General features: G+C 43.4%; 2 protein-coding genes and 1 long non-coding RNA gene across 9 annotated transcripts; 2 read left to right on the top strand and 1 right to left on the bottom strand.

Moving 5' to 3' along the window:
• The first annotated feature begins 22,231 nt into the window (after positions 1-22,231).
• Positions 22,232-32,619, top strand: HNRNPU (heterogeneous nuclear ribonucleoprotein U). Of its 4 annotated transcripts, none has more exons than XM_021689885.1 (14): positions 22,232-23,091; positions 24,017-24,128; positions 24,213-24,286; positions 26,329-26,468; positions 27,033-27,132; positions 27,546-27,658; positions 28,184-28,447; positions 28,746-28,865; positions 29,278-29,406; positions 29,495-29,663; positions 29,932-30,186; positions 30,493-30,677; positions 31,012-31,083; positions 31,503-32,619. In XM_021689885.1, exons 1-14 carry the CDS (start codon positions 22,458-22,460, stop codon positions 31,554-31,556), a joined length of 2,421 nt encoding a protein of 806 aa, XP_021545560.1. In that variant the 5' UTR covers positions 22,232-22,457; the 3' UTR covers positions 31,557-32,619. The 4 variants fall into 4 exon arrangements, with proteins under 4 accessions (XP_021545560.1, XP_021545559.1, XP_044771899.1 ...); XM_021689884.1 differs by having other exon boundaries at positions 22,232-23,148; XM_044915964.1 differs by lacking the exon at positions 31,503-32,619 and having other exon boundaries at positions 30,493-31,025.
• A 4,318-nt stretch (positions 32,620-36,937) lies between these two features.
• LOC123325089 lies at positions 36,938-42,005 on the top strand. The gene is made up of 3 exons (XR_006540224.1): positions 36,938-36,970; positions 39,004-39,108; positions 39,773-42,005. It is a non-coding gene; the product is annotated as an uncharacterized LOC123325089 (long non-coding RNA).
• Positions 41,216-50,129, bottom strand: LOC110580219 (cytochrome c oxidase assembly protein COX20, mitochondrial). 4 transcript variants are annotated; one of them, XM_044915960.1, is made up of 4 exons: positions 49,915-50,129; positions 42,269-42,383; positions 42,115-42,178; positions 41,216-41,472 (listed from the first exon to the last, which is right to left on the bottom strand). In XM_044915960.1, the coding sequence occupies exons 1-4, from the start codon at positions 49,954-49,956 to the stop codon at positions 41,334-41,336; spliced, it is 360 nt and encodes a 119-aa protein (XP_044771895.1). In that variant the 5' UTR covers positions 49,957-50,129; the 3' UTR covers positions 41,216-41,333. The 4 variants fall into 4 exon arrangements, with proteins under 4 accessions (XP_044771895.1, XP_044771894.1, XP_044771896.1 ...); XM_044915962.1 differs by having other exon boundaries at positions 41,386-41,472; positions 42,115-42,174; positions 49,915-50,011; XM_044915959.1 differs by having other exon boundaries at positions 42,115-42,383.
• Between the last annotated feature and the right edge of the window lie 20,523 nt (positions 50,130-70,652).

Here is a 70,652-nt window from a genome sequence, read left to right as displayed (position 1 = left end):
CAACTTCAGGAGAGGGAGAAGGTGCCGAGAGGGGTCTGTGCCTCCCACCTGGCAGCCTTGGGTGGGCCCCCAGCAGCAGAGGCCCTGAGCGGAGTCTACAGGACTTTGGCCAGAGCTCCCAGCGGGATGCATTTCCTTCAGGTTACTAATTACTATTGCTACTTGCAACTTGTTTTGAATAGCACTTGCAGTTGGCAGCCTTTTCTTTATTTTCATGGTAAGACCTTAAACAATTAATTTACAAAGATCACTTCAGATACTGAAAGTTGTTCTTTTTTAAACTTTTAAATGGGCATTGTTTTAAGATTTTATGTATTCATTTGAGAGCTGCTGCAGGGTCCGTTCCCAGGAGCCGGGGATCATGACCCGAACCCAAGGCAGACCCTTAACTGACTGAGCCCCCCAGGAGCCCCTTAAATTGGCGGTTGTCGGTTATTTGATTACACTCCAAGTTCATGCACTTAAACTTTGTTTAAGAATTTCATTTTTGTGACTTTATAGCTATTGATAGTTTAATTGCTCTGAATTCTTAACTATTTTAAAATTATATTTTGGGTTATATGACCTGAAAACAATATACCAATAAAGGTAGCAAATCTTCTTAACAAAAACAAACAAACAAACAAAAAAAAACGAACAAAGATTTTTAAGGACTACGGCTGGATGGATGGCTGCCGTTGCCAAAATGTTCATTTTGGCAAAAGCTGTGAGAGGGAGAACTCTATCAAGGTGTCTTAGGAACCACATGATAATAAATCCCATTTGTTTGACATCTGAGAGTTTGTTTGCAAGGCACTTTGGCACATATTGCTCTGTTTGGTACCGACAACGATCTTACAAAGTGTTGGGGAGATTGCTGTCCGAACGTGGTGCAGACAACAGCTCGGCTGCCTCTGAAGCTCTACTAAATGACGGAGAAATAAAGCCATAGGCTCAGAGAGAGCAGAAGAGAACGTAACAGTGGATGGGAGGTAATAATGCATTTTGTGAATAGGGAAATCAGATGAGGCATGGTGGCTCACGTGAAAAGGGAGAAGCAACAGAAAACCCAGAAATAAACCCACAATTATATGGTCAATTAATCTTCGACAAAGGAGGATGAATATACAATGGGAAAAAGACAGTCTCTTCAACAAATGGTGTTGGGAAAACTGGACAGCCACATGCAAAAGAATAAAACTGGACCACTCTCCTCCACCATACACAAAAATAAACTCAAAATGGATTAAAGACCTAAAGACCAGAAACCATAAAAATCCTCGAAGAGAGCACAGTCAGTAATGTCTCTGACATGGGCTGTAGCAACATTTTTCTAGATATGTCTCCTGAGGCAAGGGAAATAAAAGCAAAAATAAACTATTCGGACTACCTCAAAATAAAAAATTTCTGCACAGTGAAAGAAATAATCAACAAAAATAAAAGGCAATCTATTGAATGGGAGAAGATATTTGCAAATGACATATCTGATAAAGGGTTAGTATCCAAAATATATAAAGAACTGATACAGGGGTGCCTGGGTGGTTCAGTTGGTTAAGCGTCTGACTTAGCTCAGGTCATGATCTTAGGGATCATGAGATCGAGCCCTGTGTTGGGCACTGCGCTGAGTGTGGAGCCTGCTTAAGATTCTCTGTCTCCCTCTGCCCCTCCCCCACAACGCTCACTTTCTCTCTATAAAAAAAAAAAAAGAAAGAACTGATACAATTGAATAACCAAAAAACAATTCAGTTAAAAAATGGACATCAGATGGGGCACCTGGCTGACTCAGTTGGTAGACTGTTTGACTCTTGATCTCGGGGTTATGAGTTCGAGTCCCATGTTGGGTCTAGAGATTGCTTAAAAATAAAATCTTTATTTTTCCAAAGAAGACATCCAGATGGCCAACAGACACATGAAAAGATGTTCAACATCACTAGCATCAGGGAAATACAAATCACAACCACAATGAAATACCACCTCACAGCGGTCAGAATGGCTAAAATCAACAACACAAGAAACAAGTGTCAGTGAAGATGTGGAGAAAAAGGAACCCTCATGCACTGTTGGTGGGAATGCAAACTGGCGCAGCCACTGTGGAAAACAGTATGGATGTTCCGCAAAAATTAAAAATAGAGCTACCCTATGACCCAGCAGTTGCACTACTGGGTATTTACCCCCAAAATACAAAAACACTAATTCAAAGGGATACATGCATCCTGTGTTTACAGCAGCATCATCGACAATAGCCAAGCTATGGAAACAGCCCAAGTGTCCATTGGCAGATGAATGGATAAAAAAAATGTGGAAAAAAAAGGAAAAAGAAAATGTGGTATATATACATGGTGGAATATTACTCAGCCATAAAAAAGAATGAAATCTTGTCATTTGCAATGATATGGATAGAGCTAGAGAGTACTATGCTAAGTGAAATAAAGTCAGTCAGAGAAAGACAAATACCATACGTTCTCACTCATATGTGAAATTTAAGAAACAAAACAAACAAGCAAAGGAAAAAAAAGAGACAAACCAAAACCAGACTCTTAACTATAGAGAACACACTGCTGGTTACGGGGGTGGGGTGGGGGCAGATGGGGAAATAAGGGAATAAGAGATGGGGATTAAAGAATACATTTACATGATGAAAATTTACAATGAATAAATAGAACGATTTTTTTAAAGATTTTATTTATTTATTTATTTGAGAGAGAAAGAGAGCACGGGCAGGGGAGGGGGAGGGCAGAAGGAGAGGGAGAAGCAGACTCCCCACTGAGTAGGCAACCCTGTCACCCAGGTGTACAGCCCATCATAGGGCAGAGGAATGGCTCTCCTTGGAGAAACTGTTCAGCCAGAACACTGAATTGCCAGCCAAGAGAGGTGGCCTGGTTGCCCTGCCATGAAACAGCATTACCAAGTGTCAGCCATGTTTCCTTTCAGCTTCTTAGCACATCACTGTGTAGTTTGACTGCTGGATGTTGGAGTGAAGACTCTGCTATGAAAGGCAGCACCTAAAATAAACAAGTATGAAAACAAATTGGAGAAAGCAAAGGCAATGCCAGAAATGGGGCCAAAAACACTTTCAGAAATTAATTGGAATTCTCAGAGAGAAAAGACAAAATGAGAGCAAATTTTTAAGAATGAGGAAATTTCCCGTAATGTAGAAAGATGGGCAATAAGGAAGAAAAATTTTATTTTATTTTTACTTTCATTTTTTGGAAGAAGAGATTTTAAAACTGAAAGGATTAATTCAGGTAACCCAATAGCCAACTAATAGGGATTTAAGAAATAAAACAGAGAAAGGAGAAAAGAAGTCATAGATTTCTCAGAATAGGAGAGCAGGCCTCTAGATTCAAAGGGCCCATCCAGAAAAATGAAGGAGAACAAAATCTACATTCAGCCCTATCTTCATACTGTTTCAAAACACCAGAGATCAAGAGAAAATGCCAAACGTGTCCCTAGAATAACAACAAAATTAAGTCTCAAAAAGAATGGCAGGGAAATTCTCAAGAACAGCATTGCATACTGGAAAGACCAGAGAGCAATACCTTCAAACTTTTGAGGAGAAAAGATTTTCAACCCAGAATCCTCTACCTCACCCACGTATTAATCATGTGACAGAAGAGAATGAAGACATTTTTAGCCATACAAGCTCTCAGCACTTCCCCTTCCTGCGCCTCCTCCCCAGGAAGCCTCTAGAGGTTGCGTTCCACCAAAATGAGGCAGTAACCCAAGAAGGAGTCAGGAAGAAAGGGGGCCTGCCACAGGGGAGAGGCAACAGGAAGCCTCTGGACAGAAGCGGCACTTAGAGAGCGCACCAGTCCACCAAGACACAGGGGACCAGAGGCTCCTAGACGATGGTGGCCAGGGGCATTGGAAACGGATGGGTAGACTGCGTGATGGATTTAACCACGTAGACGATCTCTCTGAGGGCTTTGCAACCTAGCTGAGAAGTGTGGCAGGAAGGAGTGGTAATGATAGGAGAAGCCAACCAAGTGAGCAAGTGAGAAATAAGAAAGGGAATGTAGTGGTCAAGAGTCAGTTGGCTCAACAGTGAACAGTACTTACACGATAGTAATGATAAGGCAAAAAATAAATACTGGCTTAACCAAGATTTTGATATAATTATGTTTAGGTGATTGAAGAAGTAGAAATGGGAAGGAGGGATAATAGAAGATGGAAGAGAAAGTCAAATTGTAGTATGTCTGAGATGGATACCCATATAAGCATATTAATTCTTCTGGAGTTATGAATAGTGAGAAGAAACTGTAGAAGAAAGGAAAGAGAGAGGTGCCTGGGTGGCTCAGTTGGTTAAGCATCCGACTCTTGATTTCGGCTCAGGTCATGATCTCAGGGTGGTGGGATCGAACCCTGAGTCAGGCTCCATGCTGGGTCTGGAGCCTGCTTGAGGATTTCTCTCCCTCTCCCTCTGTTCTTCCTCCCCTCCCCCTCTCTTTCTCAAAAAAAGAAAAGAAAAGAAAAGGAAAGAGGCTGCTCTCGGCAGAATGACACTGAACCATGAGCTGGGTTGGGAAGCGTTATGGTTACTACCAGCAGGTAACAAATTGGCCAGAACTTGGTGGCTTTAAACAGTAACAACCACAGTATGCATTGGCTCTCAACGACTCTGGGGCTCAGGATTTCAGGAAGGGCTCTGCTGGGTTGTTTTGAATGCAGGAAATGGAGTGGGGCCGGAGCAGCTGGGGCCTAGCCATGCCTGAGAGATGCCCTTGCTCAGGGCTTCTCTATGGGATCTCTCCAGGGAGGCTAATTTGAGCTTTTTCTCATATGGCTGCTCAAGGTCCCAGAGGTGAGTATCCCAAGAGAACAGGATATCCCATATCATCTATGATAGTTAATTTTCTGTGTCAATTTGACTAGATCTTGGAATGTTCAGCTATCTGGTTAAACAGTATTTGTACCCGTGTCCATTAGGGGTTTTCTGGAAGAGATTAGCATTGGAGACAGTAGACTGAGTAAAGAGGATTGCCCTTCCCCATGTGGGTGGGCATCATCTAATTCTTTGAGGGCCCGAGTAAGACAAGAAGACTGAGGAAGGATGGACTCACTCTCTGACTGACCGCTTGAGCTGAAACATCTCTCTTCTGCCCTCGGAGCTCCTGGCTCTCGGGTCTTTGGACTACAACTACACTGCACAGGCCTTCTCCAGTTTGCAGAGGACAGATGTGGGGCTGCTCGGCCTCCATAATTGCAGGAGCCAATACCTGATCATAAATCAATGTCTCTGTCTGTCTGTCTGTCTGTCTGTCTCTCTCTATATCCTCCTGATCTGTTTCTCTGGAGAACCCTGACCAATACATACTACTCTGTCAGTCAAAGCAGTTACGAAGGTCTCCCTGGTTGGGGGGGGCGGAAACACAGACCCCTCCATTTCCAGGGAGGGGTGTCAAGTCTCGGAAGAAGAGCATCGTGGAATGGGAGATATCAGTGTGGCCATCTTCGCAAGAATCGGTGTTTTTTATGATAAGCCTGGTAGTATTATTTGACCATTTAACAATGTGTGTGTTATCTTTATAAAAATGCAAATTAAGTGTTAAGGATATTCCTCTCATTTTTTAGCAAGTGAGGGAAACGTCTCAGAGAGGTGAGAATAATGCTCGAGAGGGGGCTGGGATTTGAAACAGATCTTTCGCTCTCAGTTCGATGCTTTTTCCTGCTGACCAGATGACCAAGGAGAGTCACTGTCATTTATATTAATAACCACAACCCTACCTCAATTATAGTAGTTAACAAGTGGGCTGGCCAGCCAACCTCAGCATTTTCAGCCTTGCTGGTTCGTTAGCCTGAATATTAATGCAAACTCTGAATGCAAATAATCAGATCTCAGCTAAGCAAGATCAAAGTGAAGACACAGATGCTAACATGATGCTTCAGGCACCTGAGAATCAAATTTGGTTTTTCAGATAGTAGACCCTGGGACCGGAGTTTCTCTTAGTGTCCCTCAGGGTGACACTGCCTTAGGTTGGGACTCTTTATTTTTTTTTTTTAAGATTTTATTTATTTATTTGACAGAGAGAGAGAGAGCACAAGCAGGGGGAGTGGCAGGCAGAGGCAGAGGGAGAAGCAGGCTCCCCGCAAAGCAGAGGGAGCCCGATGTGGGACTCGATCCCAGGACCCTGGGATCATGACCTGAGCCGAAGGCAGTCACTTAACCAACTGAGTCACCCAGGTGCCCAGGCTGGGACTCTTTAATACCCACTTAACACACACACACAATTGCCTGACTAAAACACAAAACAGAACAGAAGCCTTTTAAATAAGTCTCCACGTAGATGAATAATGCTACCCTTGTCCATTTTCTAAATACCTACCTGCACAAACCACTAGATTTCCCAGGAGAGGACACTGACCTTGGACCTGTGATTGCTCAAGGCGTGAGCTATCAGTCCCCAAATCCACCGCGATTGCTGGCATGTTGCATCACTCGGCTCCTGACTCATTCCCGAGGAGCTACCCCACTGCTCCCAGACCACAGCCAAGAACCAGGGCATCACTCCTGCGTGGCTAAGCATGTGGTCAGGTTTGAACCTGGTCTATGAAGCAACAATGTCACATTAAAAAAAAAGAGAGAGAGAGCTGTAATCTGAAGCAGGAAGAAGAGGAAGAGCCCCCAAATTATACAGTTGAAATGTTTAAAGGAAGTCGGTGCTGCTTGTCTCATTGAAAATGATCTTTATGACTTTTTAAAGATTTATTTATTTATTTATTTGAGAGAGAGAGGGAATGGGGGGAGGGGCAGAGGGAGAAGGAGAATCCTAAGAATCCATGCTCAGCACAGAACCCGACCAGGGGCTTGACCTCATGGTGAGATCATGACCTGAGCTAAAATCAAGAGTTGGATGCTTAGCTGACTGAGCCATCCAGGTGCCCTGAACTTTATGAATTTCCTATTGGAAAAACAGTGTATCTGAAAATCTGGATTCAAGCTCTGTCGGGGGTGAGTGGGACTTAAGCGACTGCATACAGCAAAGAATAGAGTAATACCAAAAGCTGCTTTTAAAGAAAACAGGGCATAGAGGCGGTGGTGGGGGGGAAGCAAGCAGGAGTGGAACATTATAGCTCAGCAACTCCATTGCAAATATAAGGCTTAGGATAGTCTTCAAAAGAGTTCCAGCTAAAAGCATCAGAAAGAAGGGAAACAGAACAGGGTTCTTATGGCGTGGCTGGGCGAGCTGAGTTGCTGATGAGGCAGCTGTGACATGTGAAAATTACAACCAAAGAACATGGGGCAGGTGTATGAGGCCCTCCACCCCCCGGCATAAAGACATGAGTCTTCTAGAGACCCAATTAGGGCTATAGGAAAATGCTGGGGAATGGAACTATAGCACCCAAACAGAAGGACCCTAACAGGGGCTTTGAGCAGCACCAAAGAGGAATCTGTTAGAAGTCGGGGCGTGCACAAAGTTGAGTGTCAAGAGGTAATGTCCTTACTCTTTGTTACAGGCTGAACTGTGTCCCAGCCCACTTCCGAAATACATGTTGAAATCCAAACCCCCGAAGGGCGCCTAGATGGCTCAGTCGGTTGGGCATCTGCCTTCGGATCAAGTCATGATCTTGGGGTCCTGGCATCAAGCCCAGCGTCAGGCTCCCTGCTCAGCGGGAAGTGTGCTTCTCCCTCTCCCCCGCCTCCCTGCTTATGCGTGCTTCTCTCTCTCTCTAATAAATAAATAAATCTTTAAAAAAAAAGAAATCCAAACCCGCAGTAACTCAGAATATGACTGTATTTGGATATAGGGACTTTAAAGAGGTGATTAAGTTAAAATAATTCCATTAGTGTGGGCCCCATTCAATCTGACTGGTGTCCTCATAAGAAGAGAAAGTTTGCACACACAGACAGCCCCCAGGAAGATGTGTGGGCAGAGAAAGACCACGTGAGGACATAGCAAGAAGGTGGCCGTCTGCACGCCGAGGAGAGAGGCCTCAGAAGAAACCAATCCTCAGGCACCTTGATTTGGGACTTTTAGCCTCCAGAACTGTGAGAAAATAAATTCCTTTGTTTAGGTCACTCAGTCTGTGCTATTTTGCCACGGCAGCTCGAGCCAAGTAATACAAGATGCAAATGAAGAATATACCGCCTGGCAAATTTGTTTACTTTTCCCAAGCATGAAAAGAGAATTCTCTATGCCACCAATGCCCTAATTAAAAAATAAAACATAGGGGCGCCTGGGTGGCTCAGTTGGTTGAGCGACTGCCTTCGGCTCAGGTCATGATCCTGGAGTCCCTGGATCGAGTCCCGCATCGGGCTCCCTGCTCAGCGGGGGGTCTGCTTCTCCCTCTGACCCTCCTCCCTCTCACGCTCTCTGTCTCTTATTCTCTCTCTCGCAAATAAATAAATAAAATCTTTAAAAAAATAAAAAAATAAAACATGTTGTGATTGGAGGGCCATAACATAAATGAGACACTCAGAGGTCTTGGTTGGGATACAAAAGTTGTGGGCAGATCGGCAGGCAGGGATTCTTCTTTGTGCCTTCTTTGGTTCCCAAGAAGCAATTTTTTAAGACCAAAAACAACAAAGAAAATTAAACCACTAAGTATAATAAAGTGAGATGGTAAAATGCCTTTATAAATATGATATTCTGAGGAGCCAGAATAGGGAAAATTGCAGTAGGGAAACATCCTCAGGGATTTGAAGCCAGGTCATCTGAAGCACTTTAAATATCTTCCAAAGACCTCAGATTTTATCCTGCAGGCATGACGAGGCATCAAAAGTGCCGAAAGGTAATCACATTGGTTGTTGAAAAAGTTGCCTCTGAAAGCCAGAAGGAGGGGGTGTGGGGCAGGTGGGGACGCAGAAGTAGAGAAAGCAGCTAGGAGGTTTCATCATCCCAAAGAGAGATCGAGGGGCCCAGAATGAGGGCAATGGCCATGAAAATTGCGCCAGCATATGGATTGTTCCAGAGACACTCAAAGGTGAAGCAGAAGGCATCGGTGGTTCATTGCAATGTGTGGGGCTAGGAAGAAGGAGTCATCAAAGGTGAAGTCAAGTTTTCCAACTTAGGTAGTGTGTTAGTTTCTTATTGCTGCTATAACAGATTATCACACACCTGGTGTCTTAAGCAGCACAAATTTATTACAGTTCTGGAGGTCAGAAGCCTGACATGGGTCTCATGGGAGACTGCATTCCTTTCTGGAAGCTCTAAGGAAGAATCTGTTTCTTTGCCTTTTCCAGCTTCTGGAGGAAGCCAGCAGCCCTTTGCTTGGCTCATGGCCACCATGGCCACCACCAGCAATGGCAGACGAGTCTTTCTTGCTTTGCATCTCTGACCCTTCATTCTCACATCTCTCTCTGACCGAAGCCAGGAAAGGTTCTCTGCTTTTTAAGATCTCACATGAGGGGTATCTGGGTGGCTCAGTCGGTTAAGCATCTGACTTTGGCTCAGGTCATGATCCCAGGGTCCTGGGATCGAGCCTTGAGTTGGGCTCCCTGCTCAGCCCCTCCCCCTACTCTCTCTCTGTCTCTTAAATAAAAAAATTAAAATATTTTTAAAAATCTCATGTGATTAGACTGAGCCCACCTGGACAATCAAGTTGAATACTCTCAAAGTCTGTAACAATCACATCTGCAAAGCTCCTTTTGCCGCCTAAGGTAACAATACACAGGGTCTAGGAATCAGACATGAACATGTTAGAGAGACATTATTCTGCCTATCACAGGTATCAAAGAGAAGACTTTTTCAAACTGACCCATTAGTGGATTATGACATCTACTTAATAGGGAACTACCAGTATTTTTCTTTAAAGGGGAACAGAAATTAATGGAGTGCAATGCAGGTACTAAGAGTATTAATGTTTTGCAAAATTTCCATTTCGTTTTTTATGTGTGAATGTACTGGATTGTAATATAAAATGTATTTCTTATTAAAGGTCATGGGCAAAAGTGTTTGAAAGCCATTGACTTAGACAAGAGGCCTGTGAAAGTGTTGAGCAAAGCAGGGCATAAAGCTAACAGCTAACATTTACCGAGTGTTTGCCATGAGCCGTGCCTGTTCTAAATGCTCAACATTCATTAACTTATGTAATGTTTCCACTCCCCAGGACGTACGGCAGATACTGCCGTTATCTCTATATTGTGAATGAGAAAATGGACAGAGACGGAGTGTCTTGCCTAAAGTCACACAGGTAGAAAATGGTAGAGCTGGGATTTAATGCCAGACATACTAATATAGTGTGTATTATATGTAGTATATATGGTGTCATTGATACCAGCCCCCAGCTTCGAAGACTATACTTAACACCTCTCTGCAGGGCCTGGGGAGGAAGGCAGTCTTGCTTCTCTGGTTCATCCTGCTACCCTGAGAACCTTTGCCCATGCATACCATCCTATTTAAAATAGAAAAGGCCAATGACTGTAGAGCAGAGAACAAATTTCTCATGTGACTCTGGGTATGGGTGTGTATTGGGAGAAGGAAGTCCACAGTGAGCTACCCTCTACAGGCTGAACTCTATAGCCTGAACTTCAACCTAGGTGTTGGAGCGTAAGTGTAACATACACCATTAAGACTAATATGTATGAAATGAATATTAATATTGGCCCCCAAGCAATAAGGATAAATAGACCAATAGTAATAATAAAGATCAATAGGTAAATATTCTTAGAATAGACACATGCAATATGCCACACATCATATATACACAGAAACAAACTATATTTTATTTCAATGATAACTATTCTACTTACTATCATAGTAATCAAATAAAAATTAAGTGATTAACCACCATTCTCTTTGCTGTGGAAATAGGAAAAAAGAGCTGATCCTTTTCCTTGGAGAAAGGATAAGAAATAAAAGATATTAAATGCTCATTTTTCTTTTTAATCAACTTTGTCTCAAAACACTTAGCAAAACGCTTAGGAAACCTTATTTTCCCATCCATAAAAGGGACATAATCCTAACTACACAAAACTGCTTTGTAAACCAGGGGCTGCTAAGATGTGCATTAACTATATTTTTTATTTTATTTATGTATCAAACGTTGATATAATACTTAATACAAGCCTGGCATTGTTTTAAGTGCTTTACAAGTTAATATTAGTGTATCTCATGCTCATAAAAACTCCTTGAGTATCTCATTATTCTCATTTTACAGATGAGAAAACTGAGGCATAGAAAGGTCAGGAAACTTGCCTCAGTTCACAGAAGGTAGTAAGTACGGGGGATGGATTCTGCTCTTGCAGCCTGGCTTGAGGCTGTGCTCGGGAGCACTCCGCTATGTCGCGCCTATCGGGAAGATGGTGCTAGAATGGGAATCTACCTGCGTGTCCAAGGCATCAGACACATGGAAGTCAAATGCGATCTCCGCACCTCTTGGCTTCATTCCGTGGTGTTGACCTTGGAAAGCCAAGCCCTGCAGAAGTCAGCTCCTGCTGGTCAGGCTGTTTGACAGAGGCCTTGCAAACGGAATATTCTTTATCACCCCAACTGGGCTCATGCTTTGATGTTCCCTTCTCTACAATGCTGCCTAATATTTTATTACACCATATCTTCTTATTTACTTCCTTACATTATGAAAAGACTGAAGTTAATTCAGTGGAAAGTGAAAGAAACTACCAGGCAACCCACCACCATTCAAACGACAGCCAGTGGGCAAACGGTGTGTGGTTGCTTTTTGAGACGTGATGGGTCTTACTCACCCCCCAAGGATGCCCAGAAGGTTTGGGGACAGGAGGGGGATGTGTCTGGGGATTCCAGGGCGTGTAGCACAACCCATCTGCTAAGCCCACCTTATCCCTGCTCATCTTTCTCCTCAGAGACAAGTGTAACTCTTTTCCGGGACTTGGACTTTGTCGAAGGCATGGAAGGTATAAAATAGCAAAATTTGCTTAGACACGTGGGAATGAGAGCAAGAGATGAACAGCTAAAAATAGCTGGCCAACCAAGGATATGAAAATTGAGGAAATTGTAAAGTCAGGCAGGGATGGCTATTAACGTGAAGGAAAGAGAAAGGAGAAGAAAGAGCGAAAGAGACCCCATGTGAGATTTTGTGTGGAGCATTTTGTAATGGGGAAAGCCCTCCTTAAACACTAGATTATTGTCAATGCCCTACTTTCGATTTAGCAAACATTTAGTTGAGCACATATTATGTGCTGGCAGCTTGGGATATAAAGATAAATAAGACCTGTCTGGGGGCACCTGGGTGGCTCAGTCGGTTAAGCGTCTGCCTTTGGCTCGGGTCGTGATCCCAGGGTCCTGGGATCGAGCCCTGCATCGGGCTCCCTGCTCATCGGGGTCTGCTTCTCCCTCTCCCTCTGCTGCTCTCGCTCTGTCAAATAAATAAATAAAATCTCAAAAAAAAAAAAGACCTGTCTGTCTAGATTAAATGTGTTTACATAAAAAGGGTGATTGGGTGTGAAATTTGAGCGTATTTTATAGACTATTCTGTAAGTCCGAGAGTGCACCTTTCTGTGTTACCTATAGTAGGCACTCTAGGAATATTTATTGAATTAAAATATAAGAGTTGAATAGGACCAAGCTCAAAATAGTCAACTATGCATTCATTCAACACAATTTTTTATCGTGGTAAAACATACATAACATAAAATTTACAGTTGAACCATCTGTATGTGCATTTCAGTGGCATTAGTACGTCCACTTCATTGTACACCCATCCCCCCATCCATCTCCGGAAGTGTTTCATTACCCCAAACGGAAACCCTCTATCCATTAAACAGTAACCCCCCCCCTCCCCACCCCCCGCCCAGCATCCTCCATTCAACAAATTTGGGTCTATTCCTTCATTCCACCCATGTTTATTGAGCACCTGTGATTCAGCTTGAGCCCAGTCCTCGTTGTGGGAGGTCTGGGTTACAGAAGCAACAAGACAGCTGTGTTCTGCCTCCCGAGGGAGGATACGGTGCAGGGAGACAGCAAGGCCAGTGCCAGTGGGTAGAAAGCTAACATTTGGTGGATGCTCCCAACGTCAGCAGGCATTTGCATTGACAACACTCCTTTGAGGCAGGTTTATATTAGCAACAGTAAGTGTTCAGAAAGGGAGGTGTGGGCTGTGGGGGGCTGTAAACTCACTCAGGAGGACAGAACTTGGTCAGGGCATCAGAATTATGTTGAGACCCGGGGGTTAGCCAGGCTGAGAGTTATCTCCAGCCCCGGAAGGATACCGAGGCAGGCCCTGGGAACAGAAGGGTCCCCCTGGCCGAGGAAGCTCAGAAACACCAGGGAAAAGCCTGGGGCGGTGGCAGGAGCCACCCCTGGGGGGACCTGAGCCGGTGGGGGCAGGGGCTCATGCTCTATCCCCCTGGGCAGTGGGAAGCCACCAAGAGCTTTAAGCAGGGCCTTAAAAAGATCGCTCACTCTGGCGAATTGTTAATGAGTGATTCACTTTCCTACAAGCTCTTTATTATCATGCTGATGACAAGTACAGCTGACTTCCAATCACCCTTAGTAGAAAAATCGCTACTATTTACAATGTAAAATCTTTGTTTGAAGTTCCCGTTCTGGGAACTCACTTTTAAGTAAATGATGTGACCCGACTCACGGTCTGATGAAGGAAGAAACTGGAAGTGTGTCCCAGCTTGCCCCCATCAGACCTCTCCGACAGCGGGAGGAAATCAGAGCACCGTTCAGAAAGATACAAGGTGTGAGCCTAAATCCTAACTGGCCGTCCTCTTTTGACCTGTTGATTCCTGTCTCCCCCCACTCCCCGGGGCCAGGAAGGTAAATTCCTTCAGTTCTCTCTGGACAAACGTAAATTAAGATTCTGTTGACAAAATGCTTAATTAGCGTGCCTGCGCACTATTACCAATCGTAACTCCAGAGCGAAATGTGCTTCAAGCTCATCTGTTAGAGGATCGCAGGGTGGCTTGAATATTTTTGTACTAAAGGCCGTTTCCAGAAGCTCCATTTCTGGAGGGGAAGACACGGATATGTAAGCACCAGCAAGCAAAACTCCCTTTTTTCCCCTCAATTGTGCTGCTCTCCTTCCTTACGCCCAACCATGGATCACTGAGCCGTCCCAGGTGAGAGTGGATGGTGGAGCACGTTCATCCCTGTTCCCAAAAACATACCTGTCCCACTTGATAGGCAGTCAGTAACTTTATCTTCACATTTTAAAGCACTGCACTGTTTGTTTGGGGTTTTTTTGGTGCCTTATTAGTTTTAATTTTTTGAATTATTCACAATAATAATAATGATTCTGTAGGAGTAATGTGACTAAGGCACCTGCTGCTCTTTTTTCTTTAGCAAGAGTTGTTATGGACCCTGTGCGCAGGTAAGCACTCAAGAGTCAAGAATCCCTGCAGACCGGTTGTTTAAATGTGACTTTGCGGCTCTAGAAGGAGGGTCAACCTTGCCTGGTGTTGACTCCCAATCAAAAGAGGCGGAGCTTACCAACCCAGACAGTCATAGCTCTCTTACTCCCAGGGCTCTCAAACTAAATTGCAAAGTCTTTCAATAAACACTATGTTACCACTCAATTTCAGATTGAGATAGGTAAACAAAAACTTTCCCCCAAAGTCTGTTTGATAAGTAATCATTATACAAATACCATGCATTTGTATAGCATTTTATAGTTTAGCATTTTCACACATGTGATTCTTACCCCTAAGGGGTAAATAGGACCTGATCATTTTACAGGTTAAGAGACTGAAGTTGAGAGAGGGAGAAACCTTGCCTGAGGTCACCTGGCTGGTAAGGGATAGAGCCACTTGCTGAGCTATGTGGATCTGCAAAGGCTCACTTATTCCCATGTCACCTGTCCTGAATGCTTACCTCTCAGGCTGGACTAAGAACAGAAGATGAAGTAGACATATGGCAGAGGCCCCTTGAGAAGGTCAGTCAGTGGGAGACCCAGACACAGAAAATGATCATTATAAAACCATTAGGCAAGAATGGCATCGGAGGTTCTGGAAGCTTGGAGGAGGCATACATAGTGCAGTAAAGAGCAAGGGAGGCTGGGGTGAGGGCAATCAGGAAGGTCTTCTTGGAGGAGGCGACACCCGAACTGAATCTTAAAACAGAGTAGAATAAGCAAGGCCTAGCCTCACACAAGCTCAGAATCACTGTGAGGATGACATAATGACATCCTGATTATGCACACAGTATATGAGAAGTAATTAAGAGATGGTGCAGCTGGGCAATGACTTGGGGAGACGACGGGGAAGTTGCAGATCGTCATGCATACATTCTGTCTGTCCCTCGCCCCATGTGGTCCTGTCACAGGGCTCACTTTTTTTTTTTTAATTCTATTTTATTATGTTATGTTAGTCACCATACATTACATCATTAGTTTTTGATGTAGGGTTCCATGATTCATTGTTTGCGTATAACACCCAGTGCTCCATGCGATATGTGCCCTCCTTAATACCCATCACCAGGCTAATCCATCCTCTCATCCCCATCCCCTCTAAAGCCCTCAGTTTGTTTCTCAGAATCCATAGTCTTTCATGGTTCGTCTCCCCCTCCCATTTCCCCTCCCTTCATTCTTCCCCTACTGTATCTTCTTTTTTTTTCTTTTTTTTTTTTTTAAACATATAATGTATTATTTGTTTCAGAGGTACAGGTCTGTGATTCAACAGTCTTACACAATTCACAGTGCTCACCATAGCACATACCCTCCCCAGTGTCCATCACCCAGCCCCCCATCCCTCCCATCCCCCACCACTCCAGCAACCCTCAGTTTGTTTCCTGAGATTAAGAGTTTCTTATGGTTTGTCTCCCTCTCTGGTTTTGTCCTGTCTCATTTTTTTCCTCCCTTCCCCTATGATCCTCTGTCTTGTTTCTTAAATTCCTCATATCAGTGAGATCATATGATATTTGTCTTTCTCTGATTGACTTATTTCGCTTAGCATAATACCCTCTAGTTCCATCCACGTGTCACAAATGGCAAGATTTCGGGGGTTTTTTTGATGGCTGCATAATATTCCATTGTACATATATACCACATTTTCTTTATCCATTCTGTTGATGGACATCTAGGCTCTTTCCATAGTTTGGCTATTGTGGACATTGCTGCCTTAAACATTGGGGTGCACGTACCCCTTCAGATCACTACATTTGTATCTTTGGGGTAAATACCCAGTAGTGCAATTGCTGGGTCATATGGTAGCTCTCTTTTCAACTTTTTGAGGAACCTCCATACTGTTTTCCAGAGTGGCTGCACCAGCTTGCATTCGCACCAACAGTGTAGGAGGGTTCCCCTTTCTCCTCATCCTCACCAACATCTGTCGTTTCCTGACTTGTTAATTTTAGCCATTCTGACTGGTGTGAGGTGGTATCTCATTGAGGTTTTGATTTGGATTTCCCTGATGCCAAGTGATGTTGAACACTTTTTCGTGTGTCTTTTGGTCATTTGGATGTCTTCTTTGCAGAAATGTCTGTTCTTGTCTTCTGCCCATTTCTTGATTGGATTATTTGTTCTTTGAGTGTTGAGTTTGATAAGTTCTTTATAGATTTTGGACACTAGCCTGATATGTCTGATATGTCATTTGCAAATATCTTCTCCCATTCTGTCAGTTGTCTTTTGGTTTTGTTGACTGTTTCCTTTGCTGTGCAAAAGGTTTTATCTTGATGAAGTCCCAATAGTTTATTTTTGCCCTTGCTTCCCTTGCCTTTGGCGATGTGTCTAGGAAGAAGTTGCTGTGGCTGAGGTCGAAGAGGTTGCCGCCTGTGTTCTCCTCAAGGATTTTGGTGGATTCCTGTCTCACATTTAGCTCTTTCATCCATTTTGAGTCTATTTTTGCTATATACTATTCTATATACTGTGGTTTGGTGTAAGGAAATGGTCCAGTTTCATTCTTCTGCATTTGGCTGTCCAATTTTCCTAACAGCATTTGTTGATGAGACTGTCTTTTTTTCCATTGGGCATTCTTTCCTGCTTTGTCAAAGATTAGTTGACCACAGAGTTGAGGATCCATTTCTGGGCTCTCTATTCTGTTCCATTGATCTATGTGTCTCTTTTTGTGCCAGTACCATACTGTCTTGATGATGACAGCTTTGTAATAGAGCTGGAAGTCCAGAATTGTGATGCCGCCAGCTTTGCTTTTCTTTTTCAACATTCCTCTGGCTATTCAAGGTCTTTTCTGGTTCCATACAACTTTTACGATTATTCGTTCCATTTCTTTGAAAAAAGTTGATGGTATTTTGATAGGGATTGCATTGAATGTGTAGATTGCTCTAGGTAGCATAGACATTTTCACAATATTTGTTCTTCCAATCCATGAGCATGGAACATTTTTCCATTTCTTTGTGTCTTCCTCAGTTTCTTTCATGAGTATTCTATAGTTTTCTGAGTACAGATTCTTTGCCTCTTTGGTTAGATTTATTCCTAGGTGTCTTATGGTTGGGTGCAATTGTAAATGGGATCGACTCTTTAATTTCTCTTTCTTCTGTCTTGTTGTTGGTGCATAGAAATGCTGCTGATTTCTGTGGATTGATTTTATATCCTGCCACTTTACTGAATTAACAGGGCTCACTCTTGACAACTGAGGCCCACCAGCCAGGGCTGCCATCCTTCCTTCCATACATCACCTCCGCTTGGTTATAGATCCCCCTTTGTGCCCCTGTCCACTTCAGAACACTCCTTGGCACTCAGGTTCCCCCTGGCCCAATGGGATAGAAGTGGGGAGGGAAATGGGAGCAAGTCCCCAGGCCTTCCATGTTGCTAAGGACCACTTTGATTCTATGACTTGATTCACATGTCTTGTAGTCTGTATGCGGCCACTTTGCTGATGGGGAGGGAAGGAGCTGGCTGAGGGCTGAGTGCCTTCATGTACAGGTGTCCAAAATGCCCAAATAGCTAGGTCCTGCACAGCGGTTCTCCCCTAGTAAAGACTGTGCCCACTCCTCCAAATATTTCCTCTCCATTCTAATGGCAGGGTTGTTTAGAAAATTAACCCAAATGGTCATATTTGCCAAGCCTGGGTGCTGATGTCAGAGTCCAAAGGAACATCCACTGGGGTGTCTCGAAAGGGATGCATCTGACCTGGGTCCAGTGGCTTTCACGCCTCCAAATGGCCTCCTAACTGGTCTTCCTGCCCATGACCTCTCCATGACCCTCTAGCCCCGGGCTTACCAACAGTTGGCCAAAGACACATTTTTGTGTCTGGTTTTTGGCCGGCGTAGTGTTGGCCACCTTTAAAATTCAGGAGATGTCACATAAAAGTGAAGGTTTCCCACTTCCCTTATGAAATGGGAAAGCCTGGCAACCCTGGGTCCCATTCCCACAGGCCATAGGTGGTGTGCCTTTAAATAGGGGCCTTTGCTCCATACCCTGAACTGAATACACACCGCTATCATGGCACAAATTACCCCTGTAATGTAATCATTGCTTTGTCTCTTTCTCCTGCACTATATACTGTCGAATCTCGCTGCCACACAGCATGTCAGCTTTGACTTTGAAACTCTAATGCATCCGGTTGGTGCAGGAGAAGATGCTTGGACTGGGGAGTCAGGCAGCCCTGATTTGATATCTCAGCCTTGCTGCTTATCCAGTTGGCCAAGTTCCTTAACCTCTCCGATGTTCAGTTTCCATATCTATAAATTGAAACTAATAATCCCTACCTTGTGAGATTGCTGTGGGGATTAGAAATACTGGGTATAAAATGCCTAGCGCAGTGGCCGTGCCTAGCAGGTACCCGCTCCATCACTGGCAGGTCCTCTCCCAAATAAATGAATCTGGACAAACACAGCACACTTTTTTTTTAAATTATTTTTTTAAAGATTTTATTTATTTATTTTTGAGAGAGTGAGCGAGCAGGAGCACAAGCAAGGGGAAGGGTAGAGGGAGAAGCAGACTCCCTGCTGAGCAGGGAGCCTGACATGGGGCTCTATCCCAGAACCCCGGGATCATGATCCCAGAACCTCAGGATCATGACCTGAGCCGAAGGCAGATGCTTAATGGACTGACCCACCCAGGTGTCCCGAAACACAGCAGACTTAAGAAACAACCCATCTAAAGTGTGCCTGGGTGGAACAACGCCAAAGCAGGGGAAGGAAGGAAAGAGTATATATACACAGCGTCCAGGCAATTAGGACAGTGCTGGAGGCACTTTAAGTTTGATTTTTTCCCCTCTAAACGCCTGACAACGTTCAGTGGAAGACTTAAATATCAGCCGGCAGAAGCCTGCAAATGATAGGCAGCTCTGTATATAGGATAATGAATATGATATAAGATAATCTTAGCTAATAATGTTTACTGGCAAATGTCACACAACTGGCTTCTTAAGTGTATATGTGAGGCTTGGTTTGGTTTTGTTTTCACATGTGTGAATGTTGGTGGGTGGGCGAGTGTGTATACAGACCCAGGTCATGGGAACCCTGCGGACAGCGGCTCAGCGGATGGTCAGGATGGCTGCTCCCCATGTAGCTGTACTCGTGAGTGCACCCTGGTGAGCTGGCGTCCGGGTTATCTCCAAACGACAAGCTTCCAGAGGCCTGGGCCTGTGTCAGTCAGGTCTGTTTTCCCTGCACATGGTATAGAGTATGGTACCTAGCAGGTGTTCAATAAATATTTGTGAAGTAGATAAATGGATAAATTGGGCGTTGACTCTCTCGGCTCCCTTCTCTCACTTCCTATCCTTTCCCTCAGTTTTCTATATTTGCTGTTCTTTTCCTCCACCTCTTCTAGATACTTGCTGTTACCTTATTTCTTAGGCTTTCCTGACCCCCCCCCATTCACAGCTGAAAAACTCACCCCCACATCAGCTGTTCTCCTGATTTGCATCTCCCTGTAGGACTTGTTACCTCCTCGATTTTATTTACTGCCCAACTCTCCCTGGGAGAGTGAAGGCATAGTTACCCAGTTCACCACTGTGTTTCTAGTAGACCACTGCCTGCTTTAGAGAAGGTGCTCAAAAATATTTGCTGAGGGAACTGTGTGACAAACTACAGTGTATAGGTATGTGCCTTTGCATCAACCTAAACATGTAAGCTGTATATTCTGAGCATCCTAACTTTGCCATTGATCTGTGACCCGTACGTCATCGACTAATCACTTCTTGCGATTGAGACTTCGTTTGTCCCTCTTCCTCTCTGTATTCTTAGTAGTCTCTAGGATTTCAAAAAGGGGGAATGTCAAGATTCTTCTAAGTCCCTCAGTGATTTAGGGGAAGTGATTTGTACTTTTATTGGTCTCGGCAGAACAGGACAGTCATGACATTAGAAGTGTAAAACAAGAAGTAAGTGGCTATTTGTACTTGCAAGTAGTAAAATATTGAATTGCAGATTTCACCTGTTTGTAAAAAGGACAAACAGTAACGTGAGGGCTCTGACCATTTGCAAAAGCTGTTTTTCTTTCAAATGTTGTCTAAGAAGGCCCAGTGTAATGAAGGAGTGCTGGGGTGGGAAGGGGGCCCTCAGCCTCCTAGGCTGTAAAATGGGCGGACTGAAGACGATCTCTCAGCTCTATCCAGCTCTAAAAGTCTATGAAGCTCTTGGAGATAAAGCCACGGAACTTTTCATGTCCATCTACTCTTATATTTCATGCTTGTTACAACTGACTTAACATACCAAGAACAATTATCATAAATTGATAGACATAAACTTTCAGTTTATTTCCAATTAAATGGAAATGTTTTTAATATCACTAAGATTTAAAAAATGTGAAACTATCTAAGGACACTTATAAACCTTAAAGGGCCATTATACTAACTACATTTAAATTTGGTTCATGAAGGGACTGATTATCCAGTTTGTGAACATGTAAGCCCCCTGTAGCTCTCTTCCCATTCTTCCCAAAGAATTCGAAACTCCAGTTTGTGAGTAGTTTATAAGCTCCAAGGACATGATAACCAAAGGCTAAATGAGTTTTTAGCACTACTTGGAAGTTCCTATTTTGGGTGCCTTCTACCTCCACTAACTTTAACTGAGAATTACCAGTACTGTACAGAGTCCATTAATTTAAACTCTAATCATTTCACAAATGTTAATATTTCATCTTTATAATGACTGCATGGTAAAACACATGCTTCTTAAATTGCTATGGAGGAGAAACTTTAAAAAATGAAATTTATTAATCGGTTAAATCATGCTAGCCTATGGGACAGTGTTTATATTGTTCCAATTTCAAATTAACATTGGGGCAGCGTTACGGGGCCAGCTATAAAGCACCAAGCAGTGGGTAAAACTGACCTCCTTAGAGATACCGGAACACTGGCTAGTCACTGAGCAGATTTTCTGGGGTTTAAGATGTTCCCCTCTATCACAAATCTAAATTCTGGCACCCCTGTGCAAAACCTCAAGAACACGCCTTTTATTTAGTAAAGAGAAAAATTAAACTTCTATTAAAATATGCCAAAATAACAGATTTCTTTTCAAGAGTGATCATCTTTTTTTAAAAAACAAAATCCCAGCCCTTTGTCATGAGCTTTTATTAGTTTCAGCATGATTTATTCAGGAGTATTTCTACGGGATTAGGAGCAGAAGCAGAGTGTATGATCTGGCTGGGTCTCATTGTTAGCTACTGGGACGTCATGACTGGATGGCCAGGTCCTAAGTTGGACGGCATTAATCCTGCAGAGGTCTGTCTCTCTGGGTAGTAAACTCAGAAATGCCATTCTGAAGCTTAATTTAACTTCTTTGGCTCTCAGCAGCATGAGAGCAGAGGCCCTGAGGAGGCTTGCCCAGCACGCCTTTGCAGCATGAGTAGAGAGGATCACGCTCCCGAAGCCAGCCCTGCATCAGGGGTCGGGGAAGAGACAAAAGAGATGCTCTGCCCTCGCCCTTCCCGAACTTAAAACCCAGTGCGCAAGGCAGGACTTAGGAAAATTAAACCATATTTGAAGCGGAAGAAACCCCCCCGCGTACAGTAACTGCCAATTTGTGCCGCACAAATCAACAGGGAAATAAGATTTCAAGGCGTTTTAAACAAATAGCTGGAGAAAGAGATAAGAAGGCAAATCTAAGATGGAAGAAAAGGTGGAGGGCTCGAGTGGATCATGCCAAGTCGAGGCCTGCACGCCTCTGGGTGAATCCGGCCTCCGGGCTGGAGAGGCAATGAGCAAGCCGAGTGCTGCCACCAGAGAACTAGGAAAACCAACAGAGGCTGCAGTGGATCGGTTTAACTGAAAGGCGGTTTCCTTCTCCTCCATTTGCTCGGTCCCAATTGGAAGCGCACTGCGCGGCCTGCGCCGCGCTCTCGGCGGGTTCGGCGTGGGGGCGGGGAGGGAAGTACGGTAATGGGCGGGGCGGGGCGCGGGCGCGCTCCGGCTTTCCTCCTGCGCAGCGCTCCCGTCAGGGCAGGGGGCGGGGCGGCTATATTACGTGCGCGGCGCCGCCCCTGCGAGAGGACGTTGCGTGCTCGCTCGCGCCAGGCGAGTCTCCGCGTCTCCCTCGCGAACTCGGTGAAAGGAATTGGCGCCGTTCGACACCAGGCGGGTCCGCTCTGCAGCACGAACCCACCTCCAGCCGCAGCCGCAGCCGCCGCCCGGGCCGAGGAGCAGCCGCAGCAGCCGCCACCAGTGGCCGAGTGAGCGGAGCCGAGTTTGAGCCAGCGCCTAGCGGTGAATCGGGGCCCTCACCATGAGTTCCTCGCCTGTTAATGTAAAAAAGCTGAAGGTCTCGGAGCTGAAAGAGGAGCTCAAGAAGCGGCGCCTTTCCGACAAGGGCCTCAAGGCCGAGCTCATGGAGCGACTCCAGGCCGCACTGGACGACGAGGAGGCCGGGGGCCGCCCCGCCATGGAGCCCGGGAACGGCAGCCTAGACCTGGGCGGGGATTCCGCCGGGCGCTCGGGAGCAGGCCTCGAGCAGGAGGCCGCGGCCGGCGGCGACGAGGAAGAGGAAGAGGAGGAAGAGGAGGAGGAAGGGATCGCCGCCCTGGATGGCGACCAGATGGAGCTAGGGGAGGAGAACGGGGCCGCGGGGGCGGCCGACGCGGGCCCGATGGAGGAGGAGGAGGCCGCCTCGGAAGACGAGAACGGCGACGATCAGGGCTTCCAGGAAGGGGAGGATGAGCTCGGTGACGAGGAGGAAGGCGCGGGCGACGAGAACGGGCACGGGGAGCAGCAGCCTCAACCGCCGGCGACGCCGCAGCAACAGCCCCCACAGCAGCGCGGGGCCGCCAAGGAGGCCGCGGGGAAGAGCAGCGGCCCCACCTCGCTGTTCGCGGTGACGGTGGCGCCGCCCGGGGCGAGGCAGGGCCAGCAGCAGGCGGGAGGTAAGAAGAAGGCGGAAGGCGGCGGAGGCGGCGGTCGCCCCGGGGCTCCGGCGGCGGGTGAGTGCTGCGTTGTACGTTGCGCGCGGCGGGAGGCCCGCGCGGGGTGGGGACCGTGCCCCAGGCCTGCCGGAGCCCCGCCGGGGGGAGGGAGCCCCGGGCGGGGGCCGCCGCGGGGGGGAGGGGGCGCGGGGAATCCCGCCCGCCCTCTGAGGCCTGGGCGGCCTCGGGCTCGGCGTGTGCTACGGTGGCGGCGGCGCCTCCATTATGTGGCTGGAGAGCCGGGGGGGAGCTGCAGCTGCCGCTGGAGGGGGAGGAGTCGCGGGCGGGTGGCGGGCGGGAGCCCCGTCGGCTCGCGGTGGCGCCGCCGCGCTGCGTGCGCGCGGTGCGGGCACATGTCTCGGGGGGAGGGGAGAGGCCCGAGGGCCCGGGGCGGGCGCGCTTTGGCGGCGCTGGGCCGCGGTATTGTGTAAGGAGCGCAGGGGCTCGGCGTGACGTCACTTCCGGCGGGAGGGGCCGGGCGGGGAGAGCGGGGCGGAAGATCAGTACAATGCGGCCGTGGGGAACGCGGGCCCGGGTGGGGGAGGGGCGGGGAGGGCGCGCGGGCTGGCCCGGCCCCTCCCCCCTTCCTGAACTCTCTTCGGGATACACGTGGGCTCGGGGCCTGGGCCGCGCTGGTCTCCAGGAGCTTTCTCGAACCTTCGAGTAGGCTGGCAAAATGAGGAATGTCTTTGGAGTGCGTCACTAACTCCAGGCCGGTTCCAAGCTGATTGTTCTTTGAATTCGCGTTGGATTCGTCGATTGAAAACGCTTACAAAAAAGAACGGGAGAGTCGGGCTTGTTGCGTCCACAAACAGGAGGGGGACTACCCCCCCCCCCCGTTGTGTCGCGGCTTGGCCCCTTATGTTAGGGGTGTTGTGTGTTATAGGAGACGGCAAAACAGAGCAGAAAGGCGGAGATAAAAAGAGAGGGGTGAAAAGACCTCGAGAAGATCATGGCCGTGGATATTTTGAGTACATTGAAGAGAACAAGTATAGCAGGTAGAGGATGCCGATCTAGTTTTACCCGTCTCCCTTCTTTCCTGGGTAGGAAAAGCTGAATCAGGAGACAATTCTGTCTTTCAGAGCCAAATCTCCTCAGCCACCTGTTGAAGAAGAAGATGAGCACTTCGATGACACAGTGGTTTGTCTTGATACTTGTAAGTGAAGCTGTTTCTTCCCTTTCCTCCCCCATTTACTAAATGTGGCGATTTTGGTTCCAAAACGTTAGAGAACTTAACTCAGTGTGCTGAACTTAAATGCAGAAAGCAACGTAAACCGTTTCTCTTTAAAGCAAGGAGATGATGATGGGTTGTATTCAGATTCTGGTAGCTAAATATTTAGTACAGCATCAGTTGTGTCGTATTGATAATTTTACAGGCTCCAGCAATTTGGTGGTATTTTTTATGACTAGAAAGTTCGCATTTGTAGGAATGTAAAATTAATGCCAATTTTGGGTTTAGTTAGCTAATGGAAACTTGTAAGATTACCTGTAACCTGTCCTTATAGGCTCCTACAATAAAGTAATTTCATTTTTTTGGTAGAATTAAGTGAGCTATTTGGGCTAGTTAATATGTATTAATGATTTTTCCCATTAGCACACAAGTTTATTCCCTATTCTAAAAGATTGTAATATTACTTTTTCAATAACTGCTCTTTTGTTCTCAATTCCAGTTCAGTAGCTGCTGCTTTAACATAAGTTGATTTCTTCCAAAGACCTGGGGCAGCAGCAGTGGGCTATCACTGGGCTACTAGCTTTCTTCAGCAGCGAATGGTATCAATGGCAGCGCTGTAAACACTGCTACTTTACCCAGTTGGGTTGCAATTGAGTATGAGGAAGTATTGCAAACCTCTAAATGGGCCTTGGCTGTCAGATGTGTGGTTTTGTATAAAAACATTTTGTTGGTTTAGTTTTTGATCAGAATGCACAATTTTTTCACTTCGATAAATAGAACAAAGTGTAGAAATAATTGCTTGAAACGTAGGTAGTGAGGTGTGACCAGCCCCATAGATCTAGGGAGTTAAAGTTTAGATTCCTATGTTTTTGGATACAAATTACTTTTAATTAGGTTTGTGAGACTGTAAATGTTAACTCTTAATTTCTTATTAAATATCCTTTATAGGTAGTTGAGCTAAAGGAGTCTTTTAAAAGAAAAAAAAAATGCACGTGGAAAAATAGTTAACTTGAGAATTTTATTTTAAATAGTTCGGTTGCTGAAATACAGACTAAGTCGGAATTGGCAAGGTAGTGAAGTAATGATTCCAGAAGTTAACACTTACTCAAAGTCGATGGGCTTTTAGCTGATTACCTAGGAACGTCAACTCATGTATTGCTATCTATATCGGGTTCAAACGCAGTTGTTGAATCGAAAATTCTACCAGTGATAGGAATTTTGAAATCAAAGCTCATTTAAGGAGAATTCCAAACTGTAGATCTAATTTCTTTTCATCAATAAAAACTTAAAACAGCTTTTTAATTTGAGGTGAGAACAAGAAGGTGCATGCTAATGAGCCACTGACCCAAAGGTAGCTAGGTTAAAGACCTTTTGGATTTGGGTAATCCGCGGAGTGGATAATCCCCCGTTGTTACTGACCAACTGGCAAGCCTGGGGAAAAGGGACTTAAAATACTGTAATATTAACAGTGTTAGACAACCAGGTTTGCACTTTGCTAGGTTGAGGCTGCCTTCCTCACAAGTTTGAGAAAGAATTTAGAATCTAGAGCCCCTGTAAAATTACAAAGTGCAGGATCAACAGCTCATACTCCTGTATTTTAAAGTATGGTCATGGCCTCCCTTCAGTTTTTTTTTGTGGCACTGGTAAATTCTACCTGGTTCTGGCATGCTTCACTTTGATTTCCTGCTATCCTCTACTGCTTGCCTCTAAATCAAGGTAAAGAGCAGAGCAGGTATGTATCCCTGTCACATTGTCTTGATTATTTTATATATTTAAAATACACATTAAACCTTGGTGTTTTTGGTTTTGTAGGCAGTTTACACTTCAGTTCATAATTTGGTGAGAGTGACTTGGTGGGGGAGTGGGGCTTGAAGTGAAGATCAGAACAGCAGCATGATCTGTAGAAGCAGTGTGTTCCATGCAGCGTTAGAACTATGCAAGAATGTAATAACCAGGTTTTGTCTATGTAGCAGATGTATTTACATTGGATGTCAAAAGAAATAATATGGTATTTGATATAATTGCAGATAATTGTGATCTACATTTTAAAATATCAAGAGACCGCCTCAGTGCTTCTTCCCTCACTATGGAGAGTTTTGCTTTTCTTTGGGCTGGAGGAAGGGCATCTTATGGTGTGTCAAAAGGCAAAGTCTGTTTTGAGATGAAGGTAAATGCAGTTTTGTGTTTTTCTTTTTTTTTTTTTTTTTTAAGAACCTTTGTGAGTTTCCATTTGCCTGACAAAGGTGTGAATGGAATTTATCTTTGAAGCTTCTGTGGATTAGAAGAGGGGCTTGGAAAACCTGTTTTATAACAGTTCAACCGTATCTGCTAACGTCAAATTTGTGTTGGTAGAGTCAGCCTATTTTTATTTAGGGTGCTCCTTTTTTTATTAGGCGCTTGAAAGGCCTATGAAGGGTTTAAAAATAATTTGGTTAGGCTTCAAGTTTTGTTCAGAGCAAAACATGTTAAATGTATGTTTTAATTGGATTTGAGTCGAGAATCTGTAATTTTTAAAACATTAACTGTTCTTTTAAATGTGAGTCAACCAAGGACTTGACTTGAACCTTTTTAGTTTCAAGTTCCAAACTCCTCTGTCAATTTTTAAAGTTCTTATAAACGTAGGGGAAAGATGGTGGGGTAGAATGGGTGTCTTTCTATTAGTAACTAGAGAAGAATTAGCCCACCACCCAGATGAAAGGTTCCTTGTAATCATTTACGATTTGATTTTCAGGTTACAGAGAAGATCCCAGTAAGGCATTTATATACAAAAGACATTGACATACATGAAGTTCGGATTGGCTGGTCACTAACCACAAGTGGAATGTTGCTTGGTAAAGTTCGCATTTGAGTAGTATGTGCTGATGCGTGTTTAGGGTCTGATTTCAGTAGTTACACTCCAAGGCATTCTAAACCTTCTGCCTGTTTTTAATCCATTTTGTTAGTATTTTAGGCATGAATGATACTACTAGCTTGTAGTAGGTATCAGCTGACTTTCAGGTTTTTTTCCTTTACGATTACTTGTTTTCTGATGAGTGGGTTAAGTCACTATCCCATGGTAATGAAGTTTCTCAAATAGTTACATAACCCACCTGGCTCATTAAATTTCATCTAGATAAAATGTAAGTGGAAGAATGTTAGATTATATACTCATTTCTCTTGATTTCCTCCATCTCGAATGTTAAAATATGTGGGTCATTGGACTGTTTCAAACAATCGATTTCATGAAAGTTAATTATTTTCTTAGGTGAAGAAGAATTTTCTTATGGGTATTCTCTTAAAGGAATAAAAACATGCAACTGTGAGACTGAAGATTATGGAGAGAAATTTGATGAAAATGATGTGATTACATGTTTTGCAGTAAGTCGGCTAAATTTCTATGTATATAAGTGAGAAATTATTAGCTAGGAATTTTTTTTAGCGAATGATCACAAGTAGGCAGACAGGCGGGGAGAGGGAGAAGCAGGCTCCCTGCTGAGCAGGGGGCCGATGCGGGACTTGATCCCAGGACTCTAGGATCATGACCCGAGCCAAAGGCAGATGCGTAACCGACTGAGCTACCCAGGTGCCCCCAGCTAGGAATTTTTTTAAAGGTATATCAGTGTTAGCCTTCAATATTAATCATTTTGACTGAAAACTAAACATGAAGTTGACCTGAAAATCTAGTCTGTTAAGGCAGCATTGTTTCTGCTTCTAGATACATGTGTTTCATTCTTTATAACTGTTATAAAGTTCCTTAACATTTAACCTAAATATGCTTTCTATAGGATATGCTTCGTTTCTCATTTAAATTTTGAAGGTTTTTTTAGAAGTAGTTTTTTTTTTTTTTTAGAAAATGTTTATAGGACGCAGATTAAAACGGTTAATTTTTTTCTGATTCAACAGAACTTTGAAAGTGATGAAGTAGAACTCTCCTATGCAAAGAATGGGCAAGATCTTGGCATTGCCTTCAAAATCAGTAAGGAAATTCTTGCTGGAAGGCCACTCTTTCCGCATGTTCTCTGCCACAACTGTGCGGTTGAATTTAATTTTGGTCAGAAGGAAAAGCCATATTTTCCGATACCAGAAGATTATACTTTTATCCAGAATGTCCCCTTAGAGGATCGAGTTAGAGGACCAAAGGGGCCTGAAGAGAAGAAAGATTGTGAGGTAAGTGGATTTTTTTTTTTTTTAAGGCATTTGAAGATTACTTCTGTTTGGCAATAATGACATTTGGAAGATCTGGATGATTGCTGTTTCATTCTGCCATGCCCGTTGCTATCAGCCAGTGGTTTTTCTTTTAGTTAGCTGTGTTCTTTAGAGTGTTGAGTTTCCAAAAATTCTTTTGTTTTTAAGGCAATGGAAATTTATATATATAATCTAAACTGGGTTCTTGTGCATTTAAAAACGTGTAAGGAAGTCTTGGATGGCTCTAGTGATAGCGGAATACCATTCCTTTCTGTTGTAGGTTGTTATGATGATTGGTTTGCCAGGAGCTGGGAAAACCACCTGGGTTACTAAACATGCAGCAGAGAATCCTGGTAAATACAACATTCTTGGAACAAACACCATAATGGATAAAATGATGGTAAGTAAAAGATTTAGGGTGTGATCTCAGCATTTTAAAAAGACCAGAAGTATTCTTTTGCCTGTTGTCTTTATGCATTTTGTTAGTATTTTAGAGATAGGAGTTTGTCAAAGTTAAATTGGGTACTTAAAGTAGGACATAAGTAAACTACTTTTATGTGTAAGGTAAAGTGCCTCCCAGTGGCTAGGTTTTATTTTTTCTATAAAATTTTTTGAACTATCAACTTTCAGTAGCTAGAGAAGTGAACAGCAGAGGATCTTATTACATGGTAAAGTGATTCTTTTCATAATGATAATGAGGAAAGGCAGTGTTTAAATTAGCAAATGTCTGGTTTCCACATAGATCTAAGCTGATAGTAGAAAAAATAGGTTTCACTTACAAGTTCAAAGGAACTTTTTAACTTTTAAAATAGGTGGCAGGGTTTAAGAAGCAGATGGCTGATACTGGAAAACTGAACACGCTGTTGCAGAGAGCTCCCCAGTGTCTTGGAAAGTTTATTGAGATTGCTGCCCGTAAGAAGCGAAATTTCATTCTGGATCAGGTAAGCTGGAGCTTTGAGGTTGAAAAAGGAATGGATTGTTGGGTTTGTTGTTGAGCTAATATTTGGGTTTATAAACTTTGTTTTTAAGACAAACGTGTCTGCTGCTGCCCAGAGGAGAAAAATGTGCCTGTTTGCAGGCTTCCAACGAAAAGCTGTTGTAGTTTGCCCGAAAGATGAAGACTACAAGCAAAGAACACAGAAGAAAGCAGAAGTCGAGGGAAAAGACCTACCAGAACACGCAGTCCTCAAAATGAAAGGCATGGAATTTAATTCTATTACTGTGTTAAATCTTACGTGATTTATGTCTGTGAACTTGAATGAACGTCATCTGCCAGTGATACTGTTCGACAGAGTCACGTTCGCTCTACATAAATGAATGTGTTTATTTCTGTTTCTAGGAAAACATGTTAGTAAACCAGGAGTAGACAGCATAGTGTGGTTTGAAAGAATGACAGCCACTTGAGTTTAGGCTTCAGGGTTGTGGAGTCTTGGGCTGTTAAGCTAATCTGACCTTATTCCTTGTAGGAAACTTCACGCTGCCCGAGGTAGCTGAGTGCTTTGATGAAATAACCTACGTTGAACTGCAGAAGGAGGAAGCCCAAAAACTTCTGGAGCAATATAAGGAAGAAAGCAAAAAGGCGCTTCCGCCAGAAAAGAAACAGAACACTGGCTCGAAGAAGAGCAATAAAAATAAGAGTGGCAAGAATCAGTTCAACAGAGGCGGTGGCCACAGAGGCCGTGGCGGCTTCAACATGCGCGGTGGCAACTTCCGAGGAGGAGGCAAGTTGGCTTGGAGTGTGGGCCTTGTTTGCTTTGGGGTGGAAACGAGTGATAAGAGTCTTCGTCGTTTGGGGTCTGCGTGTGGTTTAGTGGAGTTTGACCTAGGACATTCAACTCGGGTTGATCCTGCTGCCCTAGGAACTGGTTGAAAATGTTGTGACTTGATAAACACACGTAGGTTACGTGAGTGGTTAAATTAAACATTGTGCTTGTCTTCGAAAGTGATTTTTCTCCTCCGATACAGGACTGGTCCGGAGGAACTTGTGGTCCCGTGAACACGCTGTTAAACTAACGCTCTCTTTGTAGCTCCTGGGAACCGTGGCGGCTATAACCGGAGGGGCAACATGCCCCAGAGAGGTGGTGGTGGCGGGGGCAGCGGCGGCATTGGCTACCCGTACCCTCGCGGCCCTGTGTTCCCCAGCCGAGGCGGCTACTCCAACAGAGGCAACTACAGCAGAGGTGGGATGCCCAACAGAGGGAACTACAACCAGGTGAGGATTGAATTCCCTCCAGGCCTGCTGACTGCGGGACTCAGTTTGGGGGGTGGCAGGGGCACGCCCCCAGCCTCAGTAAGAATCGGAAGCAGCGCGGTGACGGAAGAGAGGATGAGGCCCGCTGAACTTCGATTTTCAAGTGAACTAGCATTGAGTCAGGGGATGCCTTAAATGAATGAATTGTACGCCTGAGAACAAACCAGAGGGTGCCCCGAGCTTCATAATTTCTAGCAACCGACCCATTTCTGTGCTGCTGCCCCCCACATACAAACCTTCTGACAAGCCGTGCTGAGTTCTCAAAGATGGCTTTTTCTCTCACCCCCCTCCCCAGAACTTCAGAGGACGAGGAAACAATCGCGGCTACAAAAATCAATCTCAGGGCTACAACCAGTGGCAGCAGGGTGTAAGTAACTTCTTATGTGCTATGGACACTAATTGTATTTGAAGTTCCTAAGAAGCAGTCTTGAAAAACTTGTCCAGGGATTGGAGTGTTGATAAGTGTTACAGGGCAAGGTGTGAATATAGGTGGAGTTTGCTGTAATTTAATGTTATATAATAAAATATTTTTTAATACAGACGGTTCTTTTTATTGCTAGCCTTAATTGTATAAACTAACCAAGTCATGATGTGTTTTCTTTTTGTAATGTGTTTTATTGATAATAATGGGATTAATACTAACTAAATCTGGTTTGGTAGAAATCAGAGGTATGACAGGTATAAATTTGTTTCCAGCAATTACTCTGAATTAGATTGTCATTTCCTAAAAGCAGTTTGAGTGGCTTATTGATGTTTTTTCTTTAAAAAAAAAATTTTCTCTTACAGCAATTCTGGGGTCAGAAGCCATGGAGTCAGCATTATCACCAAGGATATTATTGAATACCCAAATAAAACGAACTGATACATATTTCTCCAAAACCTTCACAAGAAGTCGACTGTTTTCTTTAGTAGGCTAACTTTTTAAACATTCCACAAGAGGAAGTGCCTGCGGGTTCCTTTTTTAGAAGCTTTGTGGGTTGATTTTTTTTCTTTTCTTTTTTGTACATTTTTAATTGCAGTTTTAAAGTGAATCGTAAGAGAACCTCAGCATTGTGCACGATAAGAGAATGTGTCAGTATTTCAGGGTTCTACATTTTATCTGTAAAATGTGACTTTTTTTTTTTTATCACAACAAAAGTAAAATGTTGCTTTGTACCTGGTGTCTTTTATTAAGAATTTACTCCCCCCATTTCTCACAGAGATAACAGTCGGGAGTCATTGTCACAATATAATAGAAATGTTAGCAACCAGATTCATGTAAGGACTAAGTAGTCCTCATGAATTGCATAAGACTCTGTACTGCTCATAGTACACTCCATCCTCTCTGTAGTTTGCTGAGTAGTGGAGGGGGAAGGCTTCAAGAGTAGTTTCCGACAATAACTGGGAAGGCTTTTTCTTTTTTTAAATAACAATGGAATTGGCATAATTGGGAATGAAGATAAAACTTGGAACCAAGATAGAGAAGATGGAGTGTATGTAGAAGGGCTGTTAAAAATGTAAAACTTGGTTGCATTATTTGTGGAGGCTCAAACTTGTGAAGGTTCAATACCATACTTTTTCCATTTGTTCTGCATTTTGATTCTGAAAAGAAAGCTGGCTTTGCCCATTTCTTATTAAAAAAACTTGTTGTAAATCCAGTTGTCTAATGGGATCTATATGAAGTTAGCTATGTCTGTATGCCCTTCTCCCACAAAATACTGTATAACTAGTGTGCTTGTAGTAGTTTACTCCACCATCTTTGTAAGCTAATGACATTGTGAGTCACCCATTTATATCTTAATTTTTAATCATGTCAGTTCTTGAATGGGTATCTCCTTAGCCTGCTGATTTCTTTTTCTTTCTAAAGAAAGTGGGTGGAGAAATTAATTTAGACGTTTGTTTGCAATAAAAAGAATTCATTTTACTCTTGTTTTGGGATTCTCGCCATCAAGGTTCAAAATCCCTTTATAAAACTCCCAAGAGGAGAAAATTTAAGTGTGTGCTTTCTGGACAGCTTATTCTTTACTCTGTACTTGGAACATTTAGGTTTTAAAAACTTAAATGTATACTGACAATTGACTTTGAATTATGAAGTAAAGTTGAATTCTTCCTTCCCCTCCCCCCCAGATGACTTAACATTTTAATGAGGGGAAATGGTGTACTGGCTGGGAGAAGTTAACACTCCATTTACCATCTTTACCAAATGCTAATGGCTGTCCTCAACCGAATATCTTATACGCACCTATCTAATACATGAAACTCTGGGAAGAGATGCTTTTAGAAGCCATCATGCGAGCCAGTCATTGATTTCACTACTACACAACACTGCTAACTTAACCGTAGCTATGTGACAACATTAGATCCCCTAATTGTAATTCTATTGGGTTTGCACAGAACACTTAATCTTAAAGGACCCTCACTGATGTGAAGTGAGGAATCAGGAGTCAAACTGTAGAACTAAAACTCGACTTCAGTCTAGTGTTTTGTTGGTGTTTTAGGTTGCTTCTGGTAAGTTTAGGTTTGTTTATATTTCTGTTTGCTTAGATTTTTGTTGTAGCCATTTTAAATCCAATCTTTAACTTCTTCATACTCCTAGGAATTCTGCTACAAGCTGAGCTGGAGTTGAGTTTTAGATGGTGGTGTAGGTTTAGTTGATAAATTTTTGAAACAAAGGCTAATCCTGTAATTACCGTAAGAACACTTAACGGTACAAGGCAGTGTCTCGAGGGCTTTGGGTTTTAGCAGTTAGCTTACTGGTAGCAGCTGCTGGTGTGAACTATTTCTCGTTGTACATTATCATTACGAGGATTGCATAGACTGACCCGGGGGGAAAAGTTCAGCTTTTGTTGCTAATCAGTGTTTTAGGTACCTTTGAAGAATTTTGGATCTATCTTCTAGTTTAAAATTGCTTACTTAACGGAATTCATATTCTAATAATCGCAGTGGGAGAGAGTAATGGCCAAATAACACTTTGGTAGATTGTCATGCCTTGTGTAGCCCAGAAAATTTGGGGAAGAAAGGGGAATAGATGGAGATACTGTCCAGGAAAACATTAAAAATTTCCAGAAGCAGTCTAAAGTTAGAATTAATATGTATGGAAAGAAATAATTTGTGTTTTAAGAAATTCAGAAGAAGGGAGTGTAGCAGATAGCAAGCAAGCGAAAGGGAGAAAAATAAGGAATGCCATTTGGCAGAGTAAGATCTGTCAATGAGAAACTTGGTTTAGTCTTTGCCCCTCCTCTCGCCTGCCTCTCTCTGTGGTAAGCAGACACCAGATAAACTAAAGACGTGGTTCTGAGCATGTCTCAGCTATGCCTGTGAGACTGCAGTTGCTTTAAGTGATGCTTGCCCCAGAAAGTTTTTCAGGGAGTCGAACCGACCATCCTGAGTCAGGTGTTGGGTCAGATTGGTCAGCTACAGTCCGGTGAAAACAGCATGAATAGGTTAACCAGGAAAGAAGGCAAAACACTTCAAGATAGAAATGAAGTAACCCATGCTGTCCCATAGAACATTTTCTTTGTTGCTGGTAGGTTACATCTTGTCACTCCTATCTGGCCTTTGACAGAGGGCTCTGGCTTGGACCGAGGAGGCCAGGACTAACCTCTGGCCCTGATACCCAGGTCTGTCACAGTAAGATGAAATCTTAGAATGAAGCATGAGTCAAGTCAGTCTGACATTGAAATGACGAAGCCATATTAAATGCACAAAACAAGCTCACATTTGCCTAGCATAGATCCTGTCCAACGGTAAGGACAATGAAACTAGAGGTCCTGAGCACTAATGAGGTGTTGAAGCTTCTTAAAAGACCGTTTTCTTTGCAAAAGTACTTAAAATTTTTCCAGGAAAGTATGTTTTTCACCTTCTGGAGAGTTTACATTCATGGACAGATTATGTTCTGTATTTAATATTTGCATCAGTTCGAGTTGAATGACTTGTTTTTCTATGAGGTTAATATAAATTGGCTTTTTATCCTAGGATCATTTAAGTCCCATTGCACAAATAAAAATGAAGTATTTCATAGCTTTTTTAAGCAGTGGTACAGACTTGTCACATACAGAGACCTGATGATAGGTCTGTGGGAGTCTTATCTGATACTTTTAAAAAGCTGAAACCAGAATAAGCTGCTACTGAGGAAGGTGTAAATCTATGTTTTATAGCCCAAGTCTTAGTTTCTGATATTAAACATACATGTGCATCTTAAAAACAGTTTCCATAATTCCCTCTTTACATGTAACTATAAAATGTGTTTTAAAAAGTGGGTGGAACTTGTAGCAGAGAATGATTCTCCGCTCCCACCCCCCAGAATATTCCATGAAATATTGTGGAAAGATGAATACGATATTTTTTGTAAAGCCATTTTCTCCTAAATTTTTTTAAATGGTTTGAATCTAAACTTTGTTCATGTTTCTGGGGCTCTGAGAGAAACTTGGTTTCAGTTTGAATGTTTTTAGTAATGGTAAAAGCAAGGGTACGTAGCGTTCCGGCCTTGGCAATAGGTTGCAGTAGTTACGCAAAAGCCTTAAAGGATATTAAGTTAGGGTTACCTGCATTGGCTCTCCCTAAACAGCAATTTGGATTTATTAGTCAATGGAGACCAGTCTCTTCAAATCATTAATTGCCTAAACTTATTTAAAACTACAGTGCCCTTTTGATGTGGAACCTTTTGTTGGGATAATTTTTAGATTTGAATCTTCTTTTTAGCCCTACTGTTGTCCAGCTGCTTCTCTACTAATTTACTAACCTTGATATTTAAAATAAACCCTTCAGAATTATTTTGGAAGTGACCTAAAAGTGTGCTGATGGATACAGTATGTATCTCTTGAGAGTGTGGGGTAGGACAAAAAGAAAATCCAGGATCTCCAATATCTTAACATTCCAAAGTTTTTGTATATGTGAAGTTGGAATAGTTGAAATAACCTACCTTAATAGTATATTTTTACTATGTTTTGCTAAAAACATGCTATTTTATTTGGTGGTCACACTTTGTTGATTTCAACACGTGGGCAGCTGGAGCCCCCCAAAATAAGAGTGCTTTAGATAGGTGGGAAGTAAGGATGTACTGTCCCATCCTAACCAGTTGACTAAAAATATAGGTGATTGAATATATTTAATTAGGTTGCCTAAGGAACTTAATTTAGTCTGTAAGGCTTAGTAGATTGTAAAATATTACCATTCATAATGTTAACCTAGAATTACTTTTAAAATGTGACACCTGTGTATCTCATGAGGTTACGTTGGGGATGTGCTGTCCATGTGGAAAGCTGAAGGACAGGTTTTTGGCATGATGTAGATAACTGGGGAATTTTAGTTGTGATTGTAGATCAGTATTTGTAAGGGACAAATGGATAAACTGCTAGGCCAGCACATCAGTAATCACTGGTTAGGTATTGAGACAAGGACCTTAACTATGTGCTTAAATTTGTATTTACTTAGTTATTGCCTGGGAATATTACAATTGTTTTCTCCCTTCTCATGCCAGGATTCAACATATACTTGCATCTTGACAAGGAACAGGGGTTTTGCTTTTAGACAAAGCTGGATCTTTGGGTATGAGAAACAATATTCTATAGTCAAAGGTGTTGCGATAATACCGTCTAGGTAAATAGAGCAATGTCTTCACGGAAAAGTGGACTATTTGCTGCCCCGTAACCGAGTGCGTTGCGCACCTGTGGTGTAGCTCGGCCTGCGCTGCTGGCGGTTTTGCAGGGATTAGAGGCTAGAGAGCCGACCTGTGTACTAAACACGGAGCTGTGGCTGATGGCATGTGCTTTCCTGCCATTTCTGTAACAGTTCATGATCTTAGAGGAAGTAAAGTCAGTTTTGTATAGTAAAATATTCTGTACTTGTCAAGCACTTGAGAAGCAGATCCACAAATTCGCATCCGCGAAAAAATTAAGAAACAAAAGCCAAGAACAATGAGATGACCAGTATAGTCCGCTAACCTGTGACGTAAAAGCTTTGAAGAATTAGGGCATGCAGAGAGAAGGTGAGGTAAAATCCATACTTCTGAAGAATGGTTGGGGTTTATTGAATGGCAAGTAACAGGTAGCTATTAATAGAAGGTATACTTTCTGTTGTCTGTAGTTAAGGGAGTGGGAGCATTGTGGTCAAGTACAGTAAAAGGTTCCAACTTAATATATATATTTTTAAAGTAATAAAGCAAAAAAAAAAATGCTGATTTAAATTTCATCTCCTTTTCCTTAGTCTGTCCATGTGAATGTGCTGTGTGGAAGAGTAAAAGGGCCCAACTAAATGTGTTCCAGTGATTCCAATAGGTATTCCAAATTAATTGCTGCTTGTACATTTAAAACACTTGTTATATTGGGCTTCCAGGATCACCTTAATTAGAACTCCCTTATTTTAAAAGGATGGGAAAAGGAAATAAGTGGTAATCCAGATTGGGTAGATTGTATAAACAGGAAAAAAAGGTTTTCTAACTTTCCTTTGCATACCTGAAATGTGAAATAGTTGGTGTAACGTTAAGCAGTTGGCGGTTCTCTATGCCTAGGTTTAAGACTATGCAAATGGAGCCGAATCCTTGTAAGGTTCTAATGGTTCAAATTCCTTGTTTTAACTTTTTGTGAGATCCTCATTTTAATACTTCTCACTTGCAGAGTTTAAATACTTTAAATACTTTAATGCAGAAAAATGAATCTTAGATACTTATGTCCTTGTTTTTCCCAGCCTTCTGTGTCTATGCAAAATGCACAAATACTTCTTACTAGCTTATAAACACTTGGAAACTAGATTGAGAGCCTTTTGGACAATTAGGAGATAGGATTCCATTACCAAAAAATCAACTATAGGAAGTAAATTTAAATTGTAAAGACAGAAGGAAGGGCTCAGTGTGACCTCTGATTGTGCCTCCAGAGCATGTAATTTCTCATTGCCCTGAAGTCATTTAAAGACTTGGTAAGAAGCTTAGAGGTAATCTATTCTTCCCACCACATACTCCAGAATAATGTATCTTGGTGAAATGAGAGGACCTACCTGGGTGCTATACTGATTTGAAATGTAGCTGTCAGGATTTGAATACAGTTCTGTGTCAGCTAAAAATCCAGTGGCTTCTGAAAGAGCAGACAGCTCGGTTTCAGACCAAAAGGTAAAAAATCATAACTATTTTGTTCATTTGAGGGAAAAAAAAAATGTTAAAACTAGAAGAACATCGTTTCAAAAGTAAACTTTGAATTCAGATGGCAAAGCATAGGTTTCATTTCCTGTGACTTGTCCTCACAGTCTAAAGGGAAGAAACATTTCTAGGGAAACCGATCCATTAAGAAACCAGTGTTTGCAGATTACTTTGATTTCCTAAGGACAGGCCATCTAAGGTGGTTTAACAGATTTTGTTAACTTGATCTAAACTTCTAAAGGAACGTAGAAGCCTTTCTATATTCGTACCTGCTTATAATGTCTCTGGTAGTTTTGTCAAGATAGAAATACTTGGGGAAATCATCTGCATTCTAGAAAACTGAAGAGAAAGGCAAATGTAGTTGTTGAAAACTACTTGCAACACAATCTGTAGTGCTCATGTTACAAGCTTCAAAATGTAACACTTTTTTTAAGACCTTTGTAGTTTTTGTCCCTAAAGCTTACTATTTTAATAGAAAAAGATGGAGCTTATTGCATAAAATAAGCTGTGTAAGATGCCAGTATTTGGGTGGTAGAGGATATTGGTATGTTGTCCTAATTGAATGACCACTGGACCCTATTAAGATGATTCCAAAAAATATTCTAGAGGACCATTAAAAATCAATTCTAGCAATGGCTTTAACTTTTCTACTTAAGATTTTGTTTACCCAAGTAAAGTACACATATATATATATATTAACATGAATTTTAAAGGGGTGCCTTGACCCCCATCCACTACAGATTTTTATCTAGGAATAGAAGGATTCAAACCCTATTTGATCCCTAGCTCTTTGCTGAAAAGTGCATAAACAGGAATCCTGAATTTATTATATAGACCTCCTCGCATTATATAATCGAAGCAAAGGGAAACCAGCGATGGAGTAGAGGTACGTAGACTAAAAAGATGCTTGCGAATCAAATGATGGTATTAGGAATAGTTAAAATTTTTTGTTGCCAAACTCGGTCATTATAAATCACAAGTCCAAAGAAAAGCTTTAGTTAATTTTAAATTCCCTGAGGTCCTTTTACTGTGATAGAAAAGCCAAGTAGTCAAGGAAAAAAAGGGAGGGGTGAGGGAAGGGGGAAATGCATAGAGCACTAGAAAGATTTAACAAAGTATGATAGATAAAGCCACAACAAGTTTTAAAACTACTAATGACCACAATTCTATTTTAATCAGCTATTTAGCTGGTATCTACTGCTATATCACCTAGTGTGAAGTTTTGGAATTAATGGAACAATGAAAGAAGCAGTGCAGCTGGAGGCTCCCAAGTGGGCACGGAAGGTAGGTTACTCTTGCGGTCTGTGATGTGGAAAGCATGTTTGGATGAGGGGAACCTAGACTCTGTCTCCTTGCTAGTGAACATTTAGTAATACAGTTCAGCAAACATGCATGGACGGTTTCATGCCAGACACTTGGCTGGGAATGTAAAGCTTTAAAACATGAAGAGTTCTTGATGAGAAACTTAGGCTCCACTTGGAGCACAAGTCCGTGACCAGTGAAGATGCCAGCTAGTAGCACGAGAACCTAAATGAGAAAGTGATCCTCCTTCCCAGAGGCTAGTGAGCAGGAGCAGGGACTGGGAGAAGCAGCAGGAGGAAGGCACTGTTAAGTGGAATGGGAGAGTTTGAGCAGAGGCTGGGGGTGCATGGCAGAGGGGATGGGCACAGAGTTCACACAGTTTGAGCTTGGAGTTGGGTGGCGGAGTGGAAATAGGTTGGAGGCTACGAGTGGAGGTATGAAGATCTGTTCGGGGGCTTTCTGGGAGGTGTCCAGCAACACTGGCCTAGGGACCTGAAGTGTGTTCTATAGCCCAGTAATCTGTTAGCGCATTTTGTGACCTCTTAATAGTTGGGGAAGAAAATAGGTATTAATAACCACATAAACTTACTAAATGATATTTTAAAAGTTATCCAAGTAAGTATGTCACCACTTTGTTTTTATCCAGGTCTCCAATTTATGCAGTCATTCTGCTGTGAAAATGAACTAACCTTGTTATTGGTGAAGGCCTTGGAAATTTTTGCCAGCCGAGAGAGAGGTTTCTCTTACTCAGGGTAAGATGTAATCATAGTATGGGAGAGCTAGGCGGGAATTCAGTTAACTTAATCCAATTGCCCAATTTTATACTTTGCATCCATTTGTAAACTGAAGCTGAGAACCTAAGTGGCCTGCACAAACAGCTTGTTAAAGATCAGGTTTGAGGAGTACTCCTCAGATTCCCCCGTACTCTTACAGATATGGCGTTGCCTCTTAAAATACAAGTACTGGTCAATTTGAGTAACATAGACTGGATTCAACTCTGACTGTGTCAGTGGAGTATACAGATGGTATGGTCTTGGAAACTGCCTTTTCTTTTCTAACAACCTTTCCTGATTACTGTCCAAGTCCTACCTTTGGTGGCTACTAGATGATGAGGATCCATAGAAATGTCTCGGGGCATGTGCTTGACAGCGACAGCCCGTGCGCCGTGCCCCTCGTAAGGACAGCCACAGGAAAGGCGGGCCTGGGAGGGAAAACGGGACTGAGCATGCACTCCCCACTTACCCCTTGAAAAGTCGTAAGAGAACACAATAAAACTTGAGGATAGCTTCACCTTCTCTGGCTGACCATGATAAGTAATAGGAGCATTAATAATGCCGGAATCCTGTCTGGTGGTCTTTTTTCATTATCATTTCAAAACCAGGAACACCTGTAGCTTGTGTTTTGTGGTATATTTTTTTCTTAGGAAGTAATGTTGACATTAAAACAAAAAAAAATTCATTGCTTTGGAAAGGGGAGGGTGTTTTTCCTGAATGAATAAATGCTATGGGTTTGGTTGGGTGCCTTGTTTGCCTCTTTTAACGGCAGCGGATTGAATTATAAATGACAGACTTACATTATTAATGTAGTATGTGTGTGATCCTGTCAAACAAGTTCTGAAAATACTTATATATACCATGTGTCTATTTAAATTCCATTTAAAAAAATTAAAACACTGCATACATCCAAAGAAATTCAGAGCATTTAAAAACAAGCTTTACTTTCGGGTAGATCACCTACCTGTTGTAAGAAATGGAAGAATAGGGTCAAGTGGTGAGGACATTTTTAAGAACAGCAATTTGCAAAGTCAAAAAATCTATTAGTGTTATGTCTTAAAATAGCACTGACTTTAGAAATCAGGAAGTATTGCCTCATTTTTAACAGGGTGCAGTAATACAATTGTGATTTTTGTTTTTAAGGTGAGTTTGAAAATCCAGCTGAGAGATTGTTTCTTGAAATGCCATTATTTACACTCTTCTCAGAAGCACTGAGTCTGACAAGGCACCAGATGCTTTGCTGGCAGTAGGTCAAGGACCAGAATAAGCTTGTGGGCATTCATACAAGTGTTTAAAAAAAAAAAAAAAACTACAACCAACACATCTTTTATTTACTTGATTGAAAGTCTAATGGTACATACGAGGTTTAATAGAGTTGCCCTCCATTTTATTCACACTGACTCCACAGAGTTGTATCCTCAAGCTCGATTCCGCTCAGCTGCTGTTCTTGCTGGGGCTTTGTTTTCTTTCAGGGTCAAGGTGGGTACTTTCATACAAAATCTTATTTTTAATTCCATCTCTGGCAGTTCTTTCCTGGATTCTTAGCTTCGCATAATTATACCTACAATGGAACCTTATAAAAAAAGAACACAAATGAGTGATTTTTAATATAAATTTCCTCTAGAAGCCAGTTTGAAATTTGTAGTAACAAAATTTAAGATGCTTATAGATGACTACCCCAAGATTTTTTGAGAATACAACCCTTCTAATTTGGAGTGCTATTTTGGGGTGGTTTGGTGTCAGAAATACCTAATTATTTGGTAGGTTTTACATAAAATGAGGCTTTTAATCACCTCTAGCTTAGTTTTACTTGTAGAACCTCATCCAGTGGAACCATATATATACTGTGTACTCCTGACTCTGGCTTTATTTTGCTCAAGAAAACACAGGAGATTCATGCATGTGTTTTGTTAGTTGTGAACACATTCTTAAAAGCCTTTTCAGATGTGACATCAACAAGCAAGAAAGAGCATCAGGGTTGAGGCCTTCCTAAATAAAGTAGAAGTCATAACTTGGTATTGATGAAATTCCATGCATTCATCTGCTCATTTGACAAATGGTATACAATGTGTCTGCATAGACATACTTAAAAGAGGTTTCTTCCTCATGGTTGGGGGGGGCAGGTGGTGGGAGAGTGATTGCGTGAAAAGAGCATGTGTTTGAAATACATCAATCTATCATGATCCTGGAACTTCTTGAATTAGTACACACGTACCAGCATCCTAAAGTCACCAGGATAAATCCTCCTACTCCAACATCACATGATCTTCTAATCCTACCTGTCAAAAAGCATAACCACTGTAATTCTACATTACGTATTAGTCCATTTAGAAAATGTTCATCATACATAGAGAAAAACAGATACTCACTAGTTAGCAAAAAATGTCCAAGGCCAGCCACAACAGATCCTAATGAACCATACAATATCGAATCCCGTGCACAGGGAATGTTTTCAACATCTAAAATTCCTAGGAGCTTAAAGGGCTAGGATAAAATGAAAAGAATAAGGAAATATTTAATTTCAGGGTGGTGTGGCAAAGATTAGAGTATGTGCTAGGTGGTAGCCATGAATCTGTTTACCATCTTTGGTCATCTGGCTTTGGCCTACAATCTGTATCTAAATGGGAAACCTTGAGACTCTGACCAGAAAACCCCATAACAGCAGGGCAGTTTAAACCTAAACCAATTAAATTATGGTGTTAATACTGCAATTTTCTAATTGGTCTGGGAGTAACAGCATATGCCATTTTATGAGCCCTTTAAACATCTGTATGAAATGATCTTGGAATCTGGCTATCACTGAAATTAAGCACCACAGTTCTTCCAATTTGGGAAGCATAGAAGGGGAAAAGAACTATTCTAACCATGTTTGCTTGTAATAGTATAGAGTTTGACTTCAGATTTTATTGGTATTAAAAATGTGTGCAATCTCTCTTCTGGTCTGTTTCCTTAACTGTGATAAGAAATTGCACTTGATTTGATTCTTTGTTGATACATGGCAGCTACACCTGGGGGGGAGGGTAGGTGTGACGGGAAAAGCTGGAAATCCAGAGTTGGGTTTTTGTCTCTGCTCTGCCACTAACTGGGATCACTTGTAGGATATATGTATTTTTTAAATTTCCGTAGCCCTCCATCTGTAATGAAAAGGCATTGGGCTAGGTGGTAATTTAAATTCCTTCAAGTGCTAAAACGAATGATGCTTACATTCTTTCACTGAAGTCTTCATGGGACTCATGGACTTGATTTTCCTGATTTTAAAAAAAGGTACTGCCAGCTTAAGCTTCACATGTTGTAATGTGAATGTCAAATGGAACTCTGTTTTAGGGGTCTGGGAGGACAGGACACATTTTTTTATAGTCACACTTGTTTCACTGGCATTCCTATTAATAAAGGACTTAGAAAACTTAGACTTTCTTAAAACTTGATTAAATGCAAGTTTTCAGTAATGTAGCTTTTTAAAAAGGAAGCCAACTTGTCCATTTAAAGGTTTCAATGAATAGTAATATAGCGTGAAGGCAACCTTGCTATAACGGGAGGATTGTGTAGGATGAGGGGACACTTAGAAAGTAAAGGGGGAGATTGGAGGGGGGACTGGTTAGCCCAGTGATGGGTATTAAGAAGGGTGTTCCTGATTGTATTTGTGTTAGTATTCTTTGGCTCAAACTGCTGCCGGAAAAGACAAAGTGTGATTTGGTCCACAATAAAGCAAAGATTGTATTCTCTTGATTATTCTATCCCTTTTTTTTTTTTTTTTAACTTTTGTCTCTTCCTTGTTCCCCTCCCCGCCCCCCCATCCTTAACATTACTTGGTGGATATAGCTATAAAAGCTCTTCACAAATCTTAGTAACGGGGATTTAATTATGCTTCTAGGCAAGAAACAGCTCAAAAGCCAAGCTGAACATAGTCCTGGCAGGCGGGAGGGTTGTGAGCCACTCAGTGGACAGCTGGACTCCACATTCCAGTCCAGGGCTAATGCACCCACCTTCAGAGCAGCCTACTTTCCTAGGGGAAGGCTGGAGGTGATGACTAGTGCCCATTTGAGGTCTTAGAAGCAAGTGAGAGCAACACCTCCACCGCAGGGTAGGCAGTCCTGATGGCTTTCACTTTTGGGCAGGGGGTCATTAAGTAGAATAAGGAACTATTGGGCTGGCCACCGCACACCTCACACCATGGCTTTTTCGTGTGGATTCCCTTCCATAACGGAGTCCTAGTGTGACTCCAGGATATCCCCGAATCTGCAGACATTTGTGGGGCACTTGGACAAAATGCTATTAACCTCAGTTCTTTACAAAGAAAATATACTTGCCAAATAAACAGTGCTGCTCAAGTCAGCTAGGAGATCATCTTTCTCAGTTTGGAGGTTTTCAAATCTACCCCCTCAGATTCTGACTCGGGTCTGGGATGGGCCATGGGGATCTACATTTAGAAATCAGATATCTATCAGATTGAGGAAACAGGTTTTAGATACTGTTTAGAAAAATGTTTTGGGGCGCCTGGGTGGCTTAGTCGTTGAGTGTCTGCCTTCGGCTCGGGTCATGATCCCAGGGTCCTGGGATCGAGCCCTGCATTGGGCTCCCTGCTCAGTGGGAAGCCTGCTTCTTCTCCCTTTCCCACTCCCCCTGTGTTCCCTCTCTCGCTGTGTCTCTGTCAAATAAAATCTTAAAATGTTTGGGGTGCCTGGGTGGCTCAGTTGGCTAAGCCTCCATTTTTGGCTCAGGTCGTGATCTCAGGATCTCCAGCTCTGTGCTCAGCATGGAGTCTACCTGTCCCTCCCCCCCAGTCAGAATCTTTAAATTTAGTTTTTTAAAGGTGTTAAAAAATAATCAGCTTATTGTGGGGTGTCTGGGGGAGCATAGTAGGTTAAGCGTCTGACTCTTCTGTCATCTCAGGGTCCTGTGCTGGAGCCCCAAGTCAGGCTCTGTGGCCGAGAAGGCAGTCCGCTTGAGATCCTCCCTCCCTCTGCCCCTTAATCCTGTGCGCTCTAAAATCTTAAAAAAAAAAAATCGCTTATTAAAAAAAAAAAAATGCCTTGGGGCGCCTGGGTGGCTCAGTCGTTAAGCGTCTGCCTTCGGCTCAGGTCATGATCCCAGGGTCCTGGGATCGAGCCCCACATCAGGCTCCCTGCTCCGCGGGAAGCCTGCCTCTCCCTCTGCCACTCCCCCTGCTTGTGTTCCCTCTCTCGCTGTCTCTCTCTCTGTCAAATAAATAAAACCTTTAAAAAAAAAAAATGCCTTAACAGAAGTTACATACGCTTTTTAAAACGGAACCTTTTAAAACCCAACATGTGGATACAGGCCAAGGATGCTGCTACCAAACATTCTCCATTACATTTATCAGCACCACATCCAACAAAACTGGTCTTGTGTCAGCAGTGCTGAAGTTGAGAAACCAACACTGGTCTAATTAAACAATTTCCTAATTTAGAGGTGGCGGGGCGGGGGGGGAGGCTGTTCGTGCCAGACCCATTACATCCCTTGTTCTCCACCCTCAGCCTCTCATGTGAGAACACCTCTGAGCAAGTGCAGGTTAGCCGGAACCCCCAAAACCTGTTCTTTCCACTGTCACTTAACCCTTTGGTTTGTTCATAAATGAGAAAACCAGGGCTCCGGGGAGACATTTTCCAAAGGTCACACATCTGGGGTTGGGGGGGCAGGACTAAGTACATGACCGTGTATCTGCAATTCGTATCAAGACGGGGTGGGAGGCGCCTGGGTAGCTCAGTTGGTTAAGCAACTGCCTTCGGCTCAGGTCATGGTCCCAGGGTTCTGGGATCAAATCCCACATCGGGGCGCCTGGGTGGCTCAGATGGTTAAGCGTCTGCCTTTGGCTCAGGTCATGATCCCAGGGTCCTGGGATCGAGTCCCGCATCGGGCTCTCTGCTCCTTGGGACCCTGCTTCTCCCTCTGCCTCTCTCTCATGAATAAATAAGTAAAATCTTTAAAAAAAAAAAAAAAATCCCACATCGGGTTCTGCTCAGCGGGGAGCCTACTTCTCCCCCTGACTCTCTTATGCTGTCTGTCTCAAAATCTTAAAAAAAACAGTAGGAATGCACCGACTAAGAGCATACTCTTCCCTTCACTAGTAGAGAATTCTCAGCCTCCTGGTAAAGTTGGGAGTTTACAGATTACTTAAAAGCAAGTACAGGAAAACTAACGAAGAACTAGTCTTAAGCACATATAATACTTTTAGAAAGTACACTGAATTGTAAGACTCTCAGAAATTAGTAAGAGTTCAAGCCATAAATCCCTTTTAAGTACTTCCATTTATGACGTTCAAACATTTCATTTTTATTCCCTACGTAATCTGCAACCTTATGTTTAACTTCTGCCATTAACAAGCTTAAGGCTTACACTAAGGAAATTTTAGACTTGTTGACTAAAAATTAAGATTTTTTAAAAATGTAAACTACCCCCAACATGGGGCTCAAACTCACAACCCCAAGATCAAGACCCATGCTCTGCCAACTGAGTCAGCCAGGCAACCCATGAAATTTTTAAGCTTAGATTTAGAAAGGCAGCTGTTCCAGCTCACCCTGATTAAACTAAGATGCTCAAAAGATTTCTAAGCTGGAATACCAGTTTAATAATTTAAGAAAATAGACTGATTTAGAGCCACCCCATTTCCCACTGCCAAACGTCTCTGCATTAGTGTTCATAGTCTTTGCTCTTGGTGCACAGGGCCAACTGGCCCCCCCCCCCCTTTTTTTTTTAAGATTTTATTTGAGAGAGAGCATGAGTGGAGGCGGGGGAGAGAAGACTCCACTAAGCGGGGAGCCCAGTGCGGGGCTCGATCCCAGGACCCCGAGATCATGACCTAAGCTGAAGGCAGACGCTTACACGACTGAGCCACCCAGGTGCCCTTGGCCCTCTTCCTATTTATTTTTTAAAAATTTTATTTGACCGAGCGAGCACGCGGCGGGCAGAGGGAGGAGCAGCAGGGAGCCCGACACGGGGCTCGATCCCAGAATCCTGGGTTCATGATCTGAGCTGAAGGCAGATGCTGAACTGATTGAGCCACCCAGGCGCCCTCAGCTCTTCCTATTTAAACCTAGTCCTAACTGCAGTTGATTCCCCTGGAGGAGTTTGTTTCTAGTTACTCCTTTCCTCATTTGCACTATTATTTTTCCTCTCCAGTATAAACAAAAACAAAACTACTCCTCGCTTAACACTCCTTCCCTCCACAAACCTCCTAAGCCACTATCCCACTTCTCTGCTCCCTTAAACTACAAAACTAAAGTTAACCTACATGTTACAAGCCTCTCCTTCGTTGAAGTCCCTTCAAAGAGCATTCATCCCTACACCACTGCAGCAGCTTGGTCGAGACACTGTAAAATCCACCATACTTTCCATTAGCACACATGGCACAGATAATCATGTTTTTGAAACATTTTCTTGGCTTCAAAGAGGACGAGGCTGCCTGGTTTTCCACCTCACTGGCCATTCCTGGCAGTTTTGCAGCTGTTCCCTCCTCTGATGACCTCTCAGGTTGAAGAGTTACCCTTGCCCACTCAGAAATGTAGGCTTTCAATTAAATGCCATTTACATGATGATGCCTCCCAAATTTGCAAATCACACCTAACCTCTCCCAAGCTTTTGTCTCCTAATTCATCAGTCTAGCGACACCTTTTGTACGTCAAAAAAGCGCCTTGATTAGAATTATTTTTCAGGCATCACTACTCAACCAATTTGCAGACCAAAAACTTAGGAGTCATCCTTGATTTCTTCATCAAACCCATGTCCAGTGCATCAGCAAGTCTGGGATACACCTAAACCAAATACATCTTGAACTAAAACACTTCTCACTTCGCTGCTGCTACTCCCAGGCTACCATCATCTCTCATAGGATCTTTTTTTTTTTTTTTTTCCCTCTCATAGGATCTTAAAAGCTCTTGATTCCACTCAGATAACTAGATCATTGTCCTTTGAAAACCCTCCATGCCTTACAACTGTTGGGAAGGCCCTGCACAACCTGGCACCCACCCTCCTTTCGTATTCCTTTTTCTCTTGTCCTCTAGTCTAGGAACACTGGTTTCTCCTCTGGCAAGTTGGTTGATGGTTACCACCTAGCACATCTGCCTTTCTCCAGGATCTCTGCCTGGTTGGCTCAGTAAATGAAATTCTCATTTCCTGTTTGATTCCCGCAGTAGAATGTGAGTTCCACAAGGAATATTTTGCCTGTTTTGATCAAGGCTATATCTTTAGCTCCTAGTTTAGTGCCTCATACTCAGTAGATACTCTACTTTTTTGAATGGATTTATTAATAAATGTAAAATTTACCTACAGCACTTTCCTGGTAGGCATGTACCAAATTTCATATTTTAAAGTTTCCTGGAGAGCAGAGTGGGAGCAAAGAGTTTTTAAGGGTTAGTTCTATCAGCTTGATAACTTCCATTTTTACCTTAGGTTTGCTGATGCTAATAATCCCTGGTTTGCACCGGAATGATCACTGAAAAATTCTTTAAAAACTGCAGGCTTCCTTTTCTGACATTACCCTGGGCTACTAATTCAGTGATAGCTTATGTTATATAAATTTTATAATCTCCTTGGTGAGCTTTGATATATACTAGTATTTCATGAGCAGTTTGTTTACAAGTTTTTTTGTTTTGTTTTTTAACCTCGCCAATCTGGTAGCGCTCAGTTTTAGGGCTTGTACCTATCCATTTCACCAACTACAGTATTTTGTTTTACTCATGATGGACCAATTAAATAAGTCAATATTATTCTTTGATTCGATTTTTTAAAAATTTTCAACGGCTAAACCATACTTCTGACCCTTAAATGACGGCAGTTATCTCCTATCAAAGTTGACAATCAGATACAAGAGAGATAAAAGCCCCGTTTAACCTCCCCGTGTTTATATAGTTATGGTGCCTCTTGAAATAGACAATTTTAAGATAAGGGTACGCTTGGTTACATTAAGCATATTCCAAGTAGTATATGAGTCATTAAAAACAAAAGGCACCAATAAGTGTCGGAACTGACACAATGTGTTTTGATACTAAATCTGAAGATAACCTATCCAGTATTTGTTCATATTAACCATTTGATCTTGGCCAAATTTAAGTGGAAAAGTCCTCTGAGAAGCAGTAACTCTGAATGAGTAGGAAAATTTCCAAGCTGAACAGAGCATATCCTAAAACTGTGTATTAGGAGCATTCCGGCACACAGTGGGTCTTGAGTAAATAGTTGGATGTTCATCACTGATCCAATCAATGTTAATATCTCTATAAGGTTACTACTGAAAACTGTTTTCTTCTATTTTCTGAACATCTGTTACTTGTTCAGCACTGAGGTTATAAATTGGGTTCCCTTAAGGAGCCCAAGGGGCAGAAGACAGAAATCGGGAACTTGCTGGAATGATGCAGCTGTAGAAGGCGCCGGGGAGGAGAGGGAACAGGTGCATTTCAGTCTGCTCTGGGGAGTCAGGGGGCCCCTAGGAGAAACCGCCCTCCCTTCGTTGCCCACCGTCTCCAGAGCCTCTACAGAGTAGAAGAGCCGGACACAGGCTGACAGGGGCTAGGTGAAAGGCTTTATCGTCCAGGCCAAGGAATTCGGGTTTTATCCGGGAGCAACGGGCTGTGACGACTGGATCTTACGCAGAGGTGAAATGGTGCGGTTTACAGATTAGCGCACACGAAAGGGAAAAACCTCGGCCTTTACATCCGCTCCTCCCGCTCTGGATATGCACTCCCCGAACCGAACCACGTTTTCACCGCTCGGCAGCACTTCTGCGTCCCTCGGTTGTTAAGTGCTGACAAGGATACCACATCAGCCTGTCCTCGGGGAGCTCGGAGACCACGCTTCACCGGCACCAGCCCTTCAGCGCACAGCTCTCCTGCCCGGGGCTTCAGTCCCCTCCTCCCCCTAGTCCCGGCGAGGGACCTAAAGCGTGTCGGGGCTGGGGGACGGGAACTGCCTGGAGCCCGCGACGCCGGAGAAGCCAGGGACGCGGCCTCGGCCCGAGGTCTGCAGCCCGCCGCCCGCCCCCGGCCCGAGCGCCCCACCGCCCCGTTACCTTCCCCTTGGCGGGCTCGCCGGGCTCCGGCGCAGCGGCCATGGGCTCTGATGGGTGCCTGCGGCCCCGCCCCGCCCGCGCCGCGAGCGGAAGCCCCGCCAGCCCCGCCCCCGCGCGCCGGCCGCCATTTTAGGGAACGTTTCTGCGTCTCCGCAGTGGCCGGGCTGGGCCGTAGCCTGGGCTGCGGGGCCATCTCCTTTGTTCAAACTAACGGCTTTGACGCCTCCACAACGGGCTATCCGCAGCTCGGGGGGCCGGGGCAGAAAGAGGAAGACGGCTCGTGAAACACCCCGCACCAGGACCCTCGACGGGGCGGGGGCGGGACAGCGCCCTGGCGCCTCGAGCCTGCGCCGTTTCCCGCCCCAGCCCCCTCCTTCCGCCCCAACCGCCATTTCTAACCGTCGACCGCGGGCTCGCGCCCGCGTGCCTGAACGCCGGGCGCGCGCACGGGGCGGGGCCGCGACCGCGGCCGTGGCGGGGGGAGCGGGCGCGCCGCCGCCGCTTTGTCCTGCGCGCGGGCCCCGCAGCCGGGTCGGCGGCCTAGCCCGCCCCGAGCTCTGGCCCACCCTCCCGGAAGTTGGCCTGCGCTCCCTCGCGGCCCCTGCGCGCCCTTTGTCCTTCCGGCCGCAGGACGAGCCCTGGGTGCCTCCTGCAGCTCCACCCGGCGCCGGCAGCCGAGTAACCCCGAGCGCCAGCCCCGTGCACTTCGTGGTCCCGCGCCCGCCTCGCCGCCTCCCCTTTTCGGTCCATGACTTAGCGGCTTTAAAAATAGCGCCGCCCCGCTCGCCCGAAGGAGACTGGGGACAAAATGGAGGGAGCGCTCGTGGGCGGACGTGCGTCAGGGCGTGCGGGCCCAAGCGGGGTGGGAGGGAGGGTGCGGACAGGGGGTCCGGGGCGGAAGAGGCCGGGCGGTGGCCCTTGCCCGTGCCTTCTGTCCACCCTCTGGTGAGTGCCCCGCCGTGGCCGCTCGCCTCCCGTCCTCTGCACCTTATGTCGCACGGCCAGCCTTTGTGCCCTTCCCGGTGCGCGCCTCGGCTTGTGTCTACGCGGCGTGCGCGGCGGCCATGTGGCAGTCCCGGTCGCCTGGTTCCGGCTCGCGACCTCGCCTTCACCTGGCACCTTTCTGCCGTCCGGGTGCGGTGCACGGTGGAGGACTCGAGCGTGGCTGACGATCGGGTTTGCCAAGTGAGTTGCTCGGGGGAGCTCGGACGGTTCGTATAGGCTGCTGTTGCACGTCCTAGGGCCCGGAGGAAGAGGCACCCACCCCTGCGATCCCGCTCGGGGAGGGGGCGTTCTCCCCGGCACTCCCGCGTTCCGGTGCTTTGAGCTCTGGGTCTGGAAGGTAATATTCCATAAAGGAGGGAGGAGTTCTTGTGCAGTAGTTCCTAATCACGTTGTAAAGGAAGGAGAACTGGAAAAGTACCAGGTGACACACATAGATCATCCTGTTTTGTTTCTTATTGTGCCTTTGAAGATTGTAAACCTATGTTGTTTGTAAAAATTGTAAACCCATTGTCATTGAAAAGTATTTTTATGTTATTTATATTAAAAGTTTTATTTTCACAAAATTGCGTAATACTTGCATGTTTGTTTTTCACAGTTTACAGAGAATGGAAAGTAAAACATTTTTTCCACTCTGATCCCTCCATTGTTCCCTAAGGTACACTCACCAGTTTTGATGTGTCTTTTTCCAGACTGTTCTTTTTTTCTCCTTTTTTCTTCACTGAAACAATGTTGGTATTTAGGATTAAAAAGCGGAAGTCTCTCCATGCCATATCTGCCCCTCTTCATGCGTACGTATATGTCTATGATACACATATGTCTAATTATGCACTATGTGATTTGCATTCAGTACTTTTTACCATTTAACACTGTTGGCAATTTTTTCATGCAAGTACCTGTAGATTTTCTTACTCATTTTAAAGGCCGATCGTCAGGCCTTCTTCAAACCTCATCTTCCTTCTGACTGACATACGGAAAATTTCCGTGTTTTTTTTTTTTTTTTCCACTAATCCCATCCCCCCCTCCCCCAAATCTTTAGAAGCATCTTTAGGCTTCTATCTCTGTGCACATGTTCAAATATTTCTGTAGGATGGATTTCTGGAAGTGGCCTGATCGAAGGGATCACATTAAAAAATTGAATAAAAAATTGAATACCGGGCGCCTGGGTGGCTCAGTCATTAAGCGTCTGTCTTCTGCTCAGGTCATGATCCTGGAGTCCCGGATCGAGTCCCGCGTCAGGCTCCCTGCTCAGCGGGGAGCCTGCTTCGCCCTCTGACCCTCCCCCCTCTCATGCTCTCTGTCTCCCATTCTCTCTCTCAGGTAAATAAATAAAAAATATTAAAAAAAATAAAAAAAAACATTGAATACCGGGCGCCTGGGTGGCTCAGTCATTAAGCGTCTGCCTTCGGCTCAGGTCATGATCCCAGGGTCCTGGGATCGAGCCCCGCATCGGGCTCCTTGCTCCACGGGAAGCCTGCTTCTCCCTCTCCCACTCCCCCTGCTTGTGTTCCTGCTCTCGCTATCTCTCTCTGTCAAATAAATAAATAAAATCTTTAAAAAAAAAAAATTGAATACCTACTGCTAAATGGTCCTCCAAAATACTACCAATTTACATTCCCAGTGAGAGGGTATGAGAGTGCCTGTTACCTCTTTTAACCTTTTTAACACTGCATGTTATGTTTTAAAATTTCTGCGGAGGGCGCCTGGGTGGCTCAGTGGTTAAGCAGCTGCCTTCTGCTCGGGTCATGATCCCAGGGTCCTGGGATCGAGCCCCACATCAGGCTCCTTGCTCCAAGGGAGGCCTGCTTCTCCCTCTCCCACTCCTTGATTGTGTTCCCTCTCGTGCTGTGTCTTTCTCTGTCAAATAAATAAAATCTTTAAAAATAAAATTTCTGCTGACCTGATGGGTGAAAAGTGCAATCTTAACTGCTTTAAACTTTACTGATTACTAGTATGGGTGACGTTCTTACAAATGTTGATTGGTCATTCTTTTTCCAAGAATTTGTGTATCAGTTTTGTGCATTAAAGATATTGATTGTGTATGTGATTTCCTTATTAGTTTATAGCAGCTCTTTACAGTTTAGGCTTTTAACTCATAACAGTTATTTCTATTTCATTTGTTAATTTTGTTTATAGAGACTTTCTTTTTAACTTTTTAAAAAACGGAGTCTAATCTCAACTTTTTTTTATGACTTTTCATTTTGTGTCTTGCTTGTAAACCTCTGAGTAAGGGACAGGCGGGCTAGGTAGGGAGAGATAGATAGGGGACTATGTGATCAGGCTCACAGAAATCCCAAAACGTGGAGGTGTGGGGAAACCAGAGATATGGGGACAAATCTGACCACCCTACCCTAGGGCGGACCACCCTGGCCTAGGTGTGTGGGGTAGGTGTCTTTATGATAATCACCTGTGACCAACAAAGACTAACCAGACCCTAAAAAGGAAGTAAACCATTGAAGGTGTTATCAATAGAGATTGTTAAAAGGATTTAAGTTCCCTGGTTAGCTTTCTATAAAAGACCAAACCTAAAGGCCCTTGTTGGCAACCCTGTGGGGACCCCTCTCACTCTTGAGAGCTTTTTCTGTATCTTCACTTAATAAACTTCTATTGCTTTACTCACTCTCCATTGTCTGCGAGATTCATTCTTCGACTCCGTGAGACAAGAAACTAGCTCTCCCGCATCATCTTGACTCCCATAATTAAAAATGCTCTGATAATTTTGAAATTATCTTCATATGCTCCCTTTCTCATTAATAATTTTATTTATTTACTTTTTTTAAAGATTTTATTTATTTGACAGAGAGACACAGTAAGAGAGGGAATACAAGCAGGGGGAGTGGGAGAGGGAGAAGCAGGCTTCCTGCAGAGCAGGGAGCCCGATATGGGGCTCAATCCCAGGACCCCGGGATCATGACCTGAGCAGAAGGCAGCCGCTTAAAGACTGAGCCACCCAGGCGCCCCTCATTAGTAATTTTAATCATTTATGTCTTACTTCTTAAAAGACCAACTTTTGGCATTATTGACCGATTATTTATTTTATCCATTTTATTTTTTATTTTACATTTTTTCTATTTACCTCGTATCTCGTTCTTTAAAAATTTTATTTTGTGGGACGCCTGGGTGGCCCGGTCGGTTAAGCATCTGCCTTTGGCTCAGGTCATGATCCCGGGGTCCTGGAATTGAGTCCCACATTGGGCTCCCTGCTCAGTGGGGAGTCTGCTTTTCCCCCTGCTTGTGTTCTCTCTGAAAAATAAATAAAATCTTTTAAAAAAATTATTTTGTTATCTTTTTTCTAGCTTTTTGAATTGACTCCTTAGTTCACTTATTCTCCATCTTTCTTGGTTTCAAATGAATGTATTTAAGGCTATAAAATTTCCTCTGAGGGGCGCCTGGGTGCCTCAGTCGTTAAGCGTCTGCCTTTGGCTCAGGTCATGATCCCAGGGTCCTGGGATCGAGTCCCACATCCGGCTCCCGGCTCGGCGGGAAGCCTGCTTCTCCCTCTCCCACTCCCCCTGCTTGTGTTCCTGCTCTCTCTCTCTCCCTCTCTCTCTCTCTCTCTGTCAAATAAATAAATAAAATCTTTAAAAAAAAAATTTCCTCTGAGAATCATTTTATCCCATGTTATGTCCTAGATTTTGACAGGCAATGTTCCTATTACCCTTTTTTCTTAAAATTTTAATAGTTTCAGCTTTTCTTTCCAAGTAACTAAGTGTGGATATGGTTTTGGAATTTTGTTTTTTGGTTTTGTTTTACACTGTGGCACATGTATTTCTACTTTTTGTAATTTATTGATTTGTGTATGTGTGTGTTACCTAAGAGATCGTTTTGTACATGTCCCATAGGTATTTGAAAACAGTGTGTTCTCTGTATTAGTATTAAGTTAAGGTCATTAATTATAATAGTATAATGGATATAGTATAAATATATGTATATAGAAATTATTAATAGTGTAAAATTAAGCTTATTATCATTCAACCGTCTTTTTGTATGGTAAGGGTTTTTTCATTGCCAGCAACAGACTCTAATTAGCTTAAACAAGAAATGTACTGGGAAGATGTGGAGAAACTCACTGAAATGATAAAAAGTTGAAGAGCCAGGTCTTGAAAAGGACAGCATTCAGGACAGTTCCGGGGGTTTCAAAAGCAAGAAGTAAAGAGGAAAGTGACTCTTCAGGATAACAGTGACGGCAATGAACCATGATACTGGACCTGTTCAGCCTTCTTCCCACCATGGTGCTTTGCTCTGTCAACCAGGCAGTCTGTTGTAAGACTCCCTGTTTGTTTGGCAGTGGATAGTGCCCTGAATGAGGTGGTACTTTAGCATCGTGGGTGGAGTGGAACCGGAAAAACTCTTCTCTACCTGTTCCTTCCCTCGTGGTGGCTATAAATCCTCTGGCTCACTGCCCAGAGTCTGTGCTTTCATTTTCTCAGCTGGGAGAGAGTGTCCAGTATCAGTAATCCCATCCTAGAGAGCGATAGTCATCTGCTGGTGGGAGGAAATTGGGAATATCATTTTAGGAGTTCGGCAGGGCTGTGCTGGCCAAACTCACCTTTTGAGGTTCTCTCTTAGGCTTGTGTGGGGTTGTTTTTAAATCTAGTGTACTGGGTTTAATAATCTGATCCCAGCTCCTCTGTATTATCAGGAAATTGCTATGGTCCTGGTTCGCTGCTAGTGCATTCTCCTGTCTTTCCAGCAGAGGTATTGGTTTATTTTTATATTCCTTTTTTCATTTCAATAGGTTTTGGAAAAAGGAGTGGTAAAAAGTTGTGTTGTCAGACCTCTATAACCAGAAGTCTGAATTTTCCTCCTCGTCTTTCCTATTTGTGTATGCGTGTGTGTGCGTGTGTGCGTGTGTGTATGCGTGTGTGCATGTGTGCACACGAGCGTGTTTAAGCTGAATGGACTCAGAAGTGCAGTTGCCTCACTTTACTTTGGAGTTCTGCCCCCCACAGACGGCGACTTGGATCTCTTTCGGCCCTTTATTCTGGTAGTTTACTTTTGTATTTTTAAATAAAATGCTCATTCTCTTATTTGTTGATTTTTCAATTTTAGGCATTGTCTATTAATAATGACAATTTGGCTCTCTTTTCCACCCCTTTCCCGGCATCCTCTCAACATGGGTGCATCACATTTTAACAGTGTTAAACCAGCATTCAGTGTAGGCATTGCTACGGCTGAGCCGTGTAGAGTACTAGGATTCCATTTCTTGTGAAAATTTTTATTTTTATTTTTTTGGAGTTAATAATTGCTTAATTTGTTTATTTGCTTAATTTTGTTGGAGCTAGGTCTTACTGGCTCTTTTCTGCATAAGAAATGATCTGAATTTAAGCATATAATACTCATTTGGTCCTTCGGACAAATGAGTATTATATGCTCATTTCTTTTTCGTAATGGCTCTTGAGAGCTGATGGTGGGCATCTCTTGTCAACTCTGTTCAGTGACTTTGTGTTGGTAGCTTAAAATAAGCTATAATGGAAGTATTTATGCCATGAAAATCAACAAATGCTACAAATCATGGCTTTTTTCTTTCTTTCTCTTCAGAGAGATGGTTTACCAATACACCATTGAAGGCACCCATCACTAACTTTTCTCTCAGAATTATCCTACAGAGTGATAAAATTCCTACCATGTAGTCAAACACATTGTATAATCTGCCTGTCAGGGTTTTTTTGTTTTGTTTTGTTTTGTTTTGTTTTGAAGACATCTCTCCTGGAGCTTTCCTCTTCGTGATCCAGTTCAGAATGGTTCCTTTCTCAGACTGATGCCCAGCCATCATCCTGGAGACTCTCATCACCTCTTGTCTGTGATCACCTGCCTCCTCAATTCCTCATCTTCCTCTTTGTTGGCTTACTCATTTTGGAGGACTCTATCCTCTAATGGCTTCCTGGAAAAAGGTTGCCTAGAAGATAAAACATTTGGGGATCATCATGCCCCCAAATATTTTTTCTCCTGTCAACTTTGATGTTTAGATAAAGTTGCATTTCTAGAATTATTCTCCCACTAGAATCATTATCTTTCCTACAGATAATCTCCTACATAATCATAATGCCATTTTCACACCCAGGGAAAATAAGCAATAATTCCTAATTCATGTAGAATGTAGTACATAGGGACACCTGGGTAGCTCAGTCGGTTAAGCGTCTGCCTTTGGCTCAGGTCATGATCCCAGGGTCCTGGGATCGAGTCCCGCATTGGGTTCTCTGCGGGGAGCCTCCTTCTGCCCGCTTCTCCTTCTGCTTGCCACTGCCCCGCTTGTGCTTGTGCTCTCTCTCTGTCGTGTCTGTCAAATTAAAAAAAAAAAAAAAACTTAAAAAAAGAAGAATGTAGCACGTATTCAAAGTTCCCCAGTTGTTTAGAGAAGTTTTTCCCAATTGTTTTCCTGATTTCCAATGCTTTTGTTTTTGTTTTCAAACAAGCATCCAGTACTGCATTTGATTGTTATGTATCTTTAGTCTTTGTCTAGGACAATCTCCCCATCTTATTTTTTCTTATGACACTGAATTTTTGGAAACTCTAATAAGAGAATTGTTTTGCAGAATGTCCCACATTCTGTGTTATCTCTTCGTATCATTTAACTTGTGGGTTTACTATCCCCTTTATTTTCTATAAACTGGTGAAGCCTAGGGTTGCACCATCCAGTATGGTGGCCACCAGCTTCAGGTGGTTGTTGTACACTTGAAATATGTGTGGCCAATGCAACTGAGAGGCTAAATTTTAATTTAATTTCACTGGAAATAATTTGAATTAAAATTTAAAATTCATGCTCAATTTCCTTATTGGAAAAATTTTAAGTGTGTTTGGAAAAACTTAGGTATGCAAATCTACTTTTTCAGTGGTAAATTTTATGAAATCTCAATACAGATCAAATATTTACAATGAAAATTTAGCATCTGAATTGAAATGTGCTTTAAGTGTAAAACATGCACTGGATTTTAAAGACTCACTACAAAAAAAAAGTAAAATATTAATTTTTTATATTGATTACATGTTGAAATACTAATATTTTTTATATTGGGGCTAAATTAAGTATATTAAATAAATTTCACCTGTGGGTTTTTTGGTTTTTTACTTCATGTGGCTAGTAGAAAATTTAATATTGCAGACGTGGCTCACATTATATTCCTATTGACATGCACGGTCTAGTAGCCTGATAAAATTCAAGTTAAACAATTTTATTTATTTATTTGACAGAGAGATACATAGCGAGAGGGGAACACAAGCAGGGGAAGTGGGAGAGGGAGAAGCAGGCTTCTCGCCCAGCAGGGAGCCCGATGCAGGACTCCATCCGAGGACCCTGGGATCACGACCTGAGCTGAAGGCAGACGCTCAACAACTGAGCCACCCAGGCACCCCTCAAGTTAAACATTTTTGATAAGAATATTTCTAGATGATATTGTGTATTTCAAATTGCATCACCTCAGGAGGCTCCTATGTCAGATGGTCCCACTATTAGTTATGCTAATTTTGGCCCCTCGGTTAAGACAGAGACATTGTAAAGATTCACTTCCCTTTTTGCAATTAAAAATCTATGCAAATATCCCCAAAATCTGTTCACCTAATGGTTTTGGCTATTTTTTTGATGATCCTGCCTTGAACTGATGATTACATTGGAGGTTGTCAAATGGTGGTTTTCTTATTTTGTCAGTCCATCTCTGTTTATTAGCTGGCTTTGGTCCTCCCCTTTAACAGATCTCTATTGATATGACTTTATGCATGTATGTATCTAATGTGTTACAATTAATTAGAGTCATTCTTTTTACGCTCAGTACACTTCTGTGTACATTCCCTGCCCCAGACCTGTAATCAACCACACCTGTCATCAACCGTTTCTTCAAAGAACTCTTGTTCTTTTAGTGGGAATTACATTGCTTCTTAAAGCCACTTGAGATGAATATTTTTTAAGCATAGGAAAAACATCGATGGGATTTTATTCAAGATCCTTACCTAATGCTTTGTACACACACGTTATTCCATCTGTGTAGCTGATCACAGAATGTAAGCGTTACATCGCAAACCATTATTTGCCTCGCTGCATGGTAAAACTGAATCTTGGATAGCCTTAGCTTTCACATCTTTGAAGTGAGGCTAAAACAGCCTCCTGCACCCATTCTCATCAGTGTGTACAAGGAACGTCACCTCTCCCAGGCCTCTGCGCCTCCCAGCATTATCATCTCCCCCAAGTAACCCCCACCCAATTTTTTAAAATTTCAGTCTTATAACTCCCCAGTTTATTTGGAAACACTCTTTTCTGAAGTATATTTATATGCATTTGAGATTAGTTATCTCAAAGGGCACAGAAGTTGCCCATATTTTCCTATAAATTTATTAAACACTGATGAAAGAATACTTATTAACTTACTGACATATTAATATTCAAGCACTTCAACATAATATAATTCCTTTTTCGACCTTAGAGTGATTTTTTTCCCCACCTAAGCCAACATGCATTTACATTTGGTGTATGTGTGCATATGAAAACAGACCCATTCCTCAAACTAATCGTAAAATAAGCCAGCATGCAGTGTCCTTCTTTCTGGATATATTAAAATTTCAGAGGTACGGTGGTTCACGTGGGAACAAATAAGCCGATTTCCTTATGAAATAAAATAAGCGTACGAAATTTAAGAAGTATTAAAGGTGCTAATGATCAATCCACTAAGTCTTTCTCTCTTTTCTGTCCTTTTAATAGACAAGTGTGTACTACGGGTTACGGGTGTATGAATTAAAACACTTCTAATCTAGATTGTGAGCTCCCGTGGATGGGGCTATTCACATATCTATTCTTATTCAATAAAAGGCCCTAATGTAAAAAGATGAGAAGTAATATAGGTGAATAGAAGGCATTTGTTCTTCATCAAATTATCTACATAAACTTCCTGAAGAGGTAGCATAGATTGTGTCAATGAGCTCAGAGGTTGACCTGAGCCTTGACAAGCTTTTACTTACTTCATTATGTTCTATTGTGCTGGTCTACTATTTTGTTTGGTCCACTATTTTTGTAATTGGGGCAAGGTGGGAGGTTCAACGGGTCGGAGAATACTTAATAATGTACTCCAGAAACTGTCTGCATCAAAGATTTTTATTTATTTTTCTGCCCAACACGGCAATTGATTTCTATCTACAACTATCTTTTTAAGGTAAGAAACAGTAAGTCAACAGGAGAAACACCTGTGGCCTTGAGCTATGGAATGTGATTTCACATTCACCTTGGGCCTGAGAAATGCTGAGCCTCACTGTGGGGTCGTCAAACCAGTGCTGGTCTTCAGCCATGAGTGGGGGCAGCAGCATCTAATACACTGCCAGATGCACAGTCTCAGAGTTGGAGTCGTTCCCATGGCAGGGTCTTCAATAATCCGTGGTTTTTGTGGATCAGAGCTCCCAAGTAGTTCAGTTTCAGCTTGGTGGTCTTGAACTCGATTACTTTTTCTATTCCAGCCTTTCAGATTGCTCCATACATGCATAGTTAGTACATAATTGAATGAGGCAAAATCTTCTTTGATACAAAACATCCATGTATAACAGGTTGAAAATGTAAAAACCAAAACAGAACTGATTCATCATAAATAATTTGAGAAGTACTGCTTCTGCTAGCCCAATTTTTCTTATATTTGTTTTGTGCCCATAAATCTCCTGGAAGTATCGTATTAAAATGAAGATTTAATTCAGTAGGTCTGTTGTGGGACTCGAGATTCTGCATTTCTAGAAAGCTCTCAGCCAATGCTGATATGGCTGGTCTTGGGACCTCACTTTGAGTACACTCTTGAGTACAATCTAAGACTGTAGAGTCAACTTTGACTTGCATATGAAAGTGAGAATTCTCGGGCGCCTGGGTGGCTCAGTTCGTTAAGCGACTGCTTTCGGCTCAGGTCATGATCCTGGAGTCCCTGGATCGAGTCCCGCATTGGGCTCCCTGCTCAGCAGGGAGCCTGCTTCTCCCTCTGACCCTCCCCCCTCTCATGTGCTCTCTCTCTCTCATTCTCTCTGTCTCAAATAAATAAATAAAATCTTTAAAAAAAAAAAAAAAAAAAAAAAGAAAGTGAGAATTCTCACATATGAAAGTGAGAATATTCATAGCAGTATGTCTGTTAAAGCACAAATACCAAAAACAATCTAAATGTTCTTGAATGGGAGAATGGTTAAATTAATTGTGGTGAAGTCATCAAAAACATATACATCAGTGAAAACCAACTAGATTAAGGTCAATGTGGATAATTTATACAAACAATTTTAAACAAAATGCAAATCGCACAAAAATATGGAAAGCATTTATATAAAGCTTAAAATTATGCAAAATAATACCATATATGTAGGGTTGCATATATATGTAGTAAAAACATAAAGATACACCTAGAAATGATAATACCAAATTCAAGCAAGTATTTCCACTTGTGGGGAGTAAGGGGTGTGTCACTGAGGACAGGCAACCAAGAAGATTCTATTCTATTTTATAGATTACTCCCTAAGCTGGGTGATAAGGTAAATGTTGTATTTTATACCTTTGAATGGCTTTAAATATTTCATAATTACATTTAAAAAGCAATTTAAATCCATCCAATGTAAGTTTACCCAACTTAAAAACATTCATGAGGGAAATCTCGAATATATGCTATACTTCTCAAAGGTCTTGTGGGGTAAGGGCGTGGCGGAGAAGTAGAAGAGCTCCTTTAAATTGGGAAAAGAGATCTGAAAGAGGAAAGAGGGTGGTTTTGAGAATTTTGGCTCCCCCCCAGATTTGTTTATGGCCAGTTACAGTCAAACTCGGATACAGAGCTGTTAATAAAGAATTCCTGCACCCTGACTTTCCTGAGCATGGTTAATCCAGCACCCACCTATTACACAAGAGCTGACCACCCTCCTTCAGGCACCACCAACTCCTGTGTAGATTACTGGCAACCTCCTGGTTGGCCTTTCTGCTTCCACTCTTGACCCTCAGATGGTCTTTCCCTCATGATGGCCAGGGTTATTCTTTCAAGACAAATCAGAAAAGTCATTTATGTACTCCCAACCATCATCAGCTGGCTCATCATAGTATCTAGAATGAAGTCCACAGTCCTTAGCATGACCTCCTCGGCTTCCATGAGCTGGCCTCTCCTACCGCTCTGACCTCATGTACTGCTCTCCCCTCTTGACCCCACACTCATATTGTTTATCCATATTGTTTATCCAATGCACAGATGGCCTCCATATTGTTTTTCCAATGCACAGACTCATTCTTATTTCAAGGCCCGGAGTGCCCTTTCCCTGCCTGGATTTTCTCTTGGGTCTTTCCTTCCCACCATCCAGGTCTCTACTCAAATGCACCTCCTGAAAGAGGCCTCCTCTGACCATCCCACGAAGGGGGCACTCCTCCTAACATTGATCTCCCTCCCTTGAGCTACTTTATTGTTCTTCCTAGCCCTGATTGTCACAGACATTGCATTAGATCTCAGTTTATCGTCTGCCTCTGCTTAGGCTTGACTATAAGCTCTTGGAGAGCAGGGACTTAACTATTTCTTTTTTTCTAAGATTTTATTTATTTATTTGACAAAGTGATATAGAGAGCACAAGCAGGGGGGAGCGGAAGGCAGAGGGAGAGGGAGAAGCAGGCTCCCCGGTGAGCAGGGAGCCTGATGTGGGACTTGATCCCAGGACCCTGGGATCATGATGAAGGCAGCTGTTTAACTGACTGAGCCACCCAGGTGCCCAGGACTTAACTATTTCATTCTGTGCTTTATCTCCAGGGCTTGGGATGGCGCCTGGCACATAGTAGGTAATCCATAAGTCTTTGTGGAATAAACAGATGAATGAATCAGTGAATGAGTAAGCCAGGGACTTTTGATTACCTGCTGGGCTGAGCTGGCCACATTTAATCTACTAATTGGCAAAACTCAGGAACAATCTTGACATATTTTATCACCAGTTTAGAAACCAATAGATACTTGATAAAACATATTGGTCATTGATTGTTCTTGGACCTTATGAAGTTATTAAATAGCCCCTTTTCCCAGCATACAGTTGAACAAGTTTATATTAATAAGCAGGATTTGTACATTCGCAGGAAACAATTAACATTTTAGTGCTCACCATGCTCTAGGTACTTCGTATATATTATGATTTCATTTATTATTCCGTGTGATCTTTCCCCCCCAGCAACTCTATGAGACAAATGTCATCATTTTGTACAGAAGAAATCTGATGTTCAGAGAGGTGAGCTGTTTGCCTAGAGTCGCAAAGTTGGTTCCACAATCCATGTAGCCTTACATTCTACATAAAGTTGTCTATTTTTTTTAAAGAGAGACAGAAAGAGCAGGGGGCGGGGCAGAGGGAGAGGGAGAGAGAGAGAATCTCAAGCAGACTCCCCACTGAGCATGGAGGCTGATGTGGGGCTCGATCGCACAACCCTGAAACCATGACCTGAGCCAAAATCAAGAGTCTGATGCTTAACTAGACTGAACCACCCAGACGCCCCTACATAAAGCTGTCTATTGCATGATCATGTGAGGGTTATTAAATGCATCACTGAATGTTAATGCCGGGAGGAAACTGAATCCAGACTTTTCCCTGCACAGCCAGGATATTGACTTGGATACTTGTCCACTCACCTCCTTACCAGGAGAACCCATCTAAAGGCTCATGGCCTCTTCCACCTGCCTCTCTGTTCCAAGTATGTACACTCCTTCCTACAGTTCTTCGCAGATTCCGTATTTGTGAATTCATCTCCTCGCTAACTTTTATTTGTAATCCTCAAATAAGGTCCTGTGTCATTCACAGACACCCAGAGTGGTGAAAATTCTGAGTTGCCCAACGTGCACGCTCCCAACCAAGGTGGAACAAGGTGGCGCTCTGCTTTCTTCCATTAGCTCGGATACTGTAAGCGACCCTTTCGTGGTCTCTCGAATGCCACGCTTTTTTGCATTGCTCTGCTTCCCGTGAGTGATTATGCTGTTTAAAGTGGCCCCCGAGTGCAGTGCGCGGTGCGGTCCGGCATCCCCGAGAGCAAGAAGGCCCGGAGGTGCCTTGCGGAGGGGAAACGTGTTAGATACGCTTTGCTCAGGCGTGAGTTACGGGGCTGTTGCCCATGAGTTCACTGTTAATGAATCAACGATGTGCATTAAGTAAGGTGTCTTTAAACAGAAACACCCATAAAATACGGTTATATATTGATTGGTTGACAAAAATGTCACCGCCAGAGGCTCACAGGAACCTAAAGCCGTATTTCCCCTAGGAATTCGCCAACTCTGGGCAGTGACTTTCCTGAACATAACTATGGTGAATAATGAGAATCGACTGTATTTTTGTAACACACTGTAGAGTTGCATCTGGGCACAGAGGCTGGTAAGAGGGAGTGGTGTTAAAAACGAAGGAACAAATAAACCCCAACCCCAAAGAGAATTACTTAGCTATAATTTAAAAGTATTTACAGTACTTTGTTGCTGGTAAACCTTAGTCAAATCTCTGTGCTTTAGTGACTGATCTGTCTAGAATGGGGACATTGTGAGAACGTAGAAACAGTATTGTTTTGTTTTTTTTTTAAACGCAGGGAATTCTTTTTTCTTTTTCTTTTTCTTTTTTTTTTTAGAGAGAGCTGGGGAAGGGGTGGGTGGTGGGAGAGACAGAGGGAGAATCCTAAGCAAGCTCCAGGCCCAGTGGGGGAGCTGGACTTGGGGCTCGATCTCATGACCCTGAGATCATGACCTGAGCCAGAATCAAGAATCAGACACTTAACCCACTGAGCCACCCAGGTGCCCGTAAAAACAGTGTTCTTGCAGTCAGTTTCTGACTGCATGGTCTAATTTTATTAACCTTATTTCTGACCTTTTCTGAGCGCAGCCGTACATTCTCATTGTTAAAATAGGAGATAGTTGTAGTTCGGTAGAAAGAGCACTCAATTTGGAGTCAGAAATTCTGGGGATGAGTCAAAACTCAGATGCCTACTGGCTGTGTGATCTTAAGCAAATCTCTGACCTTTTCTGGTTCTGTTTTCTAATCTGAAAGAAGAAAGACAATAAATAGCCAATATTAGCTAGCTCACAGTTCTTAGGTGTTCCAAGGCCTTTTCACTGAACCTTCACAGCCCCGTGAGGGAGGCATTAATACTTCATTTTACGGGGGAGGAGATTGAAGCCCAGAGAGGTCAAGTGACTGGCTCAGGATCACACAGCTAGAGAGAGCAGAGCTGGGTCTGTGAGCCTTCACCACAGCCCCCACCTCGGTGGCCCTCACCACCTGCCATCTCTAACAATGCTAGGGGCTGGGTGGCATACGCTTATGTATTTAATCCTGAAGATGACTATAACCCTCGAGAGGGACCTGCAGCCAGAGCCCCTCCTGGATTCCTGCCCCTCACAGGCCATGTGAGATGGTAAATATTTGGGGTTTGAAGCTGCTGAGTTTGGGGGTAATTTGTTCTGCAACAATAGATAAAAACTCTGGTGTTCAATCATTCTTCTACTCATGTCCTTGGCCAACCTCCAACAACTGGGCAAATCTGAGCATCCTTCCTTTGTGAGCTCAGAACCAGGCGCCTGGTGCTGCTAAGAAACCCCATAGAAATTTTCATGCTACCCAGTGTCTTTTGGACCATCCACACGACTCTACGACGTTCTCCTAGGAAGTTCTCTCCTCTTCAAACATTCTTCCCTGTGGTGAAGCCTTGGACCCCTTCACCTCACTCGTCCCCCCTGTGGGTGCCCTCCCTGGCCAGCTGAAGGGGGCCACACACCTCCTGCACCCTCACCCACCTCTCCTTTTCCTCTGTACCGGGGGAGAGCTGTTCTCTCTTCATCTAAGCCCTGTTTTTTTGTCGGGAAGCTTCATTCCATCCCCTACCTTCTCAGGCTCCTTCCTCATCCAACTTCTCCTTATCCACTGGCTCAGCCCTATCAGGATCTAAGCAAGCTCCAATCTACCTCCTCTGAAAAAGAAAAATCCTCTTGCAGCCCCACATCCTTCTCTTGCCTACTCCTGTTCTCCTCTGCCAGGCAGCAAGATTCCTTCAAGTTGTCTGTTGTTCACACTGAGCAGCTTTATGGCCGAAACTTCAGTTACTGCTTCGTCCACTCAGTCTGGCTTTCAGCTGGATGGGGAGATTGAGCCCCACATCAAGCTCTGGCTTCTGCCCTCATGGAAACTATTTATGCAGAGCTTATTCATGATCTCCATGATGATAAATCCAGAAGCTCTTTTTAATTAAATTAATTAATTTTAAAGATGTATTTATTTATTTATTTTACAGATTTATTTATTTATTTGAGAGAGAGAGAGAGCACGAGCAGGAGGGGCAGAGGGAGAGAGACTCTCAAACACACTTGATGTGGGGCTCAATCTCATGACCCTGAGATCATGACCTGAGCTGAAACCAAGAGCTGGATGCTTAACTGATTGTGCCACCCAGGTGCCTCAGAGGCTCCTTTTTATTATAGGAAAATAAAAACTTTGTGATGGGAAGTTTCAAACACATGCCCAAGTAGAGAGAACAATGCAGTGAATCTCCATGTGCTCAGCACCCAGCTCCCACAATTAGCAGCTCATGCTCAGGTCCCCACTGCCTCCCACCCCACCCCAGGATTATGTTGAAGGAAATACCAGATAGTGTATCATCTGTCCCCAAATATTCAGTATGTATTTCAAAAATAACTCTCAAAGACCATTTTCACGTCTTCACCTTGACCATTTAATGACATCTAACATTGTGGTTTATTGCTCTGTAAACTTTTTTTTTTTTACTGAGGTATAGTTGACACACAATTACATTAATTTCAGGTGTACAACATAGTGATTTGGCAAGTCTGTACATTGTGCTGTGCTCGCCTCGGGTGTAGCTGCCATCTGTCCCCAGATGCTGCTATTAAAATCCATTGAGTGTCCTCCCTAACGTTTTTTTCTTCAAATTTTTATTTAAATTCTAGTCCATTAACATATAGTGTAATATTGGTTTCAGGAGTAGAATTTAGTGATTCATCACTCTCATATAACACCCAGAGCTTGTCACAAGTGCCCTCCTTAATCCCCATTGCCCATCTAGCCCATCCCCCACCCACCTCCCTCCATCAACCCTCAATTTGTTCTCTATAGTTAAGGGTCTTATGGTTTGCTTTCCTCTCTTTTTTTTCCTTTCCCCTGTGTTCATCTGTTTTGTTTCTTAAATTCCACATATGAATGAAATCATCCAATATTTGTCTTTCTCTGACTGACTTATTTCACTTAACATAATACCCTCTTAGTTCCATCCACTTCGTTGCAAATGGCGAGATCTCATTCCTTTTGATGGCTGCATAATACTCCATTGTATATATATACCACATCTTCTTTATCCATTGATCTGTCAATGGACATCTTGGCTCTTCCCATAGTTTGGCTATTGTGGACATTGCTGCTATCAACATCGGGGTGCACGTACCCCTTCGGATCCCTACATTTGTATCTTTGGGGTAAATGCCCAGTAGTGCAATTGCTGGGTGTTTTGTCCTCCCTAAACCTTGATGGCACTACTCTTTCTTACTCTTCTTGGTTGCTCTCTGGCCTCCACTTTGAGGTTTTCTTTGTTGGCCTTCCCCCCAGCCTCATCCCCTTGCTTTCCTTGGGGCTTCTCCCTGGTGCTGATGCCACGTCACACACTGCCCAGCAAGCTGGGCACTCACCAGGCTGCACTCAGCAGACCCTCCTTTCCTCTGAGTTTCGGGCTGTCTCCAGCTCCCTGCCTGACAACTCCCTCCGATCTCTCCCTTGGACTTCAGCATCACGGCTTTTGGAACTAGGATCATCATCTTGCCCTCCTCTCTGTGGTGATCTCCTTCATTAAGAGGCACCACACCCACGCAGGTGCTCAGTCCAGAAACCCAGGAACCCTCTGTTCCCCTCCCCCTCATTTCTCCCACCCATACCCTGTAGCCCATCATCCCAGAAATCTAATATCTACTTGCTTCTTCCCCCACCTTCCTGATGGCCAGCAGAGTTACTATCATATTCTGGCTGGATTCCCAGATTCCTGTAGTTTCCTAACTGGTTTTCCGGCTTCCACACTAGCCCCAGCCCCACCCCACCCCATGTGCAGCCATGACATTTAAAATCCTACCTTGTAATCCACCATCCACAGCCTTTCAGTGACTCTTATTGTTTTTAAGATAAAGACCAAAATCCTTGACAAGGTTCAGGAGTCCCTCACCTCCTGGCTCCTGGCTCTCTAGTCTCAGCCAGTGTGGATCCCCAGCTCTCTAGTTATTGCCAAGGTTTTGCAAGTATTTTCTGTGGTTTACTGAAAAAGCTGGATTTAGGGGGCACCTGGGTGGCCCAGTCAGTTAAGCTTCCAACTCTTGATTTCGGTTCAGGTCATGATCTCAGGGTCATACGATCAAGCCCCGAGGTGGGCTCTGCACTGGGTGTGGAGCCTGCTTAAGATTCTCTCTCTCCCTCTCCCTCTGCCCCTCCCCACCCCCCACCACTCACACGTGCAAGCTCTCTCTCTCAAAAGAAAGATTCTTTCTTTCTTAGGAAAGAAAAAGCTGGATTTAGTAGGTAAGTATAATATTTAATAATACTTTTAGTAAATTTAATTTAGTAATTTTAATAATTAAAAGAAAATTTAATTGTTAAGCTTACTCTGTGGACCCATTCTGACTCTCTCTTGGATGAAATTAATATGTCCCATAGCTTTTTTGATTTCTGTATCTATCACCTGAATATTTAAAGTCCCATTAAGAGTTAGACTGACCATCATGGGATGGAGCCCTGCACTGGGCTCTGCACTGCGTGTGGAGCCTGCTCAAGAGTCTATCTCTCCCTTTGCCTCTCCCCGCAGCTCTCTCTTAAAAAAAAAAAAAATTGGGCACCTGGGTGGCTCAGTTGTTAAGCCTCTGCCTTTGGCTTGGGTCACAATCCCAGAGTCCTGGGATCAAGCCCTGCATTGGGCTCTCTGCTCCGCAGGAAGCCTGCTCCTCCCTCTCCCTCTGCTTATGTTCCCTCTCTCGCCGTGTCTCTCTCTGTCAAATAAAAAAAATCTTTAAAAAAAAAAAAAGTCAGCAAGAAATTTCAGGTCTAAAATGTACCTATAAGGGCAGCCTGGGTGGCTCAGTCATTAAGCGTCTGCCTTCGGCTCAGGTCATGATCCCAGGGTCCTGGGATCGAGCCCCGCATTGGGCTCCCTGCTCCATGGGAAGCCTGCTTCTCCCTCTCCCACCCCCCCCTGCTTGTGTTCCCTCTCTAGCTGTGTCTCTCTCTGTCAAATAAATAAAAATCTTTAAAAAAAAATTAAAGTTCCCTTCAGCTGATGGTTTTAGTAACTACTGATGATTGTGGCCTCGACCCATTATTTAATTAGTGGCTATCATTGCTTCTGGATTTATTAACTGGACTTCTTCTCAAAGAAGACCTTCCTTTCATCAACTGTTTGGTTACCTTGAAATACAAGCTGAGTAGGAAGGCAGGATAAGTGCTTGACTCTTCCTTCATTTACCAACTTTCAGGAAAGTGTGTTGGTACTTTAATAACCTCAAAGGCAAGCAATGCAGGCTTTTTCTGGTGGTGGTGGGAGTCGGGTGGGGGGAGGATGATCACTGTCACGAATGCTTGGATTTTTATAATTTTGTTGTTTGTAATCCACTGAATCATTAGTCTTTTTGGCATTCAAATTGTCCCATTTTTGGCCTCATCAAGTTGGATCCTGTATTTTTTTTTTTTAAAGATTTTATTTATTTATTTATCAGAGAGAGTGAGAAAGCACAAGCAGGGGGAGCAGCAGGGAGAGGGAGAAGCAGACTCCCCACTGAGCAGGAAGCCCAAGGCGGGGGCCAATCCCAGGGCCCTGAGATCATGACCTGAGCTGAAGGCAGACGCTTAACCAACTGAGCCACGCAGGTGCCCTGATGGAGATATTTTTATTACTACTTTTCAGATGAAGAAACTGATTCTCAGAGAGGCCGAGCAACTGTCCAAAGTCACACTGTTAGGAAGTGAAAAGTCCAGAATTTAATCATGAGTGTGTCTTGTCTAAAACCCTGTATTTTTTTTCTATTCTGCCATGTTACCTGGTCAGTAATAACCCCATTAACGTGTGTGATACTTCAGTCTAGAATTTGTTCTGCCTCACTTCAGGAGAACGTTAGTGTATTTATTTTCTACGGCTTAAGACTACATCTGGCATGTTCTAGCAGCTTTCTTGGTAATGGCCCAAACTGGAACCAGTCCAAGTGCTCATCGGCAGTAGAATGAGAAGGAAAGAATACAACGTGGGTGAATCTCAGAAATAGAAGGTTGAGCGGAAAAAGCCAGACATAAAAGCATATACACTGTAGGTGACCGTCTGTGTAAAGTTCAAAAGCAGACAAAATAAATCTATGGTCTACAGGTCAGGCGCCAGGTTGGTGAATGGGAGGAGATGGCAGTGCTGGGCGTCGGCCGCTTTATTTCTTGATTTGGGTGTTGGTTCCAGGAGAATGTTTGCTTTCTAAAAACAATCAATGTGACATCAATATTATTGTCCTTACCTTCCTTATTTAATGGAAAAGGAAAACCGAGCCTTGGAGAGGTTAGATGATTTGCCCAGGGTCACACAGAAGTGGCTCGGCTGGGACTCTAACTCGGTTCTCTGCGTTTCTTAACCACGGCAAGTGCATCAAAGGAGGGGCTCCCGAGGAGGCATTCTGGGTGCAGGGGGGGGCATCCGGGGCGTGAGCCAGGAAGGCCAGGAGGAAGCTGAGGGGTTGGGACATCGTGGGTACCCAAAGCAGGGGCAAGCCCAGAACACAGTGTATGCCTGAGGC

Source organism: Neomonachus schauinslandi, chromosome 6, assembly GCF_002201575.2.
Source record: "Neomonachus schauinslandi chromosome 6, ASM220157v2, whole genome shotgun sequence".
NCBI lineage: Eukaryota > Metazoa > Chordata > Mammalia > Carnivora > Phocidae > Neomonachus > Neomonachus schauinslandi.
Note: the sequence above shows the minus strand (reverse complement) of the source record. Positions and strands in the feature narration are given on the sequence as shown.

Coding starts and splice junctions, on each gene's coding strand:
- HNRNPU (XM_044915963.1), top strand. CDS start 22,458: ATGAGTTCCTCGCCTGTTAATGTAAAAAAGCTGAAGGTCTCGGAGCTG. Junction 23,149..24,016: donor CCCCGGGGCTCCGGCGGCGG/GTGAGTGCTGCG, acceptor TGTGTGTTATAG/GAGACGGCAAAACAGAGCAG. Junction 28,448..28,745: donor AAGAGAAGAAAGATTGTGAG/GTAAGTGGATTT, acceptor TTTCTGTTGTAG/GTTGTTATGATGATTGGTTT.
- LOC110580219 (XM_044915959.1), bottom strand. CDS start 49,956: ATGGCCGCTGCGCCGGAGCCCGGCGAGCCCGCCAAGGGGAAG. Junction 42,384..49,914: donor GCGAGCCCGCCAAGGGGAAG/GTAACGGGGCGG, acceptor ATTTTATCCTAG/CCCTTTAAGCTCCTAGGAAT. Junction 41,473..42,114: donor CTGGTGACTTTAGGATGCTG/GTACGTGTGTAC, acceptor TTTTTTTATAAG/GTTCCATTGTAGGTATAATT.